Genomic DNA, 62,406 nt, shown 5'->3' with positions numbered 1-62,406 from the left:
CATTGACTTCAATTTTACTAGGGCTGCTTGGTGCCACACTCAGTCAAATGCTGCCTTGATGTCAAGGGCAGTCACTCTCATCTCACCTCTGGAATTCAGCTCTTTTGTCCATGATTGGACCAAGGCTGTAATGAGGTCTGGAGCCGAGTGGTCCTGGCGGAACCCAAACTGAGCATCGGTGAGCAGGTTATTGGTGAGGAAGTGCCGCTTGATAGCATTGTCGACGACAACTTCCGTCACTTTGCTGATGGGGCGGTAATTGGCCAGATTGGATTTGTCCTGCTGTTTGTGGACAGGACATACCTGGGCAATTTTCCACATTGTCGGGTAGATGCCAGTGTTGTAGCTGTACTGGAACAGTTTGGCTAGAGGCGCGGCTAGTTTTGGAACACAAGTCTTCAGCACTACAGCCGAGATGTTGTCAGGGCCCATAGTCTTTGCTGTATTCAGTGCGCTCAGCCGTTTCTTGATATCATGGGGAGTGAATTGAATTGGCTGAAGACTGGCTTCTGTGATGATGAGGATATCAGGAGGAGGCCAAGATGGATCATCGACTCGGCACTTCTGGCTGAAGATGGTTGCAAACGCTTCAGCCTTGTCTTTTGCACTCACGTGCTGGACTCAGCCACCATTGAGGATGGGGATGTTTACAGACCCTCCTCTTCCTGTTAGTTGTTTAATTGTCCACCACTATTCATGACTGCAGAGCTTTGATCTCATCGGTTGGTTGTGGAATCGCTTAGCTCTGTCTATAGCATTTTTAGGTACGCCTGGTGCTGCTCCTGGCATGTTCTTCTACACTCCTCATTGTACCAGGGTTGATCCCCTGGCTTGTTGGTAATGGTAGAGTGAGAAATATGCCAGGCCATGAGGTTACAGAGTGTGCTGGAATACAATTCTGCTGCTGATGGCCCACAGCGCCTCATGGATGCCCAGTTTTGAGCTGCTAGATATGTTCTGAATCTATCCCATTTAGCACAGTGATAGTGCCACACAACACGTTGGATGGTGTCCTTAGTGCGAAGACGGGACTTCATCTCCACGAGGACTGTGCTGTGGTCACGGTCACTCCTACCAATACTGTCATAGACAGATGCATTTGCAACAGGTAGATTGGTGAGGACGAGGTCAAATAGGTTTTGCCCTCATGTTGGTTCGCTCACTACCTGCCAGTAGGCCCAGTCTGGCAGCTATGTCCTTCAGGACTCGGCCAGCTCGGTCAGTAGTGGAGCTACCAAGCCACTCTTGGTGATGGACATTGAAGTCCCCCACCCAGAGTACATTCTGTGCCCTTGCTACCCTCAGTGCTTCCTCCAAGTGGTGCTCAACATGGAGGAGGACTGATTCATCAGCTGAGGGAGGACGGTAGGAGGACGGTAGGTGGTAATCCTTGCCCATGTTTGACCCGGTGCCATGAAATTTCATGGGGTCCAAAGTCAATGTTGAGGACTCCCAGGGCTACTCCATCCTGACTGTATGTCACTGAACCGCCACCTCTGGTGGGTCTGTCCTGCCGGTGGAACAGGACATACCCGGGGATGGTGATGGAAGAGTCTGGGATGTTGGCTGAAAGATATGATTCTGTGAGTATGGCTATGTCAGGCTGCTGCTTGACTCGTCTGTGGGACAGCTCTCCCAATTTTGGCACAAGTCCCCAGATGTTCGTGAGGAGGACTTTGCAGGGTCGACTGGGCTTGGTTTGCCTTTGTCGTGACCGGTGCCTAGATGGTCCATCCGGTTTTATTCTTATTATGACTTTTTTAAGCGAGATTTTACAACTGAGTGGCTTGCTAGGCCATTTCAGAGGGCAATTGACAATCAACCACATTGCTGTGGGTCTGGAGTCATATATAGTCCAGACTGGGTAAGGACGGCAGGTTTCCTTCCCTAAAGGACATTAGTGAACCAGATGGGTTTTTACGACAATCCGGTAGTTTCATGGCCACCATTACTGATTCTAGTTTTTTTAGTTCCAGATTTTATTTAATTAATTGAATTTAAATTCCCCAGCTGCCGTGACAGGATTTGAACTCATGACTCCAGATGATTAGTCCGGGCCTCTAGGATTACTAGTCCAGTAACATAACCACTATGCTACCATACCCATTAACCTGCAATTCTTGGAGACTCCAGGACAATCCTGGAGGGTTGGCAACCCTACTCCAACAGCAAATAAACAAAGAGAAACCACCATTCACATGACTTTCCTCCTGCCTGTTAAAAATTAGATTAGAGGTATACCTAGCTATTAGGCTAAATTGCCCTTCTTGGCTGCACAAATACTGCCCTAAAAACAATTGTGATTGCATATTGTAGAACTTTGGAGATATTATTAGGATGAGTACAAAGTAATTTGGCCCCCCTCTCCAGCCTCGTCTCATCTTTCTAAATCAAGGGGAGTATTCTTGAGGATTAAATGATGCAATGAACTTAATTCATGCATATACCCTCCATGAGTTACATGGAATTACATAGAATGTACAGCACAGAAACAGGCCATTCAGCCCAACAGGTCCATGCCGGTAATTATGGTCCACAAGAGCCTCCTCCCTCCCTACTTCATCTAACCCTATCAGCATATCCTTCTATTCCTTTCTCCCTCGTGTTTATTTAGTTTCCCCTTAAATGCATCTAAGCTATTCGCCTCAACTACTCCTTGTGCTAGTAAGTTCCACATTCTAACCACATTCTGGGTAAAGCAGTTGCTGCTGAATTCCCAGTTGGATTTATTAGTGACTATCTTGTATTTATGGCCCCCAGCTCTGGTCTCCCCCATAAGCGGAAAACATCCTCTCTATGTCTAACCTATCAAACCCTTTTATGACTTTAAAGACCTCTATCAGGTCACCCCCTCAGTCTTCTCTTTTCTGGATAAAAGAGCCCCAGTCTGCTCAATCTTCCCTGATAGGTATAACCTCTCATTTAACTCTCTAGTGATGCTACAGGGTAGAGTTTAACTCTGGAGCAGTTAGCCAGCCGAGCGCATGTACCGCCCGCCTGATCCTGCTGACCGGAGGCCCTAATCCGTTTTCAGGGCCAGACAGCCCAGAGTACGACCTGGCCAGCAGGAAGGTAGGCCCAGGAGGGGAGAGGGGATGGGGATGGGGAAAGAGAGCCCAGGGCCCCAGTGGGGCCTGGAAGAGAATTCTTGCTCCTACTCGCCTCACAAAAATTAATTCTTCACTTACCTTTTTGGGGTCTCTTCCTGTTCACCGCCCGGTACAACTGGGTGGAGCATGCTAGGCGCACACTCCCAATTGTTCCTCGAAATTGTACATCATGGGAACCCGACTTGCATACAGTAATGAGGATCCCCCCTTCAATCAGGTGAGCACCTAAGCCATCCAGTAGATGGCCTCAGTAAATATAAACAACAACTTGCATTTATATAGCGCCTTTAACATAGTAAAAAGTCTCAAGGCGCTTCACATGAGCATTATCAGACAAAATTTTGACATAGAGATATGAGGATTGGTGAACAAAAGCTTGGTCAAAGAGGTAGGTGTTTTTTTTTTCAGTTCATTGTGGAGTTTTACTTGGAGCTGGTGTATTTGGTCACTGCCTTGGTCCCTTCTGACACGGCGTGCTTGGCCAGTTCCCCGGGCAGCAGCAGGCGCACGGCGGTCTGGATCTCCCGGGAGCTGATGGTGTGGCGTTTATTGTAATGGGCCAGGCGGGAAGCCTCACCAGTGATGCGCTCAAAAATATCGTTCACAAAGGAGTTCATGATGCTCATGGCCTTGGAGGAGATGCCGGTGTCGGGGTGAACCTGTTTCATCACTTTGTAGATGTAGATGGAGTAACTCTCCTTCCTCGACTTTCTACGCTTCTTGCCGCCTTTGGCTGGTGCTTTATTCAGGGTTTTCTTGGCGCCCTTTTTGGGAGCTGCTTTCTTGTCCTCAGGCATTTTCACACTCAATTTCAGACCCAGAAAGTTTTAAGGAACAACTTAAATGAACCTTTATAAAACACTGGTTTGATTACAACTGGAGTATTGTGTCCAGTTCTGGGCACCGCACTTTAGGAAAGATGTGAAGGCCTTGGAGATGGTGCAGAAAAGATTTACTAGAATGATTCCAGGGATGAGGGACTTTAGTTATGTGGATAGACTGGAGAAGCTGGGTTGTTCTCCTTGGAACAGAGAAGGTTGCGAGGAGATTTGATAGACAAATTTAAATCAGCTAGAGCGAAACTGTTCCTATTGGCAGAAGGGTCAAGAACCAGAGGGCAATAGATTTAAGGTGATTGGCAAAAGAACCAAAGGTGACATGAGGAAAAACTTCTTTACAGTGAGTGGTTATGATCTGGAATGCACTGCCTGAGGGGGTGGTGGAGGCACCATGATTCAATCATGGCCTTCAAAAGGGAACTGGATTAGTAGTTGAAAGGAAAAAAACAGTAGGGCTACAGGGATAGAGCGGGGGAGTGGGACTAGCTGGATTGCTCTTGCATAGAGCTGGCATGGACTCAATGGGCCGAATAGCCTGCTGTGATTTCTATGAGAGGTGGAGAGATTTAGGGAGGGAATTTCAGAGCTTAGGGCCTGGAATTGAGAAGGTTAAGAAGTGACCTGATGGATATGTTCAAGACTATGAAGGGTTTTAAGATAAAAAGTGAAGGATTATTTCCCCTGGTCGGTGAGACAGTAATGAGAGGGCGCACATTTAAAGTAATTAAGGGACGGTTAGAAAATACATCTGTAAGGAATCTTACAACACCAGGTTATAGTCCAACAGTTTCAAATAAAACTGTTGGACTATAACCTGGTCCATCACCGGTATCTCCACATCATAGAAAATACATCCGAATTCTAGATCACAAATGTTGTTGAAGCAGATTCCATGAATTCTTTCGAATGAGCACGTTTAATAAAAGAGGGTGTTTTAAAAAGTGCGACTAGGCGGCTCATGAGCACAAAAACACGTGTGCAGACATGATGCGCCAAACAGTCTCTTTCTGCGCTGCAACATTTTACGATTCCAAGTCAAGCTGGTGAAACAAAACTGCGCCCTCCCACCTCGACGCTTGTAAAATACACTCGAATGTTAACCATAGGAACTATCGACTCCCAGACACCACGTGGGGCGGGTAAGTTGGTTGGATGATGTAATCGCCACAAAAAAGGGGGGCGGGTGAAGCGATGACGACGGATCACCCCACGCCGGAGTCGGCGCTGCGATTGGTTGGTTCCGGCTGGTTCTAGCAGCACGCGGGCCGGCCCCGCCCCCTCGCCCGCGCGTGCTGGTGCCCACTCAACCGAACTTGGACAAGCTGGCGTCTGATTGGTGGGGTCGGGCGGCCCGCGTTCGCCGCACCTCCCTGGGTTCTGATCACTCACTGGCCTGGCTCGCTGTCAATCAAGAGGGCGGCGGGAAGACTGCCGCCCCCTCTGTGTCGGTAGCAAGTTAGGCTTGTGCTGCCGTTTATTGACATGGTGCTGAGGCGAGTGAGCTCTGTGTAAACACGGAATCCCCCCCTCCCCCGGGGGCCAATTTTGCCCCCCATACCCCCCCCCCCCCCTCATGCTGCCGCCTGGATTCGGTACAGTGATACCATTTAAGATGAATAACGGTGGGCAGCCGCACCGATCCTCTGGCCCGGCCATGATATTCGAGGAGTCGTCCCTGGACAATCTGGACCCGTCTCTGACGGAGAGCAGCGAGATCGATAACGCGCTGCTCAGTGACATTGATGGTGAGTGATGGGCAGGACCCATGGAGGGGGGGGGGGGGGGAGAAGGCAGGACCCATGAGAGGGGGTGGGGGAGAGGGCAGGAGCCATGAAAGAGGGGGCAGGGTCTCGCACATATGGGCATTACAAGGCATCTATGGGCATAGTCTGGCAGGTATATAGGTATTGGCTGGCACCTGTGGGCATTGCCTGGTAGAAATGGGCACTGCCTAACGAGCTTTTCGAAGCATCCAAGGCTAGCTTGTGCCTGGCTAGCATGGGCATCTCTGGAGCCTGGCATCTGTGGCCATTGCCTAATGGGCATGGGCAGGCCTCAGTCGAGTCTGACGGGCATGAATATTCGTGGGTAGAATTAGGAATGTGTGGAATCGCTTAGCAAAACAATTGAAAGCATTTGCTTTTCACTGGTTTAAAAATTAAGAGTGCTGGTACAATTCTGCTAATATGCATAAATTAAAATGTTATATTCCTTTTACTTACATGATTTGTGTGTAAGTGCATATTTATATATGTATAATTTTATTTTACTTACCAGCGTTGTGGTACATTTAAAAATAAATATACATTATTTAAAATCACATGTATTTATATACAATTGTAAATGACTCTTGCATATCCCGCGTCAGTACTCATGTTAGAGTAGCTTCACCCATTTGCTGATGTGTTTTTAAATAGATATTGCTTGGCGGGCTACCCTTATTATTAAAAGTTCTATACATTTTGAATGATTTTGTAGTACTCAGTTTGAAATGAAATGTATTTTTTAAGCAATGACATAAAAAATAAAGTTTACCAAAATGTAATATTTAGAACCGAAATCCATCTTTAATTGCTATGGGGTATTGCAAAGCAGGAAAATTGTTTATATTTAAATTTAATTAATATATATATCAAATCTTTTGACTTTATATGTATCTTTTTTTAGAAGTGGAGAGTGAGTGTGCTGTTTTCCCTGGTGCCCAGTAGCATTGGCACTGTGTAGCTCTGGCAAGGTTGCAGTTGCTGAATTGTGTGCTCAGTTTGGACCAAACCCCTTTCAGCCTCTCAGGCAGTGACGACACGCCAGGGTTACTAGCGGTTATTGCCTTCAGCTGCTGGGGAATTCTTAAGTTCATCTGCACACTCATCTATTCTCAGACACGTACAACATATGTAGAAAACCTTTAGCTGCGTAAAAGGGGCTCCTTTTTTGTAATTTATAACCCTGTGGAGCCGTTTCTGATATTTTTAAAACACGAAATGTTCGGATGTTTCAATATTTTAAATGGTACTTTTTAAAAAAATAAAACAAATCTTTAATTTTCCGAAACTGAAATTATGTCGTAGCATTAGATTATAATTTTAAATGTCTCGAGTGTAGTTTGAAGGCTGGTAGCTGTGATAGAATGAGCTTTGGGATCAGATGTCCGATAGTAACCTCCGGTTATTCACCTTTCTGAATTAATCAGCGCCCCTGACGGTGTAGACTGTTAAACAAATCCTTTCTGTCATGTCTGAGTGGTAAGCCAAACATAGCGAGCGATTGGGGGACTGCAGTGATTGGTTCAACCAGATCACCTCATGAAAAAAAAGATTCCGAAATCCGCCCCTCAATTTGAATACAGTCGGTGGATTTTTTTTTCTAAAATGGGAGTGGGAGGAGGCAAGGAGAAAAGCGGTGCTGTTTCCTTATTGCTCTATGGTTTTGTACATGCACTGTTCCGAAAGGCTAAGCAGATAAGATCCTAAAGTGTTCTTGTGCATGACTGAAAATATTGCTGTTAGTGTAGCAACATAAACCTTGTGTGAAGTTTTGCACAGATAAGGTGCGCCAATGGACTGCACATTTGAAGGTAATACTGTTATATTGTAGTTTTACTGTAACGATTGAAGTGTTTTGGTGCAAATGACCTAAAGTAACCTTTGTATGACTATACTTTAACTTATGCAGGATAATATTTTTGAAAAATGTTATTTTTAAAACTGGGTTAGTTTCTATTCCCTTGGCATATTTTACAAGAGTGCTGTATTTGATTTTAGATGGTTTTTATTTCAGTTGTAGTATGTAGGACTGAATGGAATCAAAAATATAATTAACTTTATTTTGAAAATGCAAGGCTTAATATTTATGCTGTTTGCTTGTAGTTGCATAGTAAATTAATACTTATTTAAGATCTGAAATACATTGGCAATAATCCAAAATACATGGGAGCCATGGAGTTAGTACGAGTAATGGAGATGGTATTCTCTGTTTAGGTTTGGGTAATTGGGTTTGATTGCGTCGAAGAGCTGCCCTGTTTTAATTCTAAATTTATAAAGATTTTGATTTTTTCTAATATAGGTTCAAATTAACAGAAGCTACCTGCATTTATATAGCACCTTATCACAGCCTCAGGGTATCCCAAGACACATCACAATTAATTCATTACTTTTGAACTGCAATCATCAACATTGTGTCGGCAACTCTAGGTTTACTCATTTATTTTAGTGGCGCACATCTGTATTAGGGCAGAGTAAATGCAGTCATGTGTTTATGATAACTGTCCCATCAGCATCTTTTTTTTTGCCATGCACAGTATGTAGAGGTAGAAACTTATTTTTATAGTCATACCATTTATGTTCTGCTTGATTTACAGATATGCTGCAGCTGATTAACAACCAGGATGGAGAGTTCCCTGGGTTATTTGACAACCATTTTGGTGCTAGCACTCCTCTTCAGGAAAGCAGTTCACGTGCCCTGTCTAACCAGGGCTCGCTGAACTTGTCCCTCGACAGCCTCTTGGGGACTAGCGTTAAGACGCAAACCCCTGTTAAAATGTACCAGGGGCCTCTACTTCAACCGCAGCAACAACAGCAGCTTCAGGCCCCCTCTCCACAACATGTCGAGCAAGAGACTGCTCAGATGCAACAGGGCCAACAGCAGCAGCCTCTCATGATGTCGCAGAGTTTTACAGCCTCCCCACAATCACAGCCACAGTTTGTGCAGCAGCAACAACAACAACAACAACAACAGCAGCAGCCGCCATTGCTGGGCTATCAGAATTCCAATGGATTTACGGGTAATTGATTATCATTAGAATAGTATTGAACAAAAGTTATTTTTTTTTATGGTTTGGGACTTCGTGTAAAGACAGTTAAATACAAATCTGATCAATTGTCTTTGTATGTTGATAAATGTGTGTTTTTCCTCACTATCCTAATCCTATTTCAAGGTACAATAACCCATGATAAACTTTGGACATAGTACTTTGATACTTATAAACTGGGACCTCACTAACATTTGCTATTTCTTATCTGATGTGCAGTTAGCGTGAATTAAAAAGCAAGCATTCAGTTTCAGATAGATGGTTCTTGGGTGCGAAGAGGCAAGAAGTGTTGGTTAAGTAAAGATGTCCTGCTACTTGTTTTAGATACTGGGTGTAATAAAGAGCAGTACAGAATTGCAAAGTATAGTAACTTATATTTTCCTTCTTATTTTCTTCCTTCCTCTCCTGAAGGCACTGAATTGTTCTGGGGTACAGTTCCATGGGTATATGCTACCTTCCAGTATGGTGGCCAAATGGTCATTCTTCATCTCTGAGCTTAGACAGTGCCTGTTGGCAGGGTATTCAGTTATGGGGGACATTACAGCTGAGTCTGATCTTTCCTGGCCTTATGCCCCCTATGTGAGCTTTCCAGCGTCGGCCACTTGTGATCAGCAGTGGAAAATGAGACTGATTTTCCTATTTCTTTTTACCACCTCCCTAGTCCAAGAGCAGTTATACTGCCCCCTACTGACATCAATTAACTCAGAACAGATCAGGGTCTGTACAGTTCACTTGCACAGTAAGCAGTGCACTTACCAAAGAGTTAAGGTTAAACCTACATGAATCATTAGTTAGGCAGCAGTTAAAATACTGTGTCCTGCTTTGGACGCCTTACTTTAGGAAGGATGTCAAGGTCGTGACAAGGGTGCAGAAGAGATTCATTCGGGTCATCCCAGGGATGAGAGGCTTTAGTTATGAGGGGATTAGAGAAACTAGGGCTCTATTCATTAGAACAAAGACGGTTAAGAGGAGATCTGAGGATAAATCAGGGAAAACTATTTTCACTGCTCGGTGAGTTGGTAAATTTAAGATTATCTAATGAATGAAGGGAGAATATAGCAGAATTTTTCTTAAATAGTTGCCCAACCAGAAACAATGGTAGGAGCAGAATCTGGTATAGCTTTTAAAAGGGAAGTGGGTCATTATTTGAAGAAGAAAAATTAAAAATGGTATAGGGAAAGGGTTGGGGAATAGGACCAAGTGAGAGCCGGCACAGGTGCGATGCGCTGTTTTCTGCTATAAAATTCTGTGACCCCCAACTGAGGCATCAAGGATTCTCCAAAAGGTATAATAATTTAATGAACTGGATGAGTTTGAAAATTCCATTGGTCTGAGGACTATTACTGACAGAATGTAATTTTAATAAGTTTTGCAGTACCAGTATTCTGCCACTCCAGGCACTGCAATTTGCAACACTCACTGAGGGGCTCCAGTGTCAGAAACTCAGTTTTGCATTGTTCACACATGAGCTTTGGCAGTGCATGCCAGGCTGTTTGACAGTGAGGGAAGTCACAGCAGGAGCTTGTTTCCATTTACACATGCCCCCTTTCTAACAGGGTTGCCATCAGAAGCATAACCACTACAGGATTGTTTTTTTTAACCGCACCATCACCTAGCGCTGCTGAGGCCGACTGTAGCACCCCTGCCTCCGCTGTATCTGTGATCACTGAAGACTGCTGATTGAATCTGAGACCTTCCCGTTCTTATGGGCTCCACTTCACAGTGAGCAAGTGTGCTTACCAACTGAGCCATGGGAGCATTACTTGAGTTGAATGCTTTGACTGGTGTGTTTTGTATTTCCTTAAAGCTGTTTGACTTTAGAGAGGTACTTGCGTGGTCAGTTCCTGATGTGTGGGACTCATGCACCCAGCAGCGATTCCAATGTAAATGTGTCACGTTGATTAAATGTGACTGCTGGGAAGACCTGTTTTTTTTACTTGGCAGCCTGTGTCTCACTGAATTGGTAGGTTTACACCAGGTGCCACCGCATATGCAAGTCCAGCGTGTCCAGAATCGGCAGCAGGAGCAGTCTTCTAAAGACAATGTAAAAGCAGCTTAAATTAGATTAGAAAATTATGGCTAAATATTAACTACAAATTTTCAGAGTGAGATGCATCCTAGCGAGATTAAGATCGGTGTTTCAGTAATACCGGCATGCATTAATTGTAGACTGTTGAGTAATGTAGGCTATTAGTTGCAGTGTTGCTGAACAAAAATAATTTCTTATTAGGAATGGTCTTGGTGTGGGAGGATCTGTTGCTGATGTATTGAACGTACTGCTTTTTTGTTTCAATATAGCACTGGCTCAGTGAAATCTTTCGTTTGTCATTTTACTTGAGCAGAATTATTTTGAAAATGGGAATAAAACTATTGTGCTGTGTGAATTTTAAGCTGCAGGAAGGGAAGAGGTGGAATGTGCTGTTGGTGGTGGTGGGGGTAACATCTGAATCCTCCCTAGACATGAGGGGAGGGGGTTGAGTGGGAAGGAGAAAAAGAGGGCACTATGGATGGTTACCAGCTACTACTTTCAGAATCTAGCTAACTTAAATTGGAAAGAACGGGTAGAAAATGGGTACTTTCCCACATATGTATCCCGTTATTATTGTTAGTCTTCATTCCTTTAAGGAAAAAAACATAATTTGTACAAGTTAAATTTTTAATGCTGGGAGAGGGCCCATTTCATTCGGTGATGTCATGATGCCATCTATCACTGGGAAGCAATCAGTGCTCCTGATTAAAGGCACCCAGATTAACAACCAGGGCACATTTATGCAGAAAGGCCCTGTTTCATACGCTTTCCCTCCCCTTTAAGTTTATCCTACTTGATAGATTAAATAAGGAGAAACTGTTTCCACTGGTAGGAGGGTCTGTAACTTGAGGACATAAATTTAAGATAATTGGCAAAAAAACCAATGGGGAGATGGAGAATTGTTTTTTTTAAACACAGCGAGTTATGATCTGGAATGCATTGCCTGAAAAGGTGGTGGTAGCAGATTCAAGAGTAACTTTCAAAAGAGAATTGGATAAATACTTGAAGGGGAAAAATTTTCAGGGCTACGGGGAAAGAGCAGGGGACTAATTGGATAGCTCTTTCAAGGAGCCGGCACAGGCACGATGGTCCGAATGGTCACTTTCTGTGTTGTGTGATTCTGTCTATGCCTTGAAGCTTTTTAAGATTCAGACTTGTATAGTTCGGCAGCATTTCAGAACCTGGCAGCGTAAAAGACATTCAGAGAAATTCACCACTTTACAATTTGCAACAGGCCTTGGTTGAGGGCCAGACTTGTCAGAGTGGGACTAGTCTACTAAGGGTTGAGGACCAATGCCCGAATGTACAAAGTTTTTTTTAAACTAGGTAAATAGTGCAATGGAATAGAAAAATTTATCAGTGAAAGATTTATTTTTGACAAGGTTAAACTGTCTGAGACCACTGAAAAATCCAAATGCATGCAAATAAAAAGAACCTGTTTGAGTCAGAACTTATTGCATAATTACATTGCCTGGCACAAACCTTGCAGTGTTTGTAACTCCCCATGATTGACCAACCCACTATTGCTGATTTCAATCTATAGCTGTGCTTTTCACCCCACAAAACCTTGTTAAATAAATATTGGCTTTCCTAAAGCCACATTTATTTGCAGAACACACATGATTCTTTATGTCTTTTGAAAAGGAAAGTCACCATGTTGTTGAAAGGTGTTTGAAAGAAAATGTAAATCTTTTCTTTTACAGTATGATACAGCACAGGAGGAGGCCATCTGGCCCATTGTGCCTTTGCCGGCTCTTTGAAAGAGCTATCCAATTAGTCCCATTCCCCTGCTCGTTCCCCATAGTCCTTTGAATTTTTTCCCTTCAAGTATTTATCCAATTCCCCTTTGAAAGTTACTATTGAATCTGCTTCCACCATCCTTTCAGGCAGTGCATTGCAGATCATAACAACTTGCTGCAAAAAAAAAAATGTTTCCTCATGCCGCCTCTGGTTCTTTTGCCAGTCACCTTAAATCTGTGTCCTCTGGTTACCGACCCTTCTGCCACTGGAAACAGTTTCTCCTTATTTAATCTATCAAAACCATTCATGATTTTGAACACTTCTATCAAATCTCCTCTTAACCTTTTCTGTTCTAAGGAGAACAACTCCAGTCTCTCCTCATAATTGAAGTCCCTCATCCGTGGTACCATTCTAGTAAATCTCCTCTGCACCCTCTCTAAGGCCTTGACATCCTTCCAAAAGTGTGGTGCCCAGAATTGAACACAATACTCCAGCTGAGGCCTAATCAATGTTTTATAAAGGTTTAGCACAACTTCCTTGCTTTTGTACTCGATGCCTATTAATAAAGCCAAGGATCCCATATGCTTTTTTAACAGCCTTCTCAACTTGTCCTGTCACCTTCAAAGATTTGTGCACATACACCTCCAAGTCTATCTGTTCCTAAACTCCCTTTAAAATTATACCATTTAGTTTATATTGCCTCTCCTCATTCTTCCTACCAAAATGTATCACTTCACACTTCTCTGCGTTTAAATTTCAACTGTCATGTGTCTGCCCATTTCACTAGTCTGTCTATATCCTCCTGAAGTTTGTTACTATCCTCCACATTGTTCACTACATTTCTGAGTTTCATGTCATCTGCAAACTTTGAAATTATACCCAAGTCCAGGTTATTAATATATATCAAAAAGAGCAGTGGTCCTATTACCGACCCCTGGGGAACACCGCTGTATACTTCCCTCCAGTCTGAAAAACAACCGTTCACCACTACTCTCTGCTTTCTGTCCCTTAGCCAATTTTGTTTCCACGCTTCAATTTTGCTAACAAGTCTATTATGTGGTACTTTATCATGCCTTTTGAAAGTCCATATACACATCAACCGCACTACCCTCATCAACCCTCCCCATTACTTCATCAAAGAACTCAATCAAATTAGTCAAACACAATTTTCCTTTAACAAATCCGTGCTGACTTTCATTCAATGGCCATACTTTTTCAAGTACTAATTAATTTTGTCCCGGATTATTGCTTCTAAAAGTTTTCCCACCACCGATGTTAGGCTGATTAGCCTGTAATTGCCGGGTTATCCCTCTCCCCTTTTTTGAACAGGGGTGTAACGTTTGCAATCCTCCAGTCCTCTGGCACCGCCCCCATATCTAAGGAGGATTGTGGCCACAGCTTCCACCCTTCCCTCAGTAATCTAGGATGCATCCCACCTGGACCAGGTGACATTTTGAGTACTGCGAACCTTTTAAGTACCTCCTCTATCTATTTTTAGAATCGCTACTACCTCTTTTACTGCTACAATGGCAGCATCCTCTTCTCTAGTGAAGACTGATGCGAAGTATTCATTTAGTACCTAGCCATACCCTCTGCCTCCACAAGAAAATCTCCTTTTTTGTCCTTAATTGGCCCTACCCTTTGACTACCCTTTAACTATTTTATGTTAGCTGCTAATCTATTCTCATACTCCCTCTTTGGCCCTCTTATTTCCTTTATTAGATCTCCTCTGAACTTTCTGTATTCAGCTTGGTTCTCTACTGTATTATGAACCTTACATTTGTCATAAGCCTCCTTTTTCTGTTTCATTTTAATCTCTATACCATTAGTTATTCAGGGAGCTCTAGCTTTGGATGCCCTTCCTTTCCCCCTCATGGGAATGTGTCTACTCTGTACCCAAACCGTCTCCTTCTTGAAGGCCTCCCATTGTTCAATTACTGTTCGCCTACCAATTTTTAATTCCAATCCGCCTGGGCAAGATCCCTTTTTAGCTAACTGAAATTAGCCCATCTCCAGTTAAGTATTTTTATGCTTGATTGTTCCTTTTCCATAACTGTTCTAAACCTGATGGTATTATGATCACTGCTTCCTTTTTCGTTGAGCTGGAAACACACTGATCAAGAAAGTTCTCTTGTACACATTTCAGGAATTCCTCCTCCTCTTTGCCCTTTACACTGTTACTGTCCCAGTCTATATTGGGATAATTGAAGTCCCCCCATTATCACTATGTAGTTCTTGCATATATATTCTGCAAATTTGTTCCTCCATCTCCTTCCCATAAGACCATAAGAGATAGGAGCAGGAGTAGGCCATTCGGCCCCTCGAGCCTGCTCTGCCATTCAGTGAGATCATGGCAGATCTGATTTTTACCTCAACTCCACTTTCCCGCCTTTTCCCCATATCCTTTGACTCCCTTGCTGATCAAAAATTTGTCTAACTCAGCCTTGAATGTATTCATTGACTCAGCCTCCACAGCTTTTTGGGGTAAAGAATTTCAAAGATTCACGACCCTCTGGGAGAAGAAATTCCTTCTCATTTCTGTCGTAAACGGGCGACTCCTTATTCTGAGACTATGCCCCCTAGTTTTAGATTCCCCCATGAGGGGTAACATCCTCTCAGCATCTACCCAATCGAGTCCCCTTAGAATTTTGTATGTTTCAATATCTCCTCTCATTCTTCTAAACTCCAATGAGTATTGACCCAACCTGTTCAATCTTTCCTCATAAGACAACCCTTCCATACCCGGAATCAACCTAGTGAACCTTCTCTGAACTGCCTCCAATGCAAGTATTTAAGGGCACCAGAACTGTACGCAGTACTCCAGGTGTGGTCTCACCAGCACCCTGTACAGTTGTAGCATAACTTCTCTGCTTTTATACTCCATCCCCCTAGAAATAAAGGCCAATATTTCGTTTGCCTTCTGGATTACCTGCTGCACCTGTATGTTGACTTTTAGTGTTTCATGTACGAGGACACCCAGATCCCTCTGTACCGCAGCATTTTGTAGTATTTCTCCATTCAAATAATATTTTGCTTTTTTAATTTTTCCTCCCAAAGTGGATGACAACACATTTTCCCACATTATAATCCATCTGCCAAATTTTTGCCCATTCGCTTAACATGTCAATATCCCTTTGCAGACACTTTGTGTCCTCATCGTAACTTGCTTTTCTACCTATCTTTGTATCATCAGCAAATTTGGCCACAAGACACTCTGATCCTTCATCCAAGTCACTGATTTATTTGGAAATAGTTGAGGCCCCAGCACTGATCCCTGCGGCACCCCACTAGTTACAGATTGCCATTTTGAAAATGACCCTCTTATCCCGACTCTTTGTTTTCTGTTAATTAACCAATCCTCTATCCATGCCAGTATGTTACCCCCCCAACACCATGAGCTCTTATCTTGTGCACTACTTGTGCCCATTATTTGGTGGCCTATAGTATACACTGAGTAGCGTAATAGCTCCTCTGTTGTTCTTTAATTCTAACCAAATAGATTCTGTCCTTGACCCCTCAACTACATCGTCCCTTTTCAGTGCTACAGTAGTTTCTTTGATCAATACTGCCACCCCCCCCCTCCTTTCTTTCCTTCCCTATTTGACGTTTTAAAAAAAAAATATCAGTGATGAAAGTCCACTGGTCCAATTTCCAGGACTTGCTTCTGAGTTCAGGCCACTTGAAAATATTCTGGTACTATTAGACTTGGAAAATTCAAGTTCAAATCCCAATGGTTTGATGCTTATACCCTGATTTTCCCTTAGAGAAGGTGAGTTTCAGCATAGAATCATAGCATCTTACAGCACAAAAAGAGGCTCTTGAGGCCGTTGTGCCTGTACCAGCCCTCTGAAAGAGCTTTCCATTTAGTTCCATTCGCCTACCTTTTTAACCTTTTCTTCTTCAGAAGCTGTTGTGGATTTAGCTTGCAGTAGTGTTTTTGGTAGGGCGTTCCATATTGTAACAACCCTCTGTGTAAAAAGAATTCTCCTAACTTCTCTTGCGCAAGTCATCCGAATAAAGATTGAATGAGGTGCTTCTACTGTACAGGGGTGTCTCCTAGTGGATCAACCAAGGAAGAGCTTCCTTGCCAACTATGCAAGTGTTTGTTGGGTGGATCAACTCACTCCCTAACTCCGAAATAATGGGGAATCATTACAAAAAATGTTTTTCATCTCTCCTTCGCCCTAGAACTGTGGGCCATTTTGAAGTGTAGTCATCATTGTAATGTAGGGAAACACGGCAACCAATTTGGGCACAGCAAGGTCCCACAAACAGCAGTGTGATAATCTCTTTCTACTTCCACAAAGGTTGGTAGAAGTTTGGAACTCTTCCGCAAAGGGCAATTGATGCTAGCTCAATTGCTAATTTTCAATCTGAGATTGATAGCTTTTTGCAACCAAAGGTATTAAGGGATATGGGCCAAAGGCAGGTATGTGGAGTTAGATCACAGATCAGCCATGATCTTATCAAATGGCAGAGCAGGCTCGAGGGGCTGAATGGCCTGCTCCTGTTCCTATGTTCCTACTAATGGTGGTTGAGGGATTAATGTTGGCTGGGACACTGGGAGAACTCCCCATCTCTTTGAATAATAACATGGGATTTTTCATGTCCGTCTGAGAGGGCAGACAGGGCCACGGTTTAACGTCTCCTGTGAAAGGCATCACTTCTAACAATGCAGCACTCCCTCATTACTGTTCTGAAGTTATGTGCTGAAGCCGCGAGTGGGGCTTGAACCCGTGATCTTCTGACTCACAGGCGAGAGTGCTACTACTGAGCCATGGCTGACACCTAATTAAGTCATTTTGCCTCCAGTAAAGTATCTTAAATTGACTATTCATTTTCCTTTGGTTTTTACTTGGTGTAGCACTACCACAGGGGGTGGCTACCCAGCAGCTCCAGAGCCTGGCAGTTCCTCAGCCGATGCAGCCCATGACCATTCAAGCCCAGGTCCAGAATATTTCTGCCCAGCACCTTTTGACTACTGCGACAGCTAGTTCTACTCAGTCTGTCTCGGCACAAATCCAGCAGCTACCGGTAAGTAACTTCACTTGTTGGGAAAGATAAACCTGAGGGGGGCAGGGGGAAGAGGTGGATGTTTCAGAACCCAGGTTCTGATTTCTGACTTGTACAACAAATGCAAAGAATTTAAAGTTGAAAATTACATTTGCAGGTTTAGCCTTGTTTGAACACTCAAGCCTTACAAGTTATCACTGAATTTCTGAGTGTTGGCCACTTCACTAGTTTCTCTCTTCCCCCACCCTTCTGTTTTTTGGAGAGGTATGTCACCTCCACTCTGTACTGCAGTTTAGTTGACATTGGGAGTACTTCAGGAGCATGATCCCCCTATCCTGGCACTTTTGTTGTAAGTAATTATTTGAGTACACGATTCAGTTCCAGATAGGGAGTCGGCAGAGTGGGATAAGGACACACTGGCACAGGGCCTGGTTCTAGGAGTAGCTGACAGTTTATCTTTTGTGAATTTGCTGGAAGTGCTGAAAGGAATATTGTGTAAAAGTTGGATTGTGAATTGAGTCACAGCTACAAAGGTAGCAAGTGAATGAAATAATAAACTGTGGATTGATGGTATTAAATCCAAGAGTAAAAGCTGTTCGGCCATAATTCACATTTTGATCAGTTCAGTCATAATTCAATAATCAAACTACAGTAGCTTCAGGAAAAACTAAGCTTTTTGCAACAAGCTATAGATCTGAGAGTACTTTGAATACATGTTCAGTGAATGATTTGTACAGCTGTTTGTCTGTTGTCATGCCAAGTTGAAATCTGACTATAAGCAACTGAGGACCTTTGGTTTGTCACGGGGAACTGGACCATATAGAATAGGAAGATCTGAAGTAGCTCATCTCAGCCAGCGCAATAGTAGGGGGATTATAATTAGCTCGCGTGTCCCTGCAAGGGAGGAAAAGAAATCAGCAAAATTTCTCACTCTTGATCGCCATCCAGTGTGTGGACGTTGATTGATTGAAGACTGGATCAAGTCATGCCCCTCCCCCTGGTCAAATAGCCTGCTGACACTCACTGTCTAGGTTCACACATGAAGACTGGCCATTCGAAACGTACAGGAAGACATCCAAGGCTTATGGAATCCAACATCAGCAAGAGCAAATGCCTTCAGGAGACGGGGAGGGGAGAAAATGTGCCAAAAAAATCCTGAAAACCTTGGAGCATTTTTCCACAATTCCCTCATGAAGTTTGGAACTGCTTGCCTGACATGTCATCGATCATAGAACACAGCCCAGAGAAAATGTTGCGATGAAGGGAAGTGGTGAACCAATCGAACAGAAATATAAAAATGTGGTTGGTCTTGATTTTGTATCTGTATTCTTCTGCAGCTACTTTTCCAGCCTCAGTTCATTAAGGCTGACTCGTTGCTTCTGACAGCTCTGAAGCCGGACGGAAGTACTGTTGTGACATCAGTAAAGTCTCCTACGATATCAACTCTGGCAACTACCACTACTCCCATTCAAACCACATCCCTGCAAATGCCGGTAGGTAGACTACAGTTGTCATTATCATTATATTACATTGATTGGGAGAAACTGGTGGTGTTGGTAGATCTTGTTAAAGTAGAGGAATTGAAAGCCACTAATCCCTTCAAATTATTCCAAGCAAAATGATAAACGACAGAATGAATCTCAAGCACTTTAAATGCTTCAGAAGATTAAAATAAGATTACTGGCTTCAATTCACTTCCAAGTATTTGTCATTGCTAATTTGTGGCAGGAGACTAGATAATTGTTCTTGAAATTACTGTTCTGGCATTCTGTTAGTTGAGGAGATTTTCTACTGTCTGCAGATGAAAGTAATGCTGTACAATTTAGCAAAAGGCTATGATTTGATGGTGCAGTGGCAGTGGGAGGAGTCCTGCATGATTGCACATTTAAATCCATATCAAAGTGCGTTATTTCTGATTTGTTACCATTTTATGCATGCAAAATTTGAGCCAATTAATGCAAGTGTGACAAATTTGTGTATATACAGTAGTGATAGTTTTGAGAGTGTTCGTAATTCGGATGTCGCACTTTGTACAAATGCCAACAAATCACAACTGAACATTCCTTTTAAAAAAAAAGTACACAACGGGGAGAAGAAAGCCAGTCATTTCTTGCTAGTTTTTCTGACCGTGAGATAGTCTGGCCTCTCGTCAAGGAAAGCAGTAACCCAGCTGCATAGTTCATAGTGCAGCACACTACCAAAAGTTGAAATTGATTTCAACACGGTCACAATGGTGTATTTAGAGTATAGGAGGAACAAGGAGGCAAAGGGTTTTTATTTATATAATCTATATATCTTTTTCTTGATCAATTTCTTCCCGCTTCTGAAGTGGTCATTATCCACGAGTCAGGTTTAGCAGGCTATTCAACTCGGGTACATCACATCCAAGCCCGATCCTATCCTAAGCCCACATGCATTGCCAGCAGAGGTCGCAGATAGCAATCGAGAGTAGATATCTTGGCAGACTTATTTCCCCTCCCACCAACCCAGGGATGCCGAGGTCAATTCTAGCACCCCTAATGCTGCCCTAGCTGAGATCGGCTAACTTTATGGAGACTAGGAATTAAACCTGTACCTTCCTGGTTTCTGCGCACAGCTACTCCATTCCATACACTTGCTGAGTCATCTAGGATCCATACAAGTGAGGAAAGTTCAGAGGAACAATGACTGTAGTACTGTGTAATGTATTAAGTGGTTTGCAGTCTAATAAAAGCTGACGTTATATTGATTTTATTTTGTTTTAAAAAGTTAATGATTAAATATCTAGTGTAAATTTGTTCTCATTATTGTAGGAATCTGCCCTGAGTTTCTTTATAAATTTATATTCTCCAGGCGCTGGTCAGTGGAAACACATTTTTGACCACAATCCCTTTGATGGTAGATGCAGACAAACTTCCCATCAATCGTATGCCAGCAAGCGGCAGACCTTGCAACGCACCAAACAAGGGAGAGAAACGCACGGCGCATAACGCTATTGAGAAACGTTACAGGTCATCCATCAATGACAAGATTGTGGAGCTGAAAGACCTTGTTATTGGCACTGAAGGCAAGGTAAAATACTCTTACTAAGCTAAGCTAAGAATCTGTCAACTAACTGGATTAATAGATGCATTAATCACATGTTCGTAGTTGGTTAAATGGTCGTTTTGTCTACTTTTTTTTTAAGAAACAGTTTCCCGATGCCTTGTTGGATAAATGCATTGTCTGGTGTGGTGACTCTGAACCATGCCAACCACTACATTCTAATTCAGATCTCTGGTCTGTGTGGCGTTTGCTGATCGCAGCTGGGCTACAGTGGAGATGCTCCAATGAGTTGTGGCATCCCTGGGTTAGAGAGTGGAAAGACAAGCCAGCATTCCCATTTCTAATCACTATCCTGTGATCCATGCCGGAAAAATGCACGTTTGTATGTCCGTTGCGGACGAGGTCTGGCTCAGCTATGAAGCACCCTGTTGTCAAATAGCTTGCTGGCTTTTGCTGTCGAGCCTTGTGTATTAAGAATGGCCACTTGCGTGAAGTACCAGGGGGTTGATGACGCTTATGGAACTGGACACTAGTGTGACCTTAGGAAGGGAGGGGGAAACTAGTAAAATGCAAAAACAAAAAAAAACCTTTAGCTCCTTTCTTTAACCTCTTTGTACCTTCTCTTCTCCACCCAGCCATGATTGAAGGAGGCATAAGGCAAGCAGGCAATCCCTAGCTACTTCTCAACTGATGCTACTCAGTAACTATCTGTAGGCAGTAGGTGCACAATAATAGTCTGGGCCAACACTTTCTCCAAGTTTTCCTTCCTTGAAGGGAAGCACATCACCTTGTAACGGAATCAGACCCTCCCCATTTGAATGGTGAAGGTGCAGTCTTGTATCCCAAGAAGCTGTGGGACAGGCGCAGACCATCTGCTTCTTAACCACAATTTTAATTTGTAAATGTGAATTTGTGATATTTTCAAAACCTTTTTTGTTTTCTTTCTTTGCCCTGGCAGTTGAACAAGTCAGCAATACTGAAGAAGGCTGTTGATTATATCCGCTTCTTACAACAAACCAATCAGAAGTTGAAACAGGAGAACATGGTGTTGAGAATGGCTGCTCAGAAAAACCGTAAGTACTCAGCTTGTCACACAGATTATTGTTGGGACAGGGTGACACTGGAATTTCAAGCAATTTATTGTACCAAATGGGTGTGAATAATATAAAGCTGTTTATATTTTGCTGTGGTTTGGGAGTTGGGCTATGAGCGTGCTGGTAGCACACTGGTTGGTGTTCGTGGTGCCCTCTCACATGAGTTCACAGGTCTCGGGTTGTCTTCCCCCTCCCATCTCTCAAGGCATGGAGAGACAATATGCAGGTGAGCCATCCTGCATTCTTTTTGCACACTTCCTATTGGCAAATTACAGAGGCCTCAGAACACCTAGCCTGCCTATTTACCGAACTATACCAAAGAGGGGGAGAAAACTTTAGGAACCTAAGTAGTGGTTTAAAAACATAAATTATCAGTGGTTTGTGACACTAAAACTAATATGATCTTAATTGGGTTTTGATTGGAAAATGTTTCTTAACGATGCATGTTTTACTTTGATGCTTACATATTGAGTATATTGTTTGAAATACATTCGCTACAGATTACCAACATAGCAGATATTACATTATAATCAATCTCCTGTGGCATTGCACACTGGGTGTGAAGGCCAAGTGTAGTCTTCAGGTGAAGCAAGGTTAGACAGCGGTGGATTATTGGAGCTGGACACGTAGACATAATTTAGTCCCCCTTTTAAAGTCACACATTTTGTCTTTTATTTTTATATTTCCGTTGTAAATTCCTATGTCTGCATTTATAATGGCAACTGTTTATGTAAACTTGTCACACAGTAATTATACACTCTGGCCAGTGGTGACACTGGGAGGAAGGTGTAATTACAATGTGACAAGTTTACATAGGCAGTTTCCATTATAAATGTGGACATAGGAATTTATAATGGGAGAAAAAGTTGACAGGAAGTGCGTGCAGATGTAAGAATTTTAATGTTATATAGATTAGTGACATTTTAGTTGTAATACTATCAATCTTTGCTCTGTTTTCCTTCTGTTCTTAAAAAGACATTGAATACATCTTTGAGAAATGGTGTTTTGAAATGGTAGTTGTGTACTTCAGCGTTAGATATTATTGTTAGAACGAATCTCATTTACATCAAGTATTATCCAATTTCAGAGTCTCTGAAAGATATTGTGGCTTCCAGTGGAATCAGTCTGGATGCAACAACGAATGGGTTCAAGCAGGACCCTGACATGTTTACCCCACCACCGTCTGATGTCGGCTCACCACCTCAGAACAGCCCATTCTCCGTGAGCAGCAGTGATTCCGAGCCAGACAGCCCATTTTGTGGTGATACTAAGGTACTTATGATTGCTGTCAGGAGACTGCTAGCCCCTGCTTTTCTAGTTTTGTGTTTTTTTAACTTTACTATGTTTCTTCCTCCACTGCTTGCCACACTCTAATTTCATGGTTGGCTATTGCCTTTTAGTACCTTGGTCAAGCGGTTGTTGTTTATATGTGATCCTGGCTAGTGAGTGTCGGCAGAATATTTGATCTTAGGGCATATCGAAGCTGAGCCCAATCTTGCCCTCCCCCAGAATAGCACATAGCAATAGGAGAAGACCATTCGGCACATTGAGCCTTCCTTTACCACTTTGTTATCCATCGCAGCTACCTTTTCTCCATGTCCCTTAATACTGTTACTTCCCAAATAAGTATCTCCCTCTTTATAGACCTCACTTGACCGAATGTATGACCTCCTGGGGTTGTGTATTTCACATTCTCACAACCCTATGCATGAGGCAGTTTTTCAACTGGAGTTAATGGATAGAGATCAGGAGCAGGAATCTGGCTGAGATATTTTCTGTTCCTTTGCTTGAAGAGGCAGAGGGCAATTATATTACTGTAAATGCCCCAGCTGAGATCAGCTAGCTCAATGCTACCTGTGGATTGATTACTATCTTTATTTTCAAAAAATAAATTCTGATTTCTTACCCTGCCAAACAGTGCCTTTGTGTTTCTTCCAGTCAAGAGGTCAGTAGGAATTTATGACGCAGATGTCTTCACAACTTATGTCACTTTTCTGGAATGAGCTGGTGTATTTTTGTTCTGCCTTCGCCTGGCAGCCCATTCAGTGCCTTAACTAACACGAGCAAAACTTGCCCAGCTTCTGCTGAAGAATCCTAAGTACTGTACTGGTCTTTACAGTCAGAATCCACTGATCCCACATCATTAGGAAAAGGGGAAAGGGGCTAGAGTTGCATCCACTTAACCCACTATATCACTAAGTTTCCCAAAACAGCTTTAGCTTGGCTTAGTGGTGACATTCTGGACTTTGAGTCAGAAGGTTATGGGTTGAAACCCCATTGCAGGGCTTGGGCATGTAATCTGCCCAAGACATGGGCTGACAATTCAATGTAGTACTGAGGGAGTGCTACGTTGTCGGAGGTGCCATTTTTTTCTTGCATGAGATATTAAACCAAGACCCTGTCTCCCCATTCAGGTGGGATGTAAAAGATCCCACTGCACTTCTTGGAGAAAAGCAGGGAAGTTCTCCCAGTGTGTTGGCCAACATGTATCCCTCAACCAAAGTCATCAAAAGCAAATTAACTGGTGATTTATCTCATTAATGTTTCTCGACTTTGCAGTGAGCAAATTGGCTGCACACAACAGTGACTACATTTCAGAAGTAGTCCATTGGCTGTGAAGCTCTTTGGGATCTCCTGGGGATGTGAAAGGTGCTATATAAATGCAAGTTTGTCCTTTCTGCTTTCTCCACGAGGTGCACTCTTAGTATTGGCCAGGCTCTCAGTGGGAAGAGAAGGACAATTGGAGGATGAGGGAGTTCGTGTCTGCTCACAGTCCTGGTCTGGTTTAAGAGCAGAAGGTCTGAGAATAGGTCGATTGCTCCCTCTCAGTGGATAGAGAATAATTTGAATCCTATAGGTAGCTACTGTTGCAGTAGGGAATTTTCTTAATGGCATGATTTGACCTCATTCTCTGCTTTCTCAATTTGACCAGTGTGAGCATTATGCTGTATTGTGTGGCCATTTTGATTTGTTTATTCAGGGGCTATCAGAAGACTGACTATGTTGCTTCATTTAAAAAAATGCCATGAAATGTAAACTATATTTTTGATCTAAAATTTAGTAGCTAAGCAACAGTATGTGCACTGCTGAAAAGTATAATCCCAACAAGCTTGGACTTGTTCAACGCGACATTCAGGTGTTGGCTACATGATGGTTCTTAATTTTTTGCGACATCTCCTCTGCTGCTGCGGGTTAGTGGCGGGGGTAGCGGGGGGGTTGCGTTTAGAATGTTGTCTATGGAGGCCAGCAGACCAGGGCTGAATAATGAGGATGAATGATAATTCTGGCATTTGCTTAATAACATTTGGGAATTGGAGACTATTTATACCAGAGATTATAAATAGATGTAGTAGAGTCTGTGATAGTGTGGGTTATACACTGTAGAAGGTGCAAACGTAATAGGCTGAAAGGCCTTTTCTTGTTCTGTACTTTATGTTTTTGCTTTGATGGTCTGTCCTGGGAGTGTGCTTCAGTGCAGTGATGAACCTGATTTGCATTTTAAACTGACAGAGTGTCCTGTTGACTCTCTAGGTGTCCGTTAAACAAGAGCAGACACTGCCAACCAGCATTGGCATGTTGGATCGATCCAGGATGGTACTATGTACCTTTGTGTTCCTTTGCCTCTCCTTTAACCCTCTGGCATCATTGATGGGTGGGACGGATATCAGCAGGTCTGTGGAGGGTGGAGAATACCATGGAGCAGGCAGAAGCATGTTAGGGCTTTCTGCTGAAGGTAGGTCTCTGAATTAACAAAAGCAAATAATGAATGTATGCAAATATCTAGACCAAAGGTTCATTTACCGCCCCAGACTAGGTTTGCATGTGAAAAATGGCCATTCGGATGATGTATCAGAGGGCAGCCAGAAAAGGGGAAGGGTATAAAAACTGGTGGTAGCATTGTATTCAGAAATGTGTCACTGATTTGTAATATCATTGTTCATCAAATGTGTTTTCTTTCTATGTGATGATTAACAAATATCTGAGAGAACACACTAGTATCTGAATCAATGGTAGATGTGACGTGTGCGTGTGGTGTTTTATTTGGAATTCAAGCTGAAAATGATTAGAGTGCCTCACCCTACAAAGTAAACTTTCTGAATTGAAAGTATATCCAGCTGAGATTCCATTGAAATGGGAAAACAACCTAATATGAGGCCAGATGTGCTAGGAATGTGAGCGGAAAAACAGTAAAGGTAGTAATCTCCGGATTTCTCCCGGTGCCACGTGCTAGTGAGTATAGAAATAGGAGGATAGAGATATCTACTGCAGGCCCACTTCCAGTTGGCAGTATAAACTGTCTGACTCTGTACTATTAATCAGCTGTGGCTTTGAGCAAACCATCTCTGGACTACGTTTTCTCTGAAGACCAGTTTGGAGGTGGTGCAAACTCAGTGATCATTTTGTGCACTCTGCATCAGCTGCAGTCTTTTTACCTGCTTTATAATAATCCCCTTCAAAAAGGAAATCTTGCAGGTGATGTAGGAACAATTATTTGTTTTTTGCAGAGGAGTTCCTCTAGCTGAGTCCCCGCATTGTGAACAGGGCAATTTCCTTCGCATCATCTAGGAGATCTGAGTACAGCACCAGATCCCAAAGTGGTTGATTATTAAACCCAGATCTGGCGTGCTTACGCCGTAATGAATACAGCACTGATATAAAGAAGGTATTTTGGACTGAGGGGAACTTATGCCTGGAGGCATTAAGTAAAAGAAGTGGAGAACTTCATGTATCCTTGGGAAAGTTACTAAACAGAACAGTTTTAACTTAATATGGCATTATATAGGGAGAAAGGAATAGAAGGTTATGCTGATAGGGTTAGATGAAGAAGGGTGGGAGGAAGCTCGTGTGGAGCATTAACACCTGCATAGACCAGTTGGGCCAAATGGTCTGTTTCTGTGCAGTGAATCCTATGTAATGGGTACATTCCTGCTCATGTTTGGCATGAAGCGAAGAGCTAAGAGGATGGACACACAGCCTGATCTCAGCCACAGTACCCTGGGATGACTCTGCTCTCTAGTCTTCCCTTACCTCCCTGCTGGCACAGTCCACTCAATTCAATTCTCATTGGGATGCAATGTAAGTTTGCATCTGTCTCTGTTCTGTGGCACTGAACGTTAACGCTTAGCATCACTGTATCATCTTTTCAATTTAAAAACTCTTGACTGTTTCTCTCATTGTTTGCAGTGTTAATAGAAAAGGCTTGATTTGTGTTTTCTGTATAACAGAGAAGGTATGCAATTGGTACCACTTTATACATGGAAAAAAAAGCTTATATCGCAACTAGTTTTAATTTAAATCTTTGCACCATCCAGCTCAGTGCCTCCTCTATGACAGGTCCTTTTTAATTTTCGTGCAGTCTTTCAATATGTTGTAATTGACAACAGCAGTTTAAGTCGAGTCCCCATCTCCATTACATCCTACTTTCCCTCTGCATGTCCATCAGTGTTTAATTATGCACCTTCACTGTTATTTCCTTGTAAACAGTTTAAAAAATGACAGTAAGGAGGTGAAAAAATCAACATATTTGATTTTAGCTTTCCCTTTTCACATTATGTGGAGTTGGATTAAAGTCTGTTTTTCTGCATTTGCAGACTAAACTCCCCATAACTCATTGGTTCATATGCTGCTGGTATGTTTTCTGTGAAGGACAGCAGGCATCAAATTGAATGGTGGAGATGTGAGGATGGGTGAATTTTGTTAAGCAACCTTTGAGGGATCAGGAAATATTCGTGCAGATTTTCCCTTGGTGGATTAAATCGATGAGTTAAAGAACAGTTGGTCAGTCACAGAAGTTGTTCTGATGGGCCGAATGACCCCTTGTTCAGTGATACCTTAAGATATTGCTCTTGGAAATAACCCCACTGCCTAGCAAATAAAATTTGGTAATATTTTTTCTTTTTCTTTTCTGACAGATTCTTCCAGCTGGTTTGCTTGGGTCTGGCCAACATTGATCCTCTGGTTAATTAATGGAATAATTGTTCTGCTCGTATTTAGTAAGATCTTTGTTTATGGTGAACCTGTCACTAGGCTGCACTCCGAATCATCAGTCCTGTTTTGGAGGCATCGCAAGCAGGCTGATCTGGACCTGGCAAGGGTAAGGATGATTTACCCTGGATAAGCAAAAGGTTTAGGTTTGATGTGCCCCTTTTTTATGGTGAAATTGCTTAAACATACAGGGTTGAGGCAAATACAGATTTAGCATTCACCGCGCGATGTAAAGCCTGAGCCTTCCACTTGTTTCTTTTCACTGGAACGAGGTTGAAATTTTTGGAAATCCGCTCTATCCCCTCTACTTCATTTAGTTCCCGGCCATACCCGGTTCATCTCCTGGGGTGTAAATTTATCATCGCTTAATGCTACGAGCAGTATCTTCCTTTTCTGATTCTGTGACAAATTCCTGTCTTGAACCATTTCAGAAATTTTCAGCAGCTAATTTACCCCAGGCCGGGCCAGACCAGAAGCACGAGATTTGCACGTGGAGTTCTTTTCTGCTTGGATGTGTCCCAGTTATGGCCTTAGTATCTCTCTTACCTACAGAATAGTTCTACCCAGGTCTGAGAAAACAAGTTAATAGTGGGCATATTAAAGGCATGACATGTTGCACTTAAACTGATGGTATGTATTTCTCTCTATGTATTGCAATCCAGAAAACCCACTATGCTATTCTTTTCGTTATAAGGCCTCCCTATCCATTGATCCATGACTCTACAGGCATCTCCCATGCAGAGTTACAAACTTAATTGTGATCAGTCTTTTATTTTGCTGTCTTTTTCTTGGTGTTTAGGTTCTAAATCATTTGACCTACGTTGTAAAGTAATTCCAGTTAAGACTTATAGTGCTGAGCCAAATAATTTGCGTTTCAGTCAGAAATAAAGGTCTGTAAGATACAACAGTGGGCCTCAGCACCCCTGGTCTATAGAGAGAAAATCAGCTGGGGTTTCTGCTCTTGATCTCAGTCCAGAATTTCGTATGCTGGAAAAGTTGAGTGCTGGTGCAGAGCGAGGCCGGAACGTTGGCTGCAATGCCATTTATGCACCGTTAGCCTGCCGACACTTGCTGTCTCAGGTCATGCATGAGGGTAAGAAGCAGGACCTCAAAGGTAGTACTCTCCGGATTACTCTGGGTGTCACACGCTAGTGAGTATAGAAATAGGGGAGCAGATGAATGCGTGGTTGGAGAGATGGTGCAGGAGGGAGGGCTTTAGATTCCAGGGGCATTGGGACCAGTTCTGGGGAAGGTGCGACCTGTACAGGCCGGACGGGTTGCACCTCAACGGAGCTGGAACCAATGTCCTCGCGGGGAGGTTCACGAGTGCTACGGGGAGAGGTTTAATCTAATTTGGCAGGGGGATGGGATCCAGGATGTAGCATTGGAACGGAGAAACAAGGGGCACAAAGGATCGGAGGAGAAAGATAGAACTAGAGCAAGTAATAGTACAGTATTAGGTGGGATCAGACTAAGAGAGAGTACAAGAAAGTCTAAGACTGGTTTGCAGTGCATGTATGTAAACGCACGAAACGTGGTAAACAAGGTTGGTGAGCTGCAGGTGCAATAGTAGTGGCGATAACGGAGACCTGGTTCAAAAAAGGGCAGGATTGGGTATAAACATTTCTGGATTCAAGGTGTGAAGGAAAGAAAGGAAGGGGGTTGGTGGCAGTATTGATTAAGGAGAATATTGCAGTACTGGAGAGAGAGGATGTCTCGGAGGGTTCAAGGACAGAATATATTTGGTTAGAGTTAAGAAATAAGAGGTGCCATTACACTACTGGGTGTATTCTATAGGCCACCAACTAGTGGGAAGGATATAGAGGAGCAAATTTGCAGGGAAATTAGAGAGAGGTGCAAAAGCTATAGAGTAGTGATAACTGGGGACATCAACGATCCTAATATAGACTGGGATAATAATAATGTCAGGGGAAAAGAGGGGGAGGAATTTTTGAAATGTGTTCAGGATAACTTTCTTAACCTGTACGTTTCCGGCCCAACGAGGAAGGAGGCATTGCTGGTTCTAGGGTGTACAGGGCACAATTGCAAAATTTGCAGATGACACAAACTTGGAAGGGTAGTGAACAGTGAGGAGGATAGTGATAGACTTCAAGAGCATATAGACGGGCTGGTGGTACGGGCGGACACATGGCAGATGAATTTTTAATGCAGAAAAATGCGAAGTGATACATTTTGGTTGGAAGAACGAGGAGAGGCAGTATAAGCTAGAGGGCACAACTCTAAAAGGGGTGCAGGATCAGAGAGATCTGGGGGTATATGTGCACAAATAGTTGAAGGTGGCAGGGCAGGTTGAGAAAGTGGTTAAAAAAGCATACGGGATCCTGGGCTTTATACATAGAGGCATAGAGTAAAAAAGTATGGAAGTCATGATGGACCTTTTATAAAACAGTGGTTCGGCCACAACTGGAGTATTGTGTCCAGTTCTGGGCACTGCCCTTTAGGAAAGACGTGAAGGCCTTAGAGAGGGTGCAGAAGAGATTTAGTACAATGATTCCAGTGATGAGGGGCTTTAGTTATGTGGATAGACTGGAGAAGCTGGGGTGGTTCTTGGAACAGAGACCGTTGCGAGGAGATTTGATAGAGGTATTCAAAATCATGAAGGGCCTAGACAGAGCAAATAGAGAGAAACTGTTCCCATTCTCGGAAGGGTCAAGGACTAGAGGACGTAGATTTAAGGTGATTGGCAAAAGAACCAAAGGTGACATGAGGAAAAACTTTTTTACAAAGCGAATAGCTCGGATATGGAATATACTGCTCGCGGGGTTGGCGGAGGCAGATTCAATCATGGCCTTCAAAATGGAACTGGATGAGTACTTGAAAGGAAAAAACTTGCAGGGTTACAGGGATAGGGCGGGGGAGTGGGACTAGCTGGATTGCTCTTGCATAGATCCGGCGCGGACTCGTTGGGCCGAATGGCCTCCTTCCATTCTGTAATCTTTCTGTGATTCTATGAAGAATGTGCACTGGGAGGGAACGGCACGCCAGTGGAATTCAGAGGTTTCAGTTGCGAAGGAGAGGAAATTGGGGATTTCTTTTTTAAAAAGGGACGTAATGTTTTGAAGTCTGAATGGAAAAATAACACTCTGTTTTTATCATTGATCTTATTTTTTTGTCAGGGAGATTTTGCTCAAGCTTCCCAGAATCTCTGGACCTGTTTGAAGGCATTGGGACGCCCTCTGCCTACATCTAACTTGGACTTTGCCTGTAGTCTGATGTGGAACGTCATCCGGCACATTCTACAGCGGCTGTGGGTTGGGCGCTGGTTCGCAGCACGGGCCGGAGGCTTCAGGCGAGACAAGGAGCTGAAGGACGACATGTGGAAGAGCACCAGAGATGCGGCGCTGGTCTATCACAAGCTGCAGCAGCTCCACATGACTGGTGTGTGTTCCGTGCAAAATTGAAAGCCTTTTGGAATGGTGCCATTTGCATTGTGTGTGCAGTAACCAAAGCAAACACAGTGTTGCACCAGATTAGTCTCTTCAGTTGGTGCTGCAATCATTCTGACAACCAGACTGCTTCAGTAGTTCAGAGCAACACGAGAGGAAAGAATTGATCTGACAGCTGGTTTGCCTCACTGCCTGCTGCATCCTTTCACAAGATGCTAGATAACGTCACAACTGAGCTGGTTCAGCTGATAATGGCACTGCTCCTGCGCTAGAGAGTCGCGCATATCCGGACGATGCCAGGTTCAGTCCCTGGTTTGTGCTGAGTTCGCTGGTCCCGGTTAGAATAGCAGCAGCGGTGCTACAGCTGGCCTCAGTAAAGTGGAAGTGAGGAGGGCTAGGGTTCCCACTCGTGTTTGCTGTCCAGTGATCTCAGCTAGATAATGCACATGTGTATGGCCGTCAAGTGAGGACCAGTTTGGGTTCAGTTGTGAAAGTAAGAACTAGCATTTCTATAGCACCTTTCAAGACTTGAAGGCGTCCTTAAGTGCTTCACAGCCAGTGAAGTACTTTTTGTAGTGTATTTACTGTTGTAATATAGGATACACGGCAACCAGTGGCTCGCACAACGATAAATAGCCTGTCAATGCTCACTGTCCAGACTTGTGTAAGGATTCGCACAACACCAGGTTATAGTCCAACGGCTTTATTTGAAATCACAAGCTTTCGGAGCTTTGCTCCTTCGTCAGGTGAGTTCCCATTGTCGGAAGGGTCAAGGACCAGAGGACATAGATTTAAGGTGATTGGCAAAAGCACCAAAGGTGACATGAGGAAAAACTTTCTTACAAAGCAAATGGCTTGGATATGGAATATACTTAGTCACCTGACGAAGGAGCAAAGCTCCGAAAGCTTGTGATTTCAAATAAAGCTGTTCGATTATAACCTGGTGTTGTGCGAATCCTTACATTTGTCCACCCCAGTCCATCACCGGCACCTCCGCATCATGTCTAGACTTGCACATGGAGAGTGAGGACATGTACCAGAGGGTGATCAGCACCTGCAGAACTGCACCCCAGCATGAACCACTGCCTTCAAGAGAGGAGAGCAGAAATTAAACTCTTCTTAAGGCCCTAGTATTACATTTGGAAAGGTAGCAGATAATCCACTGATTGCCAGCTACTGTGGCTTTATTGGTGAGCGATGAGGTGTCTGCAACAGATTAATAATTTGAGTGCCAGTACACTTGCCTCCGGAGCACAGCATTGATTTGGAGGGCCTGCCTGTCACTCCAAACCACCTGCTTGAATTAACTGGAGCCTTCATCCCTGTATTTTCTGGCAACACCTCGATTTAAAAATTCTCATCCTTGTTTTCAAATGTCCTCGCCCCTCCCTATCTCTGTATCCTCCTCTAGCCCTGCAACCCTCCGAGATCTCTGAGCTCCTCTAATTTTGGCTTCTTGTGCGTCTCCGATTTCCATTGCCCCACCGTTGACGGCCATGCCTTCAGCTGCCTAGGCCCTAAGCTCTGGAATTCCTCCACTAAACTTCTCCACCTCTCTACCTCGTTCACCTCCTTTAAGTCGCTCCTTAAAACCTACTTCTTTGACCAAGCTTTTGGTCATCTGTTCTAGTATCTCTTTATGTGGCTCGGTGTCAAATTCTATTGATAATGCTCCTGTGAAGCACCTTGGGATGTTTTACTACGTTTTAATACAAATGTATTACCTCATTCAGTGAAGAGCGTGCACGTGGATTTGTTAATGGCTGTCTTGTTTCCCATAACTTTTAGGCAAACTGGGAGGCAGCCACTTGTCTGCTATTAACATGGCGCTGAGTGCGGTGAACCTTGCCGAAAGTGCCGGAGATGCTGTCTCTGTTGCTACCATGGCGGAGATATATGTGGCGGCAGCAATCCGCATCAAAACCAGCCTGCACAGGAGGCTCCACTTCATGACCGTGAGTAGCAGCTAGATAATCAGGCGTTTTTCTTTCCTCTAACCCAAGCTTGTTGGAGTTTTTAAAAAATCTATATTGAAGATTTAAAAGCAATAAACTGAAAGCCCCTGGTTTGATTCCTGGTGGGTACTGTGTTCGCTGACTTGAGCCAGAGCATCATCACTGGCCTAGAAAAAAGAAAAATCAGCCCTGATTCTCGCTTCCTGCTTCTGTTTGCTGAGCAATGATCCCTGCTGCCCTGTTTGTGCGCGGGATATGACGGATGAGAACGGGATTGCATTTGACCTGTGATGCCCCCCATAGTCAGCATGTTGACACTGTCTAGGCTCACGTGAACGGGTGGCCCACATGGGCGAGTGACTGAAAGGCTGCCGTGGTTCACAGAACGACAGTCAAGAAAGAACCATAGAATCAATGCCTTCAGGAGAGGAAGGGAAAAAAATTGGAAATAAAGCAGACACCTCGCACTACAGATTTGAAAATAAGTCTACAACCTGCCCCACCAGTGCTGTCAAAAGTGAGGGGCAAGGACATCAGGAAAAGCACACCTGGAAGGAATAGGAGCAAGCGGATAATGAAAGGGAAAGATGAGAGAATGGGGAAGGGGGGGGGGAAATAGAGAAAGGAGTGAAGTAGATGTATAGAAAGAAAAAGGAGCTTAGCAGCAGCACTCCCTCATTGCGCTATGTCTACCACACAGTGCAAAGTAAATCCATTGGAGTAAATCAAAAGCAAAATACTCCGGCTGCTGGAAATGTGAAATAAAAATAGAAAATGCTGGAAAACGATCAGCAGGTCAGGCAGCATCTGTGGATAGAGAAACTGAGTTAATGTTTCAAGTCAATGACCTTTCATCAGAACTGATGAATTTACCCCCTTGGAGTAACTGTTCAGCTGGGGCACCAGAAAGGAGCAGCTGGACTGATCTCGAGTGCAAAGGGGATGAGCTTTGACAAAAGATTGGAGACGCTTTACAGCCTGGGCAGTTGAGAGAGGAAGAAGGCAGTTAAGAGGGAACCTCTGCAAAATGCAAACTCTTAAATGGTAGATGGGGAAAAATGAAAATATATGACTTTAAAGTAAGAGGAGATTAGGGCCAGAGGGCAAAACTTTAAATTATTGGAAAGGAAATTTAAATCTTCTATTTGGAAGAGCTGCTTTACTCAAAAGTAATCTGCCTGGGAAGATAAAGGAGACAAAAATATTAGCATGTTCAGAATGCAACTGGATGCTATGATAGAGTTGGGGGACTGGAGACTTTTTTCATCCTTTAATTTTTTTTCTAATGATAATTAGTGGTTTCAAGTAAATATTGGACTTTTTGTACTGATTTATGGGGGAGGAGGAGCGGGTTGGAACTGAGCATATTTGCTTCAATGACATTGCAGGTAAAGAGACAGTGACCTTTCTCGAGTCCATGGCTGACCATTTCTTATGAAGGGTTCCACCCGAACATTAACCTGTCTTTTTCTTTCAAATGCTAAACAACATGCAAATGGCATTCAAAAGATAAGTGTGCAAAGTAATCTTAAAATATAAAATCTGAACACGACTGCTGTACTGTGCTTTAATCATCATCATTAATGCTTGCCACACATACATACACAAGAGCAGCCACTGCACTTGAGTAATTCATTGTATGTAAAGCGTCTTGAGATGATTCTGAGACATTATAAGGCACTGAATAAATGAACATCTTTTCTCAATTACATGCATTAATTAACACATGGGCTCCCATACATGCACAGAAAAACACAGCAAATGTGGAGAAAATAGGTATGAGCTACAGTGCAGCAAATTAGGAAAGTAAATCGAAATGATAGCAAGGCCGCACGAATAACCTGCCTGACTGAGAGAAAATGATACTTCCTCACACAGCCCACATCTGTTTCCTGGTACAGCTGTCATTGCTGTACTGTTGCTATCCAGCTGAGGGAGCCAGTGTGCACTTCACGGCATACATTGTGATGGTGAAGGTTCTGTTTTATTTGCAGGAAATAGTTGAGCTTTCTTACCTGTTGGTTAATATTTCTGACTAGCCCAACAGATTTATCTATTAGAAATGGAAGCTCTCATTTTCTCTGGTATATCTATTAGGTGTACAGCTATTCAACCCCCTTACACACCTGTATTTTCCCCTCACAAGCCCACCTGCTGTGGTTGAGTGGTGAGGAGACCTGCTCCCAGATTTTGACCAATCCTGCCAATGGATAGATGTCATGGGACTTGCAAGAATGGCCCAGTGAAGATCCAATTCTATCTCCTCCCTGGTTAGTGTAACTGAGTTCATGAACTCAGCAGAAAGTGGGGAATTAAATAGTACATCCCTCCGCTCTGCAACAAGTGACTCTGTGGCAGAGGAATGCAGTAAATGGTTCCCGGTAGAGACCTCCAGCAAAGTGGTTAAAGAAATGATCATAACTTCAGAGAGATAGGAATGTTCCACTCCTCATCAAATGCTCCCTGCTAATTTACAGTGTTGGAGTCTAAATTGGAGAGGTGCATTAAGTGCATGCGAGCTTCTTGTGTAATTCAACATTTTAAATCTTCTAGTGTCCCTGCTGAAGGCACTGATGTATACTGGGGTACAGTTCTAAGGGCACTAGCACTTCATGAGTGAGCCTAAAGGGGGAGTGCCAAGAGGCTATTCAACCAAGGTGGGGGGGTAAAGCAGCACAGCTGAGGCCTGACTTACCCTCACCCTGAACACACATGTTGCGGGATAGCGATCAGGAGCAGGAACCTTGACTGATTTCCCCTTGTTACTGTCTGCCTGAGATCAACTAACTCAGTACAGATGGGACAATTCAGTATTTTATTCAAACCTCATTCAGTGGCATTTAGGGAGGTTATTATTCTTTCCTGTTTTTAAAGTTTGTATTTACCATTCTATCGCAGCGTTTCTTCCTGAGCAGTGCCAGGCAGATCTGCCTGTCTCAAAGTGGTACCATACCACCAGCAATGAAATGGCTGTGCCACCCTCTGGGCCATAGATTCTTTGTCGATGGAGACTGGACTGTAAAAAGTGCCCCAAAAGACAGCAGTTACAGTGTTACTGGAAACCCAGGTAACGATTTGGTTGGCGAAACAACCGAGTGTGATTGAAAGTGTAACACCGTGAGTCATGGGACAGGAGTAAGCATAATGGCACTTGGAGCTTAGTTATTTGTACGTTACTTTTTTTTTCTCCCTGGTCCTTCCTTTCCTGAAGGTCCAGAGGTGCTACAGGCACCAGCAACCTTCCAAGTGGCCATTCTTATGTGCGCCTCAACAATGAGTGACGGCAGGCTATTCAGGTGTGAAGGGTATCACAGCTGAGCAGGATCCTAGCCTCCCCTGATGTTTGTAAACAATTTTACAACACCAAGTTATAGTCCAGCAATTTTATTTTAAATTCACAAGCTTTCGGAGGCTACCTCCTTCCTCAGGTGAACGATGTGGAAGGAGGTAGCCTCCGAAAGCTTGTGAATTTAAAATAAAATTGCTGGACTATAACTTGGTGTTGTAAAATTGTTTACAATTGTCAACCCCAGTCCATCACCGGCATCTCCACATCATGACTCCCCTGATGTTAGCGCACACACACATGCACACACCAGCAGAGCTCACTGAAACAGGAAACCTAGTTGAATTTTTGTTTTTCCTTTCTCCCCATCTCCTTCCCTAGACCAGAGCTGCTGATCCCAACTGTAGCACCTGTTTAAATTAGCGCAGACTTGTGATCATCCTGGTCTGCACGGTTTAGTCCCATACTGGACAGCACATTTACCAACTGAGCCACGGGGAGGGGAGGGGGGAGCTTTGTATTTCTCGATGTTTGTATAGTGGCTCACAAGTACTGCTTACTTACGATTGTAAGTAACAAAATCAAACATTCCGCCATATCATCTTGTTCAATTTGGTGACAGAGAGGGTATGGTAGCATAGTGGTAATGTTACTGGAATAGTAATCCAGAGGCCTGGACTAATAAGCCGGAGTCATGAGTTCAAATCCCGCTATGGCAGCTGGGGAATTTAAATTCAATTCATTAAATAAAAAAATCTGGAATAAAAAAAATTAGTATCAGTAACTACCAGATTGTTGTAAAAACCATCTGGTTCACTAATGCCCTTTAGGAAGGAAACCTGCCATCCTTACCTGATCTGGCCTATATGTGACTCCAGACCCACAGTAATGTGGTTGATTCTTAATCGCCTTCTGAAATGGCCGAGCAAGCTACTCAGTTGTACAACCTCGCTACAAAAAGTCTTTTTAAGAATAAAACCGGACGGACCACCTGACATCGGACCACTAGGCACCGGACACGACAAAGGCAAACCAAGCCCAGTCAACCCTGCAAAGTCCTCCTCCGTAACATCTGGGGACTTGTGCCAAAATTGGGAGAGCTGTCCCACAGACTAGTCAAGCAACAGCCTGACATTGCCATACTCACAGAATCATACCTTTCAGCCAACGTCCCAGACTCTTGCATCACCATCCCTGGGTATGTCCTGTCCCACTTGCAAGACAGACCCACCAGAGGTGGCGGTACAGTGATATACAGTCAGGAGGGAGTGGCCCTGGGAGTCCTCAACATTGACTCTGGACCCCATGAAATCTCATGGCATCAGGTCAAACATGGACAAGGAAACCGCCTGCTGATTACTACCTACCGTCCTCCCTCAGCTGATTAATCATTCCTCCTCCATGTTGAGCACCACTTGGAGGAAGCACTGAGGGTAGCAAGGGCACAGAATGTACTCTGGGTGGGGGACTTCAATGTCACTATCACCAAGAGTGGCTCGGTAGCACCACTACTGACCAAGCTGGCCGAGTCCTGAAGGACATGGCTGCCAGAGTAGGCCTGCGGCAGGTGGTAAGCGAACCGACATGAGGGAAAAACCTACTTGACCTCGTCCTCACCAATCTGTCCATGACAGTATTGGTAGGAGTGACCACCGCACAGTCCTCGTGGAGACAAAGTCCCTACCACTGTGCTAAATGGGATAGATTCAGAACAGATCTAGCAGCTCAAAACTGGGCATCCATGATGCACTGTGGGCCATCAGCAGCAACAGAATTGTATTCCAGCACAATCTGTAACCTCATGGCCTGGCATATTCCTCACTCTACCATTACCAACAAGCCAGGGGATCAACCTGGTTCAGTGAGGAGTGTAGAAGAGCATGCCAGGAGCAGCACCAGGTGTACCTAAAAATGAAGTGCCAACCTGGTGAAGCTACAACACAGGACGACTTGCATGCTAAACAGCGGAAGCAACATGCCATAGACCGAGCTAAGCGATTCCACAACCAACGGATCAGATCAAAGCTCTGCAGCCCTGCCTCATCCAGTCGTGAATGGTGGTGGACAGTTAAACAACTAACAGGAGGAGGAGGCTCTGTAAACATCCCCATCCTCAATGATGGCAGAGTCCAGCATGTGAGTGCAAAAGACAAGGCTGGAGCGTTTGCAACCATCTTCAGTGCTGCCGAGTGGATGATGCATCTTGGCCTCCTCCCGATATCCCCACCATCACAGAAGCCAGTCTTCAGCCAATTCGATTCACTCCCCGTGATATCAAGAAACGGCTGAGTGCACTGGATACAACAAAGGCTATGGGCCCCGACAATATCTCACGCTGTAGTGCGGAAGACTTGTGCTCTAGAACTAACCGCGCCTCTAGCCAAACTGTTCCAGTGCAGCTACAACACTGGCATCTACCCGACAATGTGGAAAATTGCCCAGTGCTATCAAGCGGCACTTATTCACCAATAACCTGCTCACCGATGCTCAGTTTGGGTTCCGCCAGGACCACTCGGCTCCAGACCTCATTACAACTTTGGTCCAAACATGGTCAAAAGAGCTGAATTCCAGAGGTGAGATGAGAGTGACTGCCCTTGACATCAAGGCAGCATTTGACCGAGTGTGGCACCAAGGAGCCCTAGCAAAATTGAAGTCAATGAGAATCGGGGGGAAAACTCTCCAGTGGCTGGAGTCATACCTAGCACAAAGGAAGATGGTCGTGGTTGTTGGAGGCTAATCATCTCAGCCCCAGGACATTGCTGCAGGAGTTCCTCAGGGCAGTATCCTAGGCCCAACCATCTTCAGCTGCTTCATCAATGACCTTCCCTCCAACATAAGGTCAGAAATGGTGATGTTCGCTGCTGATTGTGCAGTGTTCAGTTCCATTCGCAACCCCTCGGAAGCAATCCATGCCCGCATGCAGCAAGACCTGGACAACATCCAGGCTTGAGCTGGTAAGTGGCAAGTAATATTCACGCCAGACAAGTGCCAGGCAATAACCATCTCCAACAAGAGAGAGTCTAACCACCTCCCCATGACATTCAACGGCATTACCATCACCGAATCCCCCACCATCAACATCCTGGGAGTCACCATTGACCAGAAACTTAATTGGACCAGCCACATAAATACTGTGGCTATAAGAGCAGGTCAGAGGCTGTGTATTCTGCGGCGAGTGACTCACTTCCTAACTCCCCAAAGCCTTTCTACCATCTACAAGGCACAAGTCAGGAGTATGATAGAATACTCTCCACTTGCCTGGATGAGTGCAACTCCAACAACACTCAAGAAGCTCGATACCATCCAGGACAAAGCAGCCCGCTTGATTGGCACCCCATCCACCACCCTAAACATTCACTCCCTTCACCACTGGTGCACCGTGGCTGCAGTGTGTACCATCTACAGGATGCGCTGCAGCAACTCGCCAAGGCTTCTTCGACAGCATCTCCCAAACCCGCGGCCTCTACCACCTAGAAGGACAAGGGCAGCGGGCAAAAGGAAACAACAGCACCTGAACGTTCCCCTCCAAGTCACACACCATCCCGACTTGGAAATATATCACCGTTCCTTCTTCGTCGCTGGGTCAAAATCCTGGAACTCCCTACCTAACAGCACTGTGGAAGAACCTTCACCACATGGACTGCAGCGGTTCAAGAAGGCAGCCCACTACCACCTCCTCATAGGCAATAAATGCTGGCCTTGCCAGCGATGTTCAAATCCCATGAACAAATTTAAAAAAAAAGGAATGACGGAATTAAGACTTGAGTGAAAGAAGTAAGGACAAATATGCAGCCCTGGAAATGCCAGATTTGTCCCAGTTACAACAGCAACTTGCATTTATATAGCGGCATTAACAAAGAAAATGACTCCAGGTCCCTTATAGAGAAAATATAAATACAAAAGGAACGATCGGCAGGGAGGGGGAGATTAGGAGGGGTGATTGAAGCTTTGTCCACAATGATCAGCAGCAAGAACATGCTAACCTACCCACTATCCCTGAAGTATCAGCCACCGCTTGTGTTATTAAATGTGTAATGGAAACTATTTTTCTTTTCTAGTTGATCCTTTGGCTCAGGTGACTCAGGCTTTCCGTGAACACTTACTTGAAAAAGCGTTATATTGCATTGCCAAACCAGAGAACAGCAAGCCAGTAACAGGAGAGGGAGGGTAAGTAACTGGCTATCGTAACAATTATTACAGCTCACATAATCTGCTGGTATGTTGCATTTTTACATGTTCCAGTTGGAATTTTTTTTTCCCAGTTTGCATCTCATCAAACACTTCGATTTAGTAAGCACTGCTTTCTGGCAAAACTGCCTGTCGACATGCGCGTGTATAAAGAATGGACAAAGTAGCAGAGAGCTGCTAGCAGTGTTGGTTCCATTCCTGAGCGAGACTCAATGTCTTCATGCACCAGCCAGGCTTTGTTTGCAGCACTGGTCGGAGGCTGAGCACCTGGGCACTGCATAGGTGCACTTTCCAGCAGGAGTGACCCTGACCCAGGGGTGCAGAGGCCATATCTATCCCTCTTAACTGTCAGTCTGGTTGAGATTAGCGAATTCAGCACAGACCAGAAATCGAACCTGGGACCTTCCTGCTCCGTGTGACTCAACTCCATGCCTGTACCTGCTGAGCTATCAGGGGAGACTTGTACATCCTCCCAAACATTGTTTGTTTCATATCGGTATGTTCAGTTTGTTTTTAGGATAAACCCTTTTGGAGTTCTGCTGCCAGAGTTTGTATCTTCTGTTGCAGATACCATATGGTCACTATGATTTTGCATCATGTGAAGGCAAAGAAAGGGTGTTGCTTCATCTGTCACTAAATCAGGGATATAATAGTTATCAGGCAGAGTTTTACAAAGGAATAATGCACTGCTTTAGAGATATCACACTCCTTGTATATAATATATAATAGCAGCATTACATGAATTTTATAATATACTCAGATTTACCGAAGTATAGCAGTCTAGTCTATTATACTGTACTGTAATTTAGTAATCATGTGTATATATTTAAATTAAATGTTCTTGCAGAATAGAGCACGATCTTGTGCAGATGTTCACTATTTCCCCCCAACTTTCTGTCGCAGTGAATTCTCGGATGCTCTCGAGTACTTGCAGCTGCTGAATGGTTGCTCTGACGCTGCTGCAATCACTACGCAGACCTTTGCGATCGGCTCCAGTATGGCAACTGTCACAGGTCAGCCTGCACATGTTCTTCTAAATCATGTATTACAATTCTTGGCCCTTGGGTGTTACTTGCATGATGATAACAATTCCATTTCATCCAGTGTGGTACTGAGCCCTATGAATCAAGATGGTGCTGACTCTATAGTTGCTCTGCGACCTTGCCCAAAAGATTATTCTTCATGTGTGACTCTAGACAGTTAATGTTGGCAGGCTATTTGACGTCGGAGGGCATCAAAACCTGTGCCTCATCTTCTCCTCACCCAATGTTTATACACATACACTTGTCAGCAGATAGAAATGCTTGAATTTATTTATTTGTGGCCACGTCCCAAGTCCAGGACATTGAGGGCAATTGTTGCACCCCTACTGTCACCCTGCTTGAGATTAACTAACTCAGCACAGACCAGGGTTGAACCTGGTGCCATCTGGTCCGTATGGCTTAGTGCCACACCAGGCTATGCTAGTTCTGATTATGTTAATGGTGTCTATTCATTGTATGTACAGGCACTGATCCAGTAGCCAAGTGGTGGGCTTCCATGATTGTAGTTGCTATCAACTGGCTGCAAGGTGATGATGAGGCAGCAGAGCGACTCTACCCAGTGGTGGAATACATGCCAAAGACCCTGCATGCAACAGAGTAAGTGTTGCGGCCTGAATTCTCTCCACATAACCTCTTTTATAGTACGTCCACTTAAAATATCTTGAACCATGTTGTTTTAGCGGAGAGTACTACCGAGTGAGCCAAACTGACACCGTAAATATTTCATAGTTCCACAAGTTTAAGATCTCGGACCTCATTTTGGGAGATGGGGAAGGGTCAGAATCAGCACAAACTGCACTGCACGAAGGGCACTAAATTAAGCTTGTGTATTGCTGTAGTACTCGGTTTCTACCACTAAGTGGATCCCTAACATTATGATGCTGTTAAAATTTCCTCTGGTGTTGGAAATCCAGTTCTACTGAGTGGAATTGTTCATTCTCCTGAATTTGGTGGGTGGGAGGGGTTACTCACTTGTGACCTATTTGGAATATGGTTAACATTCTAGGCAGCTGATCCCTCTGCAGAGAAACATGAACATCTTGTTTATAGTTTGATTGCCAACCAGTAGTAATGATTGTGCGATTTTTAGATGCGCTTCTGTTTCGTTCTTGAGAACACTAGAGATAACTACAAGGACATTTTTGTTTAACAGATTATGGTAGTTGTCCAGTTATATAGCACAAGTTACATAATGGTACAAGTACAGGCGGGGAAAGGAAAATCATTGGTCAAAGTATTTCCCACTCGATTAGAAATCATCATTTGAATCTTGTCAAAAGTGTGGAGCTGGGTAACTGAGTGTTTAATCTGTACACTTTTCATAGGCTACCCGCATCAGCTGGGCAGGTAAATGATATGCCGTCTCCAGCAGAGTTTATTGTACGCACCCATCTGTAATATTATCCGTTTGCCTCCTTGGAGAATCTTGTCTGATACTTAAATGCTAATCTCTTGCAGGAGCCAGTTGCCAAAAGCAGCGCTGTTCGCATTCAAGGCCGTGCGTGCCATGCTGGGTAAACAGGATGGCAGCCAGATGAGCCTCATGCACTGTGAAAAAGCCAGTGGATACCTGAGAGACAGCCTCAATATGGCATCTCCCATCAGCAACAGTATTGATAAGGTACGGGGGGGAGCCTTGGACTCCTAGTGCGGGTGAGATAGGTGATTGCAATTAAAGCAGAGAAGATACTGGAAGCCTTCATATTCTAGCACTAACACCCTTCATTATGGTGAGCAGAAGATTCATCATGAGTGGGGAAACCTCTTTGTATATTTTTAGTATGCTCCCTAAGCATCCTGTTCGAGCAATGTGACCCGCTTACCAACTTTCTCTCTAATTAACCCCATGAGCCAAAAAATAAAGTGTTCTCTTTTGGCAGTCCAATAAATGGTTAACATTTTTGTGTTTTTAAGCGTTATTTATATGAGGGCATTTGTGAGTAAATTGCCCTGTATATATTTTGACTCCTTTTTCTTAACTTCCTGAGTGTACAGGCTGGCTGCCAAGAAGTAACAAAGATTGCCAAGGCGTGTCTCAGCCTTGCAATCTTCCCTCCTTCCTGCTGGGAGACATTGCAGCCTCCGCTCAACACCTTTGCATTTAAGTCATTAAACATTTTGCAGTTGCCATTAAGGAGTGAACGCTCCTTGTCTACTGATGAGTTTAGGTAGGAAACTGTTAAAGAGCGTTTAGTGTGGGAGGAAGCACTTGCAGTATAAAGTACTTATCCCCTAATGTCTTATTCTTGCTGCATTTAAATCTGCCTTCATTTTACTCTGGAGAATTTCTGCAGCCAATGATGAGAGTATATTTTATCTGAACACAGATGGAAAGAGGACATTGCTGGAGGGGAGGAGGAGGAAATCGAAATTCAGCGGGAGGTGTCTGCCTGGAAATAGTGATACAGTACATCCTTGCCAACCAGGAGCTGGTGCTTTGTGCTTTTTAAAGCAGTGCCAGGTCTGTCTTGTTCCTGTTCAGAATGCTCTGAAATGCACAAGATCACTCCAGTGGACAATGAGGGATCATAATTCAGTGTTTGTAGGCAGCTGCCTTCCCTTGCCGTTCTCTCCCTCCTTCTCGTCCCCAGTTTAACATCTTTGTTCCAGTTATACAATGCTTAGGCTCACAAGTCAGAATTCACTGGAAGGATTCTGGAAGAGATTTGAAAGGCAGTATATTTCGTACATGGGATGAGGGGGCTAAGCAGTTACTGGCATTCCTTGAAGTATAATGTGCATTGGGTTATATTTTCTATGGGGGTTGGGGGAGGTGGTTTTTCAGATAGGCAAGTTCTTCAATTCCCCCGTGCCACACTTGTTTTTGGCTGAAGGTGCTGACAGGCTGAAGGTACCTTTGGTTCCACATGTACCTTAGCCCTCTTGATGCATAGTCCGCGAGCAAAGATAGTAAGTATCAATATGCTGCTCAAGTAAAGAGAGGCATCACAGCACACTCTGATCTTGTCCTCATGATGATGACTCCTATACATATAACCAACAGAGGTCACTGGACATGATCAGCAGCTGGAGCCCAGGGGTACTGAAGTCAATAGTAGCAGCCCCAAATGCTGTCACAGCTGAGATCAGCTAACTTGGCACAGACCAGAGAGTGAACCTGGGACCTTCCTGATCTGTATGGCTTAATGCACATCACAGTCCCTGTCAGCTTGCCTGAAGTGGGGGAGAGGGGAGTAAACTTTATTTTCAGTACCTCCCTGTATATTGGCATCCCTTGAAGTGTAATGCAAGTCGACTGTGCTTTCTGCACTGGCTGGGATAAGTTTTGACCTTTTGATGTAAGTATGGCATAGATATGTAGTCAAGACTACAATATATGTACAGTCACAATGATGTATCTCGTATCCTGTGGTAATATTGCAGCTTTTTTTCCCCGCAAGTTTTTCGAACAAAAAGAGAGAGGAAAAAAACACCAAGAAGTAAAATCAACTTGGTAAATGGTTAAAATGCTCAATGTATTTTTTTTTTGCCTCAACTTATCGACCCCACTCTACTGGATGAATGGCTGCAGCTGTGGTGCATTGTAGTTGCATTGCATGTGTCCTCGATGTGCAATGCACCTGCAATGCAATACAGAGCCAGACCCTGACACCAGTTCTACAGAGCGCCTGAGGAAAAGCTGCAAACCTTAAAATCAGAGCTGACCAGTGCATCATGATTGAGATGTATTGTTTTTTGAGTGGTTTATTTCTGCAGTTATTCATTTCTTCCCCTCTCTCCTGTCTGTCTCTCTCTCTCTCTTCCCCCTCCACTCATGCTAGGAATCGCTCAATGCCATTCTTCCTTCTGATCAAGGGGGCACCAAGACCAATTGTACTACCTGTACCACTGCCCCAGCTCAGTAATTCCCTTCTTTAACCAACCGCAAGAGGTGTGTGTGTGATTTTTTTTTTTTAATTACCATTCTCTCATCTCCTTTGTTGAATTGTTTCCTCTGATTATCAACTGACTGAAATAGGCAACTAGCATGTGGAGAAATGTAGCTGCAAACTTAAGTCCCCATTACCCTGTAGCGGGCCCCCAAATCAATAGCTTCTTTTACATATGGGGCTTTGGGTCATGCTAAAAATGGTCACATTAATTGACTAAAAGAAGTTTGAGTAAAGCAGCTGAAAACTAAAATAAATTTGTGTGACTATATGGAGCTGATTATATAGGAACCACGACTAAATAATTACAGAGCGTTAAGATACACCCATCGCTTCAGCTACCACAGCAGCAGAGAGGTTCTGTGTCTGAGGTTGTCTGTTCTTCTCTTTTCAGGCAGTACAGCTCTTGCTCTGTGATCTCTTGCTAGTCACCAGAACCAGCGCATGGCAGCAACAGATCAACGTGAGCCAGCCCATGAGCTGCGGGCACCAGGCATCTCCGTTAGAGCTAAGAGGCTTTCAACAGGACCTTAGCAGCCTCAGGAAGCTGTCCCAGACTTTCAGACCTGCTCTCCGTAGGGTAAGTTGGTAGCGGGGGGGATTGGAGGGATTTATTTTAAGGCCTTTTTTGAGGGACTACAAAAGTAAAAAGAGTAGAGCTGGATTCTGCAATGGAATGGTGGATTCCTATCACTGATCTTCCATTGGTTGTTACTGATCCTAGCTGTGGTGCTGAGGGGAAAAATTCTCAAGGGAGGTCAAATGCTACTTTGAGAGGGAAGGAAGATCAAAGGGAGAGGCATCCTAAGAAGCCTCTGAGTCAACAGGTTGTGGGTTCAAGGCCCACTTGAATGGAGAATATAAACTCGGCCAACACTACAGTACAGACCTGGACATCATCCAGGCTTGGGCTGATAAGTGGCAAGTAATATTTGCACCAGACAAGTGCCAGGCAATGACCATCTCCAACAAGAGAGAGTCTAACAACCTCCCCATGACATTCAACGGCATTACCATCGCCGAATCCCCCACCATCAACATCCTGGGGGTCACCATTGACCAGAAACTTAACTGGACCAGCCACAAAATACTGTGGCTACAAGAGCAGGTCAGAGGCTGGGTATTCTGCAGCAGGTGACTTACCTCCTGACTCCCCAAAGCCTTTCCACCATCTACAAGGCACAAGTCAGGAGTGTGATGGAATACTCTCCACTTGCCTGGATGAGTGCAGCTCCAACAACGCTCAAGAAGCTTGATACCATCCAGGGCAAAGCCGCCTGCTTGATTGGCACTCCATCCACTACCCTAAACATTCACTCCCTTCACCACCGGCGCACTGTGGCTGCAGTGTGTACCATCCACAGGATGCACTGCAGCAACTTGCCAAGGCTTCTTCGACAGCACCTCCCAATCCCGTGACCTCTACCACCTAGAAGGACAAGGGCAGCAGGCACATGGGAAAAACACCACCTGCACATTCCCCTCCAAGTCACTCACCATCCCGACTTGGAAATATATCACCGTTCCTTCATCGTCGCTGGGTCAAATTCCTGGAACTCCCTACCTAACAGCACTGTGGGAGAACCTTCACCACACGGACTGCAGTGGTTCAAGAAGGCGGCTCACCACCACCTTCTCAAGGGCAATTAGGGATGGGCAATAAATGCTGGCCTTGCCAGAGACGCCCACATCCCATATCCCATGAACGAATAAAAAAATACTGATGGAGTGCTGCATTGTTAAAGGTGCCATCTTTTGGATGAGATGCTAAGCCGAGGTGGATGTCAAACACAGGGGAGTTCTCCCAGTATCCTGGCCAACACACTTCCCTCCAGTAACACTACCAAAAACAGATTAACTGCTCAGTCATCTCATTTGCTATTTTTTGGATCTTGCTGTACATACAATTGCTGCCATATTTGCCTACATAACAATGGCTGCACATCTTTGGATTTGAAACACTTTGGAACATCCTGAAGTGATGAAAGCTCCCAGTATACGACCATCCTTTTAGGACTAGGATGCTGTAGCTTGTCTGCTTAATCCTGTCATTTGCATGGACTCTGTGTAGTTTGGCCTCTTAACCTGGGATAACTGGGTATTAATTGCATCGTGTACTGGAAGGAATCTACTCCATTGTTGAAGTATAGATAGAGAGCGCAGGAACTCTAGTTGTGCAGGCCCTGGTGTAGGACCAATGTATGGCTCCACCAAGGAAGAAAAGCCAAGATAAATCAAGAAGTGGCAGTTGTATGACACAAGCTTAGGTTTTAAAGGTCTATGGTTCGTGAGAGGAAAGGAGCTCCATAGTTGTGCGATTTTGGGGGAAAATGTGTTGAAATTGGAGATGATGAAACCAGTCTTAATTTCAATCCAGCGAAGAAACGGGGAGGAGGAAGAGGGAGTTATTTGGAGCTGAGGAGGAACAAGAGCGGAAGGTACATAGGAGGATGTTCACAGTAATGTTGATGAAATGGAGAACGGATCTTGTACATTATTTTAGTTTTATTTATTTTTTCAGGTGTTTCTACATGAAGCGACAGCCAGGTTAATGGCAGGAGCCAGTCCAACCCGTACTCACCAGCTATTGGACCGCAGTCTCAGGAGGCGGGTCACAACCCCACTACCCAAAGGTGGTAAGTGGCAGCATTCAGGGAGCGGTAATTTTAGGGGAGTCTTTTAATTCAATTTGTTACCACCTGTCTTCAACGAAATTTGCGTAAAAATTAATTTCCACCCTTCAAATCGGTAAACCATAAACGGATGAATGTTGGTGCTCAACAGACTTTCTTGCTACAAAGGCGTATGGGATTGAAGCTTGTATACTATTTGTTTGGGGCCTAGTGCTCAGCCTCTTGAGCTACTGGGCTGTCAAGTGTTCAGAAAAGTTCTTCTGCACAATGGGTCATAAGGATGATGCTTAGAGCACTCGCACCATAATTCCTGGATTCAGCAGCTCAGACCCTGGAACTCCTATGTTGCTCACTCTTTGCCAGTCTGTTCAGTGCTGTTTTCCCAGCTCTTAGTGTGAGCAGTTTGCAGCCCTGCTGTACCTTGCTCAAATGGCTGTTTTTCATGTGAGCGCTTGGACACAAGAGTGTCAGTAGGCTATTGAACCATGGAGGATAGGACCAATTAACCAGAGATCCAACAGGAGTTGCAGGATGGTGATCAGTAGTGGGGAACCTGGCTGATTTTTTTCTTTTCTGCTCCCTAGCCCAGAGGCACTGAGACCAACTGTAGCAATCCAACCACTGCCCCATCTGAGATCAGCTAATTCAGCCTATAACAGGAATTGAAGCTGGGATTTCCCTGTTCTCTCTGGCTTAGTACCACAATGCATGGCACATTTTATCCAATCGAGGGGGCTTTATTTATTTATTGATCAACCGATTGGGTTATTCAAAGTCTTATTTCTATATTTCCTGCTCTGTTCAACAGGCGAGGTGGAGATGCATCCTGGGCGTCGGGAGCATGCCGAAGCCCTCCTGCTGGCGTGTCGGTACCTCCCCCCGAGTTTCCTGTCGGCACCGGGCCAGCGAGTTGGCATGCTGGCCGAGGCGGCCCGCACACTGGAAAAGATCGGCGACAAGCGGACTCTCCACGACTGCCAGCAGATGATCATGAAACTGGGCAGCGGCACCACAGTCACCACAAGCTGAAGTGGTTGTATTTTTTTTATATAAAGACTTCACCCCACACCCCAATAATAGCGCTGTGACTGTACATAGTGTGTGTACCCCCAGGTGAAGCAGAACTGCCCTTTTTATTTCACATTAAAATAATGACCTGGTCAAATAAAAATCGTATTTTCATAGTTTAAAGAAACTGTACATATAAAATATTTATAATTTTTTAAAAAGACAAGTTGGGATGCAGCAAATTCATTTTTGTAGAATTAAAAGCACTTGGTCTCTCTAGAAGCTTAGCTTCCCTTGTAATACTGCATCAATGGTAAAGCCAGTCTGGGCTGTATTCTGTGCAATATACTTTTATATGATTAAAATAACCCAAATGAAAGAATTATGAAAACAAAATGTAGCTTCTGTTTTTTTTTTGACTCTAAAATATTTGCATGCACTCATACAATTTTTCAGAGCACTCGAGTTTCTTTTTTCTTATTCTGTAGTTTGGGGGATGGAGTACTTGCAAGCAGCATACTCATTTTCATCCACCAAGTCCAGTTTGACTTCGACAGTAGCATTGTTGCATTCTAGATTCGAGCCCCGCACCAGGACTTGAGTGCAGTACTGTTAGAGCTGGAATCTTCCGGGTGAGGTGTTAAACTGAGGTACTGTTTGGGTGGATTTTAGAGATGCAATGGGGAAGCCATTAAATAAAACATCACGACGACATTCTCACCTGATCTGGTTTCCTAAGTTAGGTTATACGCTGTGTGTGGGGGATATATATCGTTCGAAAAAGACACTCCTCTTGTCAAATTTCCTGCCCTAATGTAAACCTGTGTTGGATATGCTGCATAGTTAGCATACTGTCTGGGGTTAGGCCACTGCAGATTAGCTTGTGGGCCAATCCAAAATTGTGTGGAGCTTGCCTGTGTCAGTTACATAACCGGAGCAGCCTAGAGGGAAAGCAACCTAACATGGTGGCATTCTATCAAGAGTAGAAAACATGCTGTTGTTTCAAAAAAACAATTAATTTTATTTAACATGGACTTGGGAGTACATTGAACAAAATGAACTATCCTAAACTTTCTGTGCCCTGTAAGGTAAGAGTCCTGGCTTCATCATCTCTTAGTTGTTGTTAGTTTTGTACAATTACCTCTATATCCACGTTAGCAATTCCCTTCGTTCTTTTGAAAGGATCACATCGCTCCTTAATTTATCTCTCCCATGAGACTAAGCATTGCCTCTCTTCATCGCTGAATAATCAAAACCCTAGAATTGCCTTTGTTGCCTCTTTTTTGGCTCCTTTCCACAGTCTCTGTATCTTTCCATACACATCGTTTTAAGGCGATGTGACAGTGGGGAGTTATTGCTGTACAAAGTGCCTTAAGTGTTCAAGAGAATGGCCTGCATGCTCAGGGGACTGAGATTACTGTGCTGCCTTTTAGATTTTAGCTTCAGTCAGGAAATGGAATACTATTTGCACAGTAATGTTGGCCAGTGGCAAAATGGAAGAGTTGAGAAGCTAACATGCTGTTTGCCAAAAAGCTAATAGTGCAGCACAGAACTTTCTGCTTCTACTCTGTGCTGGCTTAGTTTTTACAGCATTCTCTGTCTACTGACACTTGGTGCCTATTTTTACATTCCATTTCTCCCACCCACCCCCAGTCCTGGGATATGGTTCCATTGGTATCAGCAGCCTTCTGGTACCTCACCCAAGTGGCTATTCTTCATGAGTGTCTGGTCAGGGAGTGACAGTGGTCTATTGCTAGCCCAGCCCATTTCTGTCCTCACCACCATCCAATAGCCACATATGTTCATTTCCAGCAGGAGTCACTGGATAAAGATCAAGGAAACCTAGAATATTAGCAATAGGAGTAGGCTATTCAGTGCCATCATGGCTGATCTGTACCTCACCTTTTACCTGCCTTTGCTCCATATCCCTTGATACCCTTACCTACCAACAATCCATCAAAATCACTCTGGAAAGTTCCAATTGCATCCACACCCTTTTTGGGGGAAGAGAATTCCAAATTTCTACTACCCTTTGTATGAAGAAGTTCTTCCTGATTTCACTCCTGAACGGCCTGGCTCTAATTTTATTATGTCCCCTTGTTCTTGATTTCCCCCACCAGAGGAAATAGTTTCTCCTTTTAACGTTTTAAACACAATCTTCTATACTCTCTAGGGACTACAAGCCAAGTTTATGCAACCTGTCCTCATAATTTTAGCCTCTCAGCCCTTCACCCAAGTTTCTCAAACTTACTATTAACAAGTTTAGTATCTGTAAGATTGAATTAATGTGGAGTTCCTACTGTCTTTGAGGGCTGAAGGCACAGCCGCCAATAAGGGAACAAAGGGAGTGGAGGATGTAGAAGAGGCTAGAGTCAGAGGAACGTGGAGTTCTCGGAGAATTGTAGGACTGGAGGAGTTACAGAGATGGGGGGAGGGGTGTGGCACTGAAAGGAATTAAACACAAGGATGATCATTTTAAATTTGAGGCGTTGGAGGATCAGGAGCAAGCTATTCCTTGCAGCATATTTTGCACAGGCATTCACTGACTGAGTAATTTGAGACATAACATGGTAAGTGTAGCAGGTAACTTCAGACCTATGGTTTCCAAAGCTCTCCACCACTGGCGTTTTCCTTGCTTCGTATCCGGGACCGTTGTAGACTAATTGATAGAGATTGATTGCTATGATTAATCAACAACTTCCAATATCATTGTATCATGCAACTACCCAGGATGGTAGAAGGCAAACTTGTTGGACCTTGGTCTTTTTTTGTCTGGCAATTCCTATGTCAGTTCTTGGGCCCATGTTTGAGACCAGCATATCCATGGGCTCACCACAACAGATCCACTAGCAATACAACCCAAGGCTGTATCCTGTACCTACTCTGTACCCCTCCCTAATCCAGCAACTTAAAAAGTACAGGAGAAAATTAATTACAAAGACCTGTTCAATTATCCCAATGGGCCAATTTGCTTTCTGCAGCTTTTTATTCCTAAAAAGTGGCATTGCATTACAGGTACATGTACAGTACATTACATTACACATTGAAAGAAGGAGCTTAAAGTTGTGGGTCTCTTCCAAGTAGGTATCAGACTAGCACCTCCAGTTCCATTAATTTTCAATAACCATCGTTATCGTGCTGATAATTGCAGGAAAAAAAATTCCTCCCCTTCTCACTTTTCCAAAGCTGACATTTTGGATTGTCTCCATGACGATGCTTTAGTGCCCCCTTTTCTTTGTGTGTTTTTTAAAAAAAACTTACAAAAATTAATTTTGCAAACTCAAAATAAACAAACACTGCAAGTGTGATAAAGGGAACATTCACTGCCTCCTGTGAGTTATACAGTCGATCTCCCGCAGTACTTCACCCGTGAGACACACAAGTATCCCCCCTTTTTTCTACAGTAGTAAATCAACCAGTGAAATGAAACGCTTTTTTAAAGCCCAAGGCAAGGCATTCAGCTGTGTCCTTGTTTCAAAACGTATTTCATTACCAACTTTAACAAATTAGACTTTGTGCGCTCATCCATGAAGTTTTCTTTTATCATTTAATAGAAGACTGCAGGTTCGTATCATTTCTCCCCCCACCCCCCCACCTCACATTCCTTTACAAAACACCCTCGATCCCACCTCGTAAAATTATCTACACAGCAACATTAAGACAATTGATGAGTTGGAGCTTCTTGAATTATCGGTGTTTACGCAGGCGGTTTGCAGTTCAGAAAAACTGGGTACCTATTTATATTCCCCTGCCCACCCCCACCCCCCTACCCCCCCCCCCCCCCCGCCCCCAGGAAATAAATGCAGCGAGGATTCAATGGGGGAGAATGTACATTGATTGGGACTGAGTCAATCCGTTGGTATTTCAGGATAGGTGATGCTGCTTCAGGGCGCCTAATCCTTCCATTCCTTTAACTGCACTATTCCACAATGCATTGACTATTCTCAGTTTGCAGTCTGTATTTAACACCTTCTTGTGGGGTAACATCACTTATCTTGGCACAGTGGAGTTTTCCTGCTGTTATAGTGTTTTAGACAATACGCTCTAAAAAGGAGAGGGGAACAAGAAAGCAGTTATCGTTTATGAATGACCAATAAATACAGGAGCATTTTAATGCACTGTGGGCTATTATGTATGTACAGGCGCATTGTACCTCACAACACACTTTATTGTGTAATGCATTTAGGAATGTAATACCTCAGTAAAGTGTGGTGTGTTATTGTATCGTGTTCACATATCTCATATTGGGACGTGTTATTGTATAATGCATGACGGAATGCCAGTAACATACTGAATAGATCCAAAAGCACTATTGGAAGAAGAGCCGGGGAGTTCTCCCCAGTGTCCTGGCTAATACTTATCCCTCAACCAACATCACTGAAACAGTATCTGGTCATGTGTTTCTTGCTGTGCACAAATTGGCTGTCACTTTTCCCTACATTACAACATTGGCTGTAGTGTGCTTTGGCATGTCCTGGAAGGCGCTAAGTAAATGCAAGTTCTTTTCTTATTGGCTCAAATTTCATATTCGCAAAACAGCAACAAATTACAATTGGACAAATGGAAATGTACCAATCAAAAAACAACTACAAGGGCCTCAGGAAAGTGACCAATCAACAACGAGCAGCCTGTAAACATCTACCAATGAAAGAAAGAAGAAGGGAACTAATGGAATCAATCAAAAAACATTTTCTACATGTACATGATGTTTTGGGGCAGGTGGAGACGAGCTTGCTCCTCCATATGTCCCATCAGATTTTTTACCTTGAATTATATATAGATAAGGTTATTAATTACATATATCATGGCACAGCTCACAGGTAATCGGAGGAGTATATTTATATATCTGTTTTCTTTGTCTCTCCCAGGAGATTACATGGTTGGTGGCGGGTGGGAAGCACTGGTGTCATGATGCTTAGTTGCTACACGATTGCAATATGACAGGTTCAATGGATCAGCTGGTCTTTTCCTGTCCATTAGGTTTTATATGTTCACAGCACAGACCAGGGATTAAACTTGGAACAGGGATTAAACTTGGAACTTTCCGGCCTGTGTGCCTCAGTACCGCACCAAGCAGTGAACTGATCCATCAGGGTGGGGGGGTGGGGGGGGGGAGGGGGGGCAGGGGGAGGGAGCAACAGTTTTATTTTTTTTTAAAAGTGGGGGGTATCCTGGTGATAAGAATCACTTCTTACTTTACAGCTTTCCATTAATAGATTTATAGGCATCGTACGGTAATATTAAAATGCCGAACAGCGATTTGAACGCTGTAGCAGTTTACTATCCTGCAGTTCAGTGCGACAAGGTCAACTTTTGTTTATACTGTCATTTTCACTTTGAAACAAGATGAAAGGAAATCATGCTGCTTTTCAAGCACAAGTCCCCAAACACGATTTTCTTCCTACCTTATGCTTCGAGCACTTCATTGAAAAATTTTCCTCGCTTAATTGGCAACCTGCAGGGGGGGGGGGGAAGGGTCGGTGAGGGAAGCAGGGATGTGTGAAAACAGAAAGGAGAGCAATACTTAGCACAGGTCCATCAGCACTTACAAAGAGACAAAGATGAGGTAATATTTTCAGGGTAGAGTGTCAGCTGTTGCTCAGTGAGCGGCACTCTTTCCTCTGAGTCAGAAGGTCGTGGGTTAAAGTCCCACTGCAGAGACTTGAGCACATAATCCAGGCTGACACTCCCAGTGCAGTACTGTGGGAGGTGCTGCACTTTTGGAGTTGCTGTCTTTCGGATAAAACATTCTCCCGAGGCTCCATTTGCCCTCTCAGGTTGACATAAAAGATCCCACAGCACTATTTTGAAGAACAGCAGGAGAGTTCTCCCTGGTGTCCTGGCCAATATTTATCACTCAACCAACATCTATGCTATTCGCCTCAACTACTCCTTGTGGTAGCGAGTTTAACATTCTAACCACTCCCTGGATAAAGAAGTTTCTCCTAAATTCTCTATTGGATTTATTGGTGACTATCTTGTATTTATGGCCTCTGGTTTTGGTGTCCCCCACAAGTGGAAACATCTTCTCTACGTCTGATGCCCAATCAGTTCGAAACACAGAGTCAAAAACACTCGGAGGTTTATCAAGGGTTAATTGAGCCAACATACCCACAGCCGAGATTACATAAGATGTCATCGTAGAGAACAGCTTGTTGCAGTCAGTTGAGCTCAAATTACTCCTTCCGATTTCTTCCCACTTATGGCTACAACCTTACCTCATTTATACAGTTTCTAGCTACACTAATCCATAGGCACGGCATTACATAATCTTTCACCCACATATTCTCGGACAAACACTTGTCTCTATCAAGATGTTCCAGGCCTGTTGAATATTTGTCTCTGTTCTGACGTTGAATGGTCCCGAAGTTGCTCAGAAAACATTGGTGTTCAGGGTTAAAAAGGTTATTATGGTTAGTTACAGATAAATTCATTTCTAAATGTAAACAACGTGTAACCCGGCCTAGAAAGCCGGCGGGTCTGACCTCCGTACAGACACTTAAATACATTTGTAGGTTTAGGTTTTTAATTATGGGGCTAATATAAAATGGAACCGAATATAAATGGAACCTTCTACTATTTCTCAATCATAGAATCATACAAAAGAATCATCAATCAGCACAGGAGGAGGCCATTTGGCCCATCGTGCCTGTGCCGGCTCTTTGAAAGAGCTATCCAATTAGTCCCACTCACCCGCTCTTCCTCATAGCCCTGCAAATTGTTCCTTTTCAAGTATTTATCCAATTCACTTTTGAAACTTACTATTGAATCTGCTTCCACCATCTTTTATGCTGTGCATTCCAGGTCATAACAGCTTGCTGCGTAAAAAAAAAATCCTCATCTCCCCCTGCTTCTTTTGCCAATTATCTTAAATCTTACCCACCCTCCTGCCAGTGGATATGGGTTCTCTCTAACTACTCTATCACAACCCTTCATAACTTTGAACACCTCAATTTGGTTAGACAGACAGGCACTATGAGGATTAACCAGGTTCGACAGTTGCTGTGAGATGGTGGTCTCCTTACCTGACTCAATGGCACAGATGTAATGATATTTCTGATTGCACCCCTTGGTGTAGCAGCCCAGAGTGGCACCCACCTGCTCACACATCGAGCACCTCTGCAGAGAAAGAAATAATAAATAAATAAATACAGGCCCATAACGTGAATGATTTCCAGGTATGTCTCCAATTAATCATTCCTCTTTCAACTGGAGTGAATAGAACTAAATCTCACTTTCCAAAAAAACAAATGAACAAATTAACAGCCTTGTTCTCCAGCCCTACAATCCTCCGAGAACTCTGTGATCCTCTGACTCTGGCCTCTTCTGCATCCCCCACTTCCTTTGTCCCACCATTGGCAGCCGTGCCTTCAGCTGCCTTGGCCTCAAGCTCTGGAATTCCCTCCCTAAACCTCTCCGCCTCTTTCTCCTCCTTTAAGACGTTCCTTAAAACCTAACTCTTTGACCAAGCTTTTGGTCATCTGTCCTAATGTCTCCTTATGTGGCTCAGTGTCAAATTTTGTTTGATAATCGCTCCTGTGAAGCGCCTAGGGACGTTTTACTATGTTAAAGGTGGTATATGAATGCAAGTTGTTGTTGTTGCCAACTCGCAGGATCTTAATGCGAGAATTGTGATTTTTGGCTGCTCAGCTAGTGCTCCGAGAGATGATTAGACTACAATGTTAGATGGGCAGTGATCATCACTGTCAAAAGGACTCGCAGTCCAAAAGCAGTGATGAAGGAGAAAAGTACACTTGCCACCTAGCAGATGAATAACCCAAAGTGGCATCGATCGAACACCCTCAACACAGGCGCAAGCACCGATATATTTAGAAAAAAATATTTCTTTGGTGTGCCTTATTGGCGCCGAATGCCAGAACTGATGTTATATCCCTATTTGATCACAAATTTCACCCCCCTCCACTTACCTCAGATACTTAATCACAAACCAAGGGCCCGCTAAACGTGACAATTTAATGAATCAGTGTTGATGGAGGGCCAGCTTGTTAAAAGACTTGGAGAAAATATTTGGACATGTTCCTAGAAATTAACGAAATGGCTCCAAGTAAAACTACATCTTCCCTGCAGGAAATATTAACACCATCTCGGTGTGGGGGGGGGGGGGTGGGGTTGGGGGGGGTGAGGGGGAGAAAAAGAGAGGTTTGTGAAGAATAATCTGTCGTAAATCATGTTTGTAGCAGAGATGGAACGAAACCATCGTGGCTTTTCCAGGCAAGGTGAAGAGTGCGAATACATCACCCCCAAACCGAGACCCTCTTAGGACTTAATGAACTGGCAGAGAGAGAGATATCTTTGCACACCCTGTTGGTAAGATGGTTTAACTTAAATTTCATCAGAGCTCAAGACTTATAGAGGACAGGTTGGTAAGTTATTGGCACACGGCAGGAGAAAGAAACTTGCTACAAGCGTTAGAGGGAAGAGAAAACAAATATGCACTTGACTCTCTAAACCTTAAAAGGATTTGACTCTGTTTTGGTGCTCCTTCCCACACTTTGTTTTGTAGTCACTGCAGTGAGGGGCTGCACTAAGCCCTCTCCCCTCAGTCTGCACCGCACAAGTCAGATGAATTCCAAAAATGTCCATTGACCCCAAACGTTAGATGAGCTCCCTCCACGGCACTTCACCTCTTCCTTTTATTCTTCCACTCCAAGCAATCTTGTGGTCTCTCTCTGGATGACACTAACTATTGAAGAATTAGATTCAGTTCTGTTGCTGTGGGCAGACGCTCAGGAGGGAGTAGGCCGAGACTGCATTCAGCTGTCCCTCGGGGCCCTCCCATCAAAGCAGAAGGAGGGGATTTTCAACCCCACACTAAGCTGAACTCAAACCCAGATCTCAAGGGGTGAAGGGACATTGCCCTAACCCAGTTTTAGCACTCAAAAAAAAACTGAAAAAAGGTGCATCACAACTGAATCAATATATGCCTGGGAAATATGAATTGAAAGGTAGATTTTATATACGCGCACACACACACACAATCTCGACAACATTGCAGCAAGTTAATTTCTGCGATGCTTCAAGAAGGCATTGTTTCCCCATATGATAATCTGGGTTTGATATCTCACCATTTCGCTGGCCATTTCCACGGCCTCCTGTAGACCATAAAGCTTCCCTGCGACCAGGTAGACTCCGCTTGTCCACACAGCACAGGCTCCATGAACCCAGCGCTCGTGGGGGTCCAGAGGCAGTTCAGTAGGTTGCAGATCCTCCTCTACGCCCGGCTTCTTCTTCACCTTCTTCGGCTCAGTGTCTTCGGCTGTTTTCTCGCAGCAGTAGCAGCTGAGCTTTTTGCACTTTTCTCTTGAACTAGTCCTGAGAAGGTTCTGATCTTCTACCTCAGTTGCCTTCTCCAGACTGGACGGAACCTCCTCCAGACTGGACGGAACCTCCTCCAGACTGGACGGAACCTCTGCTGTAATAATGACGGTACTCTCATTGTCTGAGTCGGTAACTTTTGATTCAACGAAGAGCCCATCTTGTGTCTCTTTGATTCCATTCTTTATCTCCAATTTCCCCTTGACGTGCTGGTTCTTTGTTACTGGCGGTATATAGTCCTCTGGATAATATGGTCCAAAAAGGTCTCCGAGCTCCTTGTGATTCTTAGGTCTTCCACATAAGCAGCAGACCAGATGGCCTTGCTTAACGGAATCTAGCACCACAGGCCCTGGCAACATAGCTGAAGATGTTGGCAATGTTTTGCTGACTGATACAGGCGCCTGTGAAAATGAAGACTTTTTCTTTATCTTTTGGAACCTGGACTGTTCCTCTGACAACGTGTTGATGATAGTACAGATGGACGATACCTCCTTACTCTTCTCAACACGAATGTAAGGAGAAAAGGTCTTGGCTTTGTTCTCTGCTCTTGGCATCTTATATGACACGTATTTTAGCCGTATCACTGGTTCTTTGGTTTCCACAAGAGGGAGGTTTCGTCTCTTTAGCTGGTTTTTACGTCTGTGGGCAGCTTTTGTGGTCTTGCTCCCTTTGAGGTGTTTTCTTCTCCTTCTCCCGCCTCTTCCACTAGGCCTCTTGACTTTGGAATTATTCTTGGTTTGTTTGACCTTCTTATTCCCCATTGGGTGACTGCGTCTCTTTGCAGGAGGAAGACAACATTTCGGGGGAGTTTGCCTCTTCGGTTCCACCACATCCTGAGAATTCTCCAACTCCTCATTTGGACCTGGATCTGAAACCGAAGACAAAACTGAAGAAGGGGAGGCAAGCTGAGGAATATCGTCAGTAGCAGTTGGGAGCTGTCCCTCTTTCTCTTCCGTCGTCCTCTCCTTCGGAGAAAGCTTCACACTTAGTTGGTCTTTCACATCAATACTTTCTGGCTCTACGGTTATATTCACATCAGTCTTCACATGAACACTGCTCTTCTCTTGAGTTTTTGGTTCATTTTCCTCTTTGAGTCTCTTGGATGCAATGAGACATTTTTTATTCAACTCCACCAGGGCAATCTTTGAAGGAGCATCTTTGGCCGTTACTTTGCTTTGTTCAATCAATGCCTGATGCACCTCATCACTGGCATTTTCAGCAAGTTGCTCCTCCTTTAGAGACAGTATCTCATCCAAGGTCAAACATGTTACATTACTATCTGAATAATTGCTGCAGGCAAATGACTTTGAGTTTGGAGAGGTGATCTTTTGCACAATGGCCTCTAGTTTCAGGCCCCTGCCTTTCCGGGGGGGCAGTATTTTTGTCTTAGCAGGGGTCTTCAGAGAGATGACAGACTGGGTATTGCCATCAGTGTTTGATGTTCCCTTGCTGAGGCAACGTTCTGAAATTCCTTCACCACTGGTCCCTTGGTGGGGCTCATCGGCCATAGGTTGAACTGTTGGGTTACTTTCTGAAGGAGAAGAACCGGGAAGTGGTTTCTGTCTTTCGGTCCTTGTATCGCTTGCCTTCAACATCTGATGTTGCCTTTTAGCCGGAATTGGCGAAAGGGAACAGTAACCTTTTCTTTTCAAAGGGTGCGATAAGGGAAATCTTTGGTCCTCCTGTCCCCCCAGTCTTAAAGCCGAATTTCTTGCCTTTAATCTCTCGGCCTTCGTTTCCCCTTCGACATAATCCAACGCCTCGTGTCTGGCAGTCAGTTGTCTTTGAGTCCTTGAGACCGAAGAGTTATTTCTGGTGGTCAAATATCGACTGGGGACAAAATTGCAGCTCTTTCGCTGTTTTACATCTTTTTGCAAAATCATTCCCTGAGCCCTCGTCCTGGCCCTCAGTACAACAGATTTATATGAATTGGAGTCTTGGGTTGAGCACGCGTGGCCCTTCATCTGTTGACCCGTGTGGACAGTGTAGACAGGCCTACTCTGGGTCGTGGCATTGGTCCTGGTCAGATGAGCTCTCATACTGGGATTGGGACCTTGCCTTTGGATCAAGCACTTGTCAGAGTCTGAATGCAACCTGTGCCTAGAACTACAGCTCATTTCCCTTGGACCATCCTCCCGGTGAGAGACCATTCCCTTTCTCAAGAGACCCCGGGACTGGACGCTCAGCTCAGTCTCCATTAAAGCGGTAGAAGAGCGGGTGCACATTCTCGTGGGCAGGTTTGCCATGGATTCTGAGGCAGGGAGACCTTCCTGGGGTCCCTTACTTCTAGCTCGGTCTCTCTGTGGCCCCAAACATCTCAGTTTGGCCGGCACCACCCTGAGAGGCTGGACGCTCTCTTCTGCTTTGGGCGGCGAATGGTCTTTGCACCTGAGCCCGGCTCCTTGTGCTGCTCTGGCCGAGAGTCTCCGGACTCTTGCAGCTCTGCTCCCCGACATCTTCGAGGGACCGTTTTCTATTTGGCTCAGCGCCGAGCTGATTAAGTCGGAGGAAAGTGCTGGCAATTCCTGAGTCTCTGCGGCCGCTGTGGGTTCAGGGAATTCTTCCTTCTGATGGTCTTCGTGCTTCACACTCTCCCCTTCGGGGTTCATCTCAGCTACGGAAAGGTCCCCTTGACCAACCTTTGATTCTGCGACTATTGCGGGTCCCACATGGATAACCGAATGCCCCAGCAAGCGGGGTGCAGCACTCGAACCCACTTTATCCTCCCCTCTCTCGGGGCTATTGAACTTTTCCTCTGCACAACCACAGTTCTCTTCTGCATTTAGGGGGACCACCTCCTTAACACAGTGTCGTGTGGGGGAGATATCACAGATGACTGATTTTCTTTCAGTAATGGCAGCAATAGCATCTTGTAGAACTGCACTTCCTTTTGATTCCACTGTTACCTCCTCATCTCCTGCCAATTTGGTCCTTGGTGACTCCTTCTGTTCCATGGTGGGAAGCCTGAGTTCAGAGTTGCTGTGTATCCTGTTAACACCGTTCCCCAGATTGCTCTCTTCATCAGCTCCTCTCATGTGTTCCATCTCTTGGACCAACCGCACAGGAGCCAAATCCTTCTGGAAAGGTCTCTGCTCTTGTTTGTAGTTGGCATGGAATTTCTGAAGGTACTTTTTTTGAAGATCACACTGCAAAAGGTCGACCTCCAGCTCGTCCCATTCCAATGAGGACTCCTTCCCTTTCTTGTCCGGGAAATCGAAAAGCTTAAGCTTTTCCAAATCCTGCGGGGGACCTGGACTCTGCGAGGAATAGCACTCATGGCCACTGTTAGACATCAAGCTATCTCTGTAACCTACTGTCAAAGGTTGCAAAGGCTTTGTGGAGTCCATCCTGTGGGGGAAAAGTTGGGATTCGCTGCAAGTGTCATCACCAAAACCCTTTGTCATCATTGGAAAGTCACTCTTAATTGTCCCCTGGTTGCAGTCCGAGGCAAAAGTTTGTCCTTCTTGGCCGGATCGTTTCGAGCGGATTAGGTGCCCAAAATGGTTCTCGGCGCTGTAGAAATTTAAGTGCGCCCCCTTACTTTCCTTATCCAACCCAAAATGATTAAACTTAAGTTCTGCTTCCAACCTCTCCTTGAAAGAGTCCTTTAGAATGATAACACTGGAAGCTTTTGTATCCTCCTTTGAAAACTGGATGGGTTGTCTATCAGCGGTCAACCTCTCAATGTCTGATGATGTTGGGTAGCTTTCTCCACTCTGCATCGAGTCATCCGATTTGGATTCTGCGACCATGTCGTTAGGCGAGGTGACAGAGCAGGACAGAATGGTGTCCAGATTTTTTCTCAAGGCGTCCAGATTGGCAGAGCTCCGGCAATGGCCCTGAAGAAAGTGGATTTTCTCCAGCTGATCTTCGGAGCTGCTAGAATATTCTCCTTCCTGCAGGTCAGTTTGCACTGACTGGGGTGTGTCAAGAGGTTCAGACTGAGGTGTCCCCAGGGGTTCTTCAGAATACAGGTTTTCCTCAGAACCCTTCAGCTCCTTCAATATCTCTGATTTTTT

General features: G+C 44.3%; 3 protein-coding genes across 4 annotated transcripts in view; 1 reads left to right on the top strand and 2 right to left on the bottom strand.

Annotated features, from left to right (window-relative positions):
• Window positions 1-3,532: 3,532 nt before the first annotated feature.
• On the bottom strand, window positions 3,533-3,907 carry LOC137340872 (histone H2B 1/2-like). Its single transcript, XM_068003677.1, has one exon. It carries the CDS (start codon window positions 3,905-3,907, stop codon window positions 3,533-3,535), a length of 375 nt encoding a protein of 124 aa, XP_067859778.1.
• Window positions 3,908-5,391: 1,484 nt separating this feature from the next.
• srebf1 (sterol regulatory element binding transcription factor 1) lies at window positions 5,392-49,447 on the top strand. 2 transcript variants are annotated; one of them, XM_068002955.1, is made up of 19 exons: window positions 5,392-5,694; window positions 8,307-8,729; window positions 17,390-17,559; window positions 18,876-19,031; window positions 20,371-20,589; window positions 21,521-21,635; window positions 22,744-22,928; window positions 25,188-25,389; window positions 27,569-27,750; window positions 30,779-31,040; window positions 32,837-33,003; window positions 35,902-36,070; window positions 40,348-40,456; window positions 41,381-41,490; window positions 41,985-42,117; window positions 42,979-43,141; window positions 45,805-45,990; window positions 47,932-48,046; window positions 48,852-49,447. In XM_068002955.1, the coding sequence occupies exons 1-19, from the start codon at window positions 5,523-5,525 to the stop codon at window positions 49,070-49,072; spliced, it is 3,459 nt and encodes a 1,152-aa protein (XP_067859056.1). In that variant the 5' UTR covers window positions 5,392-5,522; the 3' UTR covers window positions 49,073-49,447. The 2 variants fall into 2 exon arrangements, with proteins under 2 accessions (XP_067859056.1, XP_067859057.1); XM_068002956.1 differs by lacking the exon at window positions 5,392-5,694 and adding an exon at window positions 7,441-7,523.
• Window positions 49,448-52,847: 3,400 nt separating this feature from the next.
• LOC137340489 (transcription factor 20) overlaps window positions 52,848-62,406 on the bottom strand; it is a 10,849-nt gene continuing 1,290 nt past the window's right edge. Inside the window, exons 1-4 of the mRNA XM_068002954.1 lie at window positions 58,138-62,406; window positions 56,077-56,170; window positions 54,457-54,506; window positions 52,848-53,095 (exon numbers count right to left, since the gene is read on the bottom strand). The exon at window positions 58,138-62,406 is cut by the window's right edge and continues 1,290 nt beyond it. Of these exons, the coding sequence (XP_067859055.1) occupies window positions 53,072-53,095; window positions 54,457-54,506; window positions 56,077-56,170; window positions 58,138-62,406 (4,437 nt within the window). The 3' untranslated portion in view covers window positions 52,848-53,071. The remainder of the gene's footprint in view (window positions 53,096-54,456; window positions 54,507-56,076; window positions 56,171-58,137) is intronic.

Source organism: Heptranchias perlo, chromosome 22 (assembly GCF_035084215.1).
Source record: "Heptranchias perlo isolate sHepPer1 chromosome 22, sHepPer1.hap1, whole genome shotgun sequence".
Lineage (NCBI taxonomy): Eukaryota > Metazoa > Chordata > Chondrichthyes > Hexanchiformes > Hexanchidae > Heptranchias > Heptranchias perlo.
The sequence above is the reverse complement of the archived record's forward strand: the minus strand, read 5'-3'. Positions and strand labels throughout refer to the sequence as shown.

Excerpts from the sequence above, each read along its gene's own strand:
- LOC137340872 (XM_068003677.1), bottom strand. The coding sequence starts at position 3,907 with ATGCCTGAGGACAAGAAAGCAGCTCCCAAAAAGGGCGCCAAGAAAACC.
- srebf1 (XM_068002955.1), top strand. The coding sequence starts at position 5,523 with ATGCTGCCGCCTGGATTCGGTACAGTGATACCATTTAAGATGAATAAC. Across the intron at positions 22,929-25,187 it reads CATTTTGTGGTGATACTAAG|GTGTCCGTTAAACAAGAGCA; the intron begins GTACTTATGATT and ends TTGACTCTCTAG. Across the intron at positions 25,390-27,568 it reads GTTAGGGCTTTCTGCTGAAG|ATTCTTCCAGCTGGTTTGCT; the intron begins GTAGGTCTCTGA and ends CTTTTCTGACAG.